Genomic DNA, 72,089 nt, shown 5'->3' with positions numbered 1-72,089 from the left:
CAGTCGCCAAGTCTAGGCATGGGGTGAGGCCATGGCTTTGTCTTTCCAGAAAAAAATGAGCCCCAGGACAAAGCAACTGGCCTAGGAAGAACCTTGAGCTCGAACCCCAGTCTGACTGTGGCCACCCTGGGCAGACCTACCCTTCCAAGGAAGTGCTGAGGCCTGCGATCTGTGAGGAATTGTGGGAGGTGAGGGAGACAGCAGCTGAAGCCAAGTCAAGAAGGGTGGGGTTCCTTCAGCTGCAGCTGGTAGTCGCCGAGGGATGCCCCAGCCGGTCAGATCCTGGCGGGAGGATGGGGCCTTCACTGAGGACCCCCAAGGCCAGACCTAGTCCTGGGTGGCCAAGCATGCACCCTTGGCCTGAGGGGGTTGAACCCAAGCCCACATGGTTCCGAGAGCTGCCAGAGAAAGAAGGGACCATGGGATAGGTAGGCGAGGTGGGTAGGGCGCCCCACCTTTCTCTCCTCATGTCTCCGAGGGAGAGAAGAGAGAGAGAGACACAGAGAGAGTGAGAGAGAGAGAAAGAGAGATCCCTGACCTCTGAATTGCTGCCTCCACCGCTGGTACCAACTCACATGCCATCCCACTTCCACCTACCACCCCCACGCCCGCCCCGGGGCCAGCCCCACCACAGAGAGGTGGGTTGCTGGTCACCTCCGTGCTGTCCCTTCTGGACCTGACCCCGGTGCAGGGGAAATGGTTCAGACAAGACATTACATGTCCCTCTGCATGACAATTGTCTTCTTCCAGTCTTGACTTCCACAAGCCCACCCCCAACATCCTCCTTTCTCATAAGCTCAGGAGAGGATACAAGGTGAGAATCTCTGCCTTTGTGTGGAGAGACTTATTTTCCCAGGTTTCTGCCATGCACTCATATTCTTCAGTTGGGTATGATTTTCTCTTGCGAACCTGTCTTGTTAACGGTTTGGCAAGCCATAAGAAACTTAAGGGAAAGGGTGGAGTGGGATTCTCTCTCTGCCCCCGACGGCCTCGAGCTGGGTCGGTCCCTCAGACTTCTCCAGGGGCAGCCCATCCCCAGGCGCCCTCTCTCGGGACATCCCGGGGCAGGCTAGCCGGCAGCCCCACCCCACTCGCCACTGCCATGACCATCGTCCTCCCTCGTGAGGCCTGGGCAGGACAGGGACCCGGGTGTGGGAGGCCTTCTGATCTCACGTCTGGCACACCCGTTGCCAGGCTGCTTCCTCCTCTGACGGGGCCCAGCACACACCCCAGGAGACTTGGCAGCCATCCCCAGGGCTATGTCCTCTTGACCTTGTTCCTTCTGGAAGTGGCCTGGCCCAGGTAGGATGTTTGGCTGGTTGTCCAGCCTCCTTTGGAGAAAGCAAGTGAGCCGATCCAGCCATCCTGTCGCCCTCTGCCTGGCACATCTGCACTCAAACAGAAGGCGTCGCACGTGCCCTTCGTCATGCTTTTCTCCCCAGAGCCATTTCCTGGGGTACTCTTAGTGTTACTTTAGTGTTGTGTTTGGTTTCCGGTTACTGTCAGTTTTAGGGTTTGGTTTAGTTTTCAGGTTTGTGTTAGGTTTATATTTAGGTATATGTTTCTGGTTAGGGTCAGGTTTATGGTTCTAGTTAGGGATAGGGTTATGATTCGCGTTAATGGTATGTTTGAGTTTAGGTTAGTGTTAGGGTTAGGGTTGAGGCTAGTGTTATGGTTGATTGCCAGGTTTGGGTTAGATTTCAGATTAGGCTTAGGGTTCAGTTAGCATAGAGTTATCATCTGGTTAGTGTAAGTGTTAGGGTTTCTGTTACTTTTGGGGTTAGGGTTATGGTTAGCATTAGGGTTATGGTTCTGGTTAGTGTTAGGGTTTGGGTTTGGTACAGATTTGTTTTACGTGTAGGGTTAGTTTTAGAGTTTAGGGTTAGGCTTAGGGTTAGGGTCAGTGGTCAGGTTCAGTTTAGCGTTAGGGTTAGTGTTAGAGTTCGAGTTAGATTTAGGGTTAGGGTTAGGTGTAGTGTTAGTGTTAGTTTTCAGATTAATGTCAGGGTCAGGGCTTGGTTTTGATATCAGTTTAGGCTTAGGGTTCTGGCTGGGTTAGGCTTCGGTTTAGTGTTAGGGTTCGGGTTTGGGTTCGGGTTCTTGTTAGGGTTAGGATTCAGGTTAGCGTTCGGGTTAGTGTTAGGATTTGGGTTATGCTGAGGTTAGGGTTAGTATTCGGATTAGGGTTATTATTAGGTTTCGGGTTCGAAAAATGCTGAGCTTTACCTTTAGGTTTCTTGTTAGGGTTAGGGTTAGGTTTAGGGCTAGGGTTAGGGTTAGGGTTAGGGTTGGGTTTGGGTTATGTTTAGGGTTAGGTTTACGTTTTGGTTTCTGATTAGGGTTATGGTTAGCGTTAGGGTTCGATTTAGGTCTAGGATTAGGGTTAGGTTTAGGGTTAGCGTTGGGTTTGGATTAGGGTTAGGGTTAACATTAGGGTTAGAAATATGTGTAGAGTTCAGGTTATGGTTAGGCTTAGCAATAGGGTTCAGGTTAGGGTAATGTTTAGGGCTAGTGTTCGAGTCAGGGTTAGGCTTAGGGTTCAGGTTCATGTTCTGGTTAGGGTTAAGGTTAGAGTCGGGCTAAGATTAGGTTTTGGGTTAGGGTTACAGTTCAGGCTAGGATTGCTTATATGGTTAGGGTTGATTTTCATGTTAAGTTTAGGGTTAGGTTTAAGGTCAGGGTTATTTTTGGGTTAGGGTTATGGCTAGGGTTCAAGTTCATTTTCTGGTTAGGGTTAGGGTTATGTTTTGCTTTATTGGGACGGTTAGGATTAGGGTTACTGTTAGAGTTATGTTAAGGTTTAGGGTGAGGTTAGTGTTTGGATTAGGATTAGAGTTAAGGTTTGGGTTCTCGATGGTGTTAGTGTTAGGGTCGGATTAGGCTTTGTGTTTGTGATAGTTTTAGGGTTAGGGTTAAGGTTCGGGTTAGAGTCTGGGTTAAGTTTGGGGTTCAGGTTATTGTTAGAGTTCGGGTTAGCTTTAGGCTTAGGGTTAGGGCTGGGGTTCGGGTTAGTTTTGGATAAGGGATAGGGCTGGGTTCAGGTTGGATTTGGGTTCGAGTTAGGGTTAGGTTTAGGATTCAGATTCGGGTTACGGTTAGGGTTATTTTTCGTGTTAGACTTAACGTTATGGTTACAGTTAGGGTTTGGGTTAGGGTTATTGTTAGGGTTAGGGTTAGGTTTTGGCTTAGAGTTCAAGTTAGGGTTATGTTTTGGTTCGGGTTAGGGTTGAGGTTAGCGTTAGTTTTAGTGTTAGGGTTAGTGTTTGGTTTAGGGTTATGGTTGGTGTTTGGTGTCGGTATCAGGTTAGGTTTATTGTTAGGGTTCGGGTTAGCGTTTGAGTTAGTGTTAGGGTTTGGATTCAGGTTCGGGTTAGGGTTAGTGTTCACCTTAAGGTTAGGGTTAGTTTTAGGGGTAGGGTTGGGTTCTGGTTTGGTTTAGATCTAGGGTTCTGTTTAGGGTTAGGGTTCCGATTCGTGTTCATGTTAGGGTTAGGATTAGGGTTATTGTGAGGTTTAGGCTTAGCTTTATTTTGAGGTTTGCCTTCGGATTAGGGTGAGGTTTAAGTTTCGGGTCAGGATAAGATTAGGTTTATGTTTAGTGTCGGATTAGGTTTCGGGTTAGGGTTAAATTTGGGGCCCGGTTTAGGGTTTGGGTTAGGGTTCGGCTTATGCTTAGGGCTAGCTTTAAGGTTAGGGTTGGGTTGGGTTAGGTTTACTGTTAGTGTTCATGTTAGGGTTAGGGTTATGTTTAGTCTTAGAGTTAGTGTTCAGATTAGGGTTAGGGTTAGGGTTGGGTTTGGGTAGGGTTAGTGTTAGGCTTAGGGCTAGGGCTGGGTTATGTTTAGGGCTAGGGCTAGGATTAATGTTATGGTTATTCTTAGAGTTAGATGAGGTGGTTTGTGTTTCAGTTAAGGTTGGGTTTAGCAGTAGGGATATGATTAGGAATAGAGCTAGTGTTTGTGTTAGGACTGGTTTAGGGCTACAGCAAGGGCTAGGGATAGGATTAGGGTTGGATTACATGTAGGGTTATGGTGAGAGTTAGGAGTATGTGTAGTGATAGTGTTAGTGTTATGGCAAGAGTTATCGTTAGGGCTGGGCTTAGGGCTAAGTTTAGTTATTATATTTAGGGTTAGGATTCTCTTTAGGTTTATAACTAGATTCATTTTTATGGTTTGGTACGGGGCGGGTTTTGAGGTTAGGGCTAGGGGTATGATTAGGGTTAGGTCTGCCATTAGTGTTGTGTGTGCCTTAGGGTGGGGACAATGGAAAGTGTAGGAACAGGCGTAGGGTTTGGGTTTGGGTTAAGACTAGGGTTAGAGTTAGGGTTATGCTAGGGTTAGGGTTACTGTTAGGGCTAGGGCTAGGACTAGGTTTTAAGTTAGGGTTAGAGTTGGCTTAGGGTTACAGTTACAGTGAGTGTGCATATGATTTGGTTAGGGCTGGGGGAGTTTTAGGGCTTGGGGTAGGTTTAGGGTTAGAGCTAAAGTAGGGTTAGGATTCATGATATAAACCCCAACCCTAGCCCTAAAACTAATGTTAACATTAATCCGAACATGAAGCCTAATTCTCACCATAGCCCTAACCCTAACCCTAACCATTGCTCTAGACGTAACCTTATCCCTAACCCTAACCCTAAATCTAAACCTACAATTACCCCTACACTAAACCTACGGTTACCACTAACTCTATACCTGACCCTTACCGCAACACAACTCCAACCCAAACACTAACATTAACAATAACAATAATTCAAGAATTAGCACTAAGCCTAAGCCTAGCCCTATCCCTAACACTAACCCTAGTCCTAGACTTAACCCTAACCCTGACACTAGCCCTAGCCCTAGCTCTAACCCTAACTGTAACCCTAACCTTAACCCTTGCCCTGGATCTAGCCCTAACCCAACCTACAGCTGAAACTAATCCTAGCCCTAGCCCTAGCCCTAAAACCCAGACCTTACACTAACCATAACTCTAACTCTATGTCTAAACCTAGCCCTTGCCCAAACCTTAACCCTAACCCTAACACTATGCTAACTCTAGTACACTAACTCTAAACACTAAGGCTAACACTAAACTTAAATTTAATCCTAACAATAACCTTAACACTAATACAACCCTAGCCCTAACCCTAACCCTAACCCTCACTGTAACTCTAACCGAAACCTTATCCTTATCCCTAATCTTAAATCCAAGCCTAACGCAACCCTAACCCCAACTCTACCCCTCCTTCTCTCTATAAAACTAACTCTAACCGTAACCAAAACCTAACCCTAACCCTATCCTTAAACCTGGGAACAGGTTTGTATAGGACAGGGAATCCAGAGTAGAGCTGAGCCAAATCATGTCTAGCACCCATTCCTGGAAATAAATTCATACCCCATCTCCCTTACTTTCAGCTAGTAAGGATCACATAATACCTAAAAAACATCTAGCACAGATTGCCATTTGGTATCCTAAACCAAACTAGTACACAAACCCTAATCCAAACCCTAAGCCTAACCTTAACCCTAACCCTAACCGGAACCCGAACCCTAATCCTAACCCTAAACCGAATGCAACCTTAACCCCAACCCTACCCCTCCTTCTCTCCATAAACTAACTCTAACCCTACCCAAACTCTAACCCTAACCTTAATCCAAACCGAAGCCTAAGCCTAACCCTACCCCTAACACTAACCATATGCAGAACCCTAATGCTAGCACAAACACTAATATTAACCATAACACTAAGACTAGACATCACCCACCCTTAACATTACCCCAACTTTAACCCTAAACCTAACCCTAACTGTGACCTTATCCCTACCCATACTCTTAACCCAAACACTTAGCCTACCCCTACCCATAACCCTAACCCTAATCCTACTCTAATGTTACCCATAGCCTTAAAATAACGCTTAACCTAGACCTAATGCTAGCCCTAATCCTAAACCTGGCTCTAGCCCAAGCCTTATCCCTAACCTTAACCCTAAACCTAACACAAACCCTAGCCCAAACCCTAACCCTAGCCCTAAGCCAACACTTACCACTACCCCAGACACTAGTCATAGCACTAAACCTAACCCTAACACTAAAACTTAGTCTAACCCAACCGTAACTCTAACCCTAATCCTGGACAGACTCCTAACACAAACTCTTGCCCTAACCCTAAGCCTATTCCTAACCCTAAGCCAAACCTAAACACTAAACATAATGGTAGCCTGAACACTAAACCTACTCTTAAACCTAACCCTAACCCTAATATCAGCCCTAAGCCTAACCCAATTGCTAAGTCTAACACTAGGCTTAACCAAAATGCTAGCACTACACATAACACTAACCCTAAATCTAGCACTAACCATAACCCTAACCCTAGCACTAGACTTAACCCTACACCTAACCATAGCACTCCACACAAGCCGTAACCCTAACACAAATCCAAGCCCCAGACCTGACCCTAAACTTAGCCCCAGACATGACCATATCCCTAACCCTAACCCTAACTCTAGGCCAAATTCTAAACCTAACCATAACTATAGACCTAGGTTTAGCCCTAATGATAACCCTAGCCCTTTCCATAGTCCTAGCCCTAACGCTAACTCTAACAATAGCACTATCCCTAAACTTAGTACTAACACTAAGGCTAACCTTAACCATAGCCTTAAACCCAACACTAGCCCTAGTCCTAACCCTAACACTAAGCCTAGACATAAGACTAGCCTTAACCCTAACCCTAGCCCTAAACCAAACACTAAGCTTAACTATAACTCTAACGCAGCACTAACCTTAACCGTAGATCTAAAACTACCCTAACACAAACCCTTATACTAACCCACCCTAACCCTAGTCCTAAACCTATCCATAATTCTAGGCCTATTATCAGCCCTAACCCTAACCCTTGCCCTCACCTGAACTCTAGCCCTAATGCTAACTCTAACACTAAACCTACCCCTAACTCTCACCATAACCCTAACCCTAACCCTGACCCTAACCCTAAGCCAAACACTAACCCAACACCTACCCCTACTACTAACCCACCCCTAAACTTCACCCAACATTAACCCTAACCCTACCCCTGACCTAACCAAACCTAACTCTAACTTTAACCCTAACCCTAACCTGAACCTTAATTATCACCCTAGCTCTAGGCTTAACTTTATCTTTAACCCTAACCCTAATGCAACCCTAACCCTAACACTACCCCTACACCAACCCCTCACCTAAACCTAAACCTAGCCAAACACCTACACCTACCCCTAACAATATCCATAACCCCAAGCATAACCCAACCCTAATGTTAACTCTAACACTAATCTTAGCCCAATTCTAATCCTAACCCTAGCCCTAGTTCTAACACTAACCATAACACTAGTCATAACTCTAAATCTAGCCCTGTCCTTAGCCCTAACCTTAACCATTACACGAACACTAACCCTAACCCAAAACCTAACCATAACCATAAACCTAATCCAACCCCACTCCTATCCTTACGCCTACCTCTAATCTTAAAACTTATGCTAACTGTAACTGTACCTTTTACGTAACCCTAAACCTAATAACCCTACCGCTGTGCCTAACCCTAAACAAATGCCTAGCTCTAAACCTAACCATAGCCATAAACCTAAAACTAACACTAAACCTAGCCCTAACCCTCGCCATAGCCATAAACCTAACCCTAGCACTAACCCTAACCCTAACCATAACCCTTACCCTAAACCTAAATCTACTTCTAACCATAACGCTAACTCTAACCTTGACCCAAGTCTTGAACTAACCCTAGCCGTAAACCCAGTCACAACCCTAACCCTAATCCTTGTCCCCACCTGACCCCTAACACTATCCCTTGCCTTAACACTAACCCTAATGTTATCCATAATCCTAAAACGAGCCCCAGCCCTAGACCTAACCTTAACTGTAACCCTAACCCTAAAACTGGGCCGAAAACTTAGCCCAAACCCGAACACTAACACTAACGCAGCCCTATGCCTAGTCCTAAATCTGACACTAAACCTAACAGTAAAACTGAACCTAGCCCTAGTCTAAGCCCTAGACCAAGCCCTAGTCATAAACTTAACCCTAGACCTAACTCTAGCCCTGGCCCTAATGTTAAACTTAACGCAATTCCCACAGTTAACCGTATCACTACCCCTAACCTTAACTGTAACCCTACCTCTATCCCTAAAACACTCTTTACCCAGACCCTAAGACTTAAGGTAACACGAACCCTAACACTAACCCAACCCTAAACACAAACCTAACCGTAACACTAACCCTAACATTAAGCCTAACAATAACCCAATCCCTAGTGATAACACTAACACTAATCTTAAGCATAATCATAACCCTAAACTTACTCCTACACCTAACCCTAACCCTATGCCTAACTGTAACCATAACCCTAAATCTTAGCTAACCCCTACCCCTAAGTCTAACCCTAACCTTAACTCTAACGCTAACCCTAACACTAACCATACGCCTACCCCTAATACTACCCTGAACCTTAACATTAACTCTTTAACCCAACCACAAAACTAACCCCAACACTAATCCTAGCATTAACCCTAAACCAAACCCTTGCCCTAAACCTAGCACTAACCCTAACCCTAACCCTAGCCCTAACTCTAAAACCAGCCCTATACCCAGACTTAACCCTAACCCTAAACCTAAGACAAACCCAAACCCTAACCCTAATTGTACCCCAGACCTACCCCTAACAATAAACCTACCCTTAACCCTAACCATGACTCTAGACCCTAATGCCAACTCTATCACTAGCCGTAAACCTAAATCTAACCCTAACCTTATAACTAACCCTAACCCAAACCCTTCAACTACCACTGACCTTAACCCGAACACTAACCCTAAACCTATTCCTACACCTACTCCTTCCCTAACCAATAACCCTAATCAAAACCCTAGCCCCTCCATAACCATAGGCCAGACTCGAATGCAACCCTAAACCCAACCCTACTACTAACCATAAAACTAACCCTAACCCAAACTTAACCCCAACTCCATCCCTAATAATAACACTATTCCTAACACTAGCCATAATCCTAACCTTCGCCCCAGCCCTAACCCTAAACCTAGCCCTAGCCCTAAACTTACCCCTAACCCTAACGCTAACATTAACCCTAAAACTATCCCTACATGTACCGCTCTGTTAAACCTAACCTTAAGCCAAGCCTAACACTAACCTTAACCCCAGTCCTAGCACTAACACAAACCCTAACCCTAAGCCTAAATATATCCCTACACCTACACCTCCCCTAATCCTAATCCAAACCCTAAGCTTAAACCTAACCCTACTGCAAGCTTAACCCCAAACATAACCCTAACGTTAACCATAAAACTAACATTAACTCTGTACCAAACCTAACCTTAACCATAAACCTTACCCTAACACTAATCCAAGTCCTGCACCTACACCTACTATTAACTCTAAACCTAACCCTAATCCAAACCGATCCCTAACCCCCCCTACCCTTACCCCTAAACCTAACACGAACTCTAACCCAGCTCTACACATAACGCTACCCCTAACGTTAACCCAACCCATTCATACCCCAACTTTAATCCTAGCCATAGCCCTAAACATAAAACCAACAACAGCCCTAGCCCTTAACCTGACCTAGCACTAACCCTAACCCTAAACCTAACACTAAACCTAGCACTAACTATAGTCCTACCCTAACCATTGCACTAACACTCCATCGCCACCCTGAGCCCTAACTGTCACCCTAAACCAACCCCAACACAACCTCTACCCTAAACCTAACCCTAACCCTAGCACTATCGCTCACAGTAACCACAACCCTAGCCGTAACCCTAAACCTAGCACTAACCCCATCTGTAAGGTTAACGTTAACCATTGCCCTAGACCTAACACTAACCCAGCCCTACACATGAAATTAACCATAGTCCTAGTCCTAACCATAAACCCAGGTCTAGCCCTAGCCCTAAATCTAGACCTATCCTTAACCCTAGTCATGGCCCTGACCTTAACCCTAACATTAACACTATCCATAACCCTAGCACAAACATTAATGCTAACCCTGAACCTAACCAAACAGTAAAAAGCCATCCCCATTTCCCACTATAAACCCATCCCCATACCCATATCACTAACCCTACCCTTAACCCTAAACCCAGCCCTAACCGTGACCCTGCACTACACCTAACCCTAAAGCAAATCCTTACCCTACCATAACTCCTAATCTTACCTTAATTCTAGCCCTAGCCATACCCTCATCATAGTGCTAGACCTAACACTAACCCTAACACTAACCCTAACTCTAGCCCTAGCCCTAGCCCTACCTTTAGCCTAACACTAGTCCTAACCCTAACACAAACCCTCACACTACCCTATGCCAAACTCTACCCTTACACCTGACTCTAACCCTAACCATATCCCTAACCCTAACCCTCAATGCTAACCCTAACCCAACACAAATCCTAGCCCTAGATGTGACCTTAACTTAGCCCTAGCCCTAGCCATAACTCGAACCCTAACACTAACCCTACCTCTAACCCTAACCCTAACCCTAATCATAAATCTAGACCTAGTCCTAGCACTAACGCTAACCCTAACCTTGTCCATAGCCCTGGCTCTAACCATAACCCTATAACTAGCCCTATCACTAACCCTAACCCTAAAACTACCCCTAAACCAAATCCTAAATCATGTCTAACCCCAACCTTACCCATTCCCCTAAGCCTAACATTAACCCTAACTATAACTCAGCCCTAGGCTAACCTTGACCCTAACACTTAACCTAGTCTAAGCCACAGCCCTAACCTTAGTTTGATCACTAATACTAAACGTAACTCTGTCCCTAACAAAAACCGAGCCCCAGCAATTGCCCTAGCCCTGCCCCTAAACTAAACTTACCTCTAACAATAACTCTACCACTAAAAGTAAACCTAACCCTAACTCTAGGACTAACCCTAAACCTAAAACTTATCCTAACTCTAACTCTAGCTCTAGGCCTAACCCCAACCCTAGTCTAGAGGTGACCCTAATGCTAACACTAACCATCACCCAACACTAATCATAACCCAACAATAACCCTAACCCTAACCCTAATGTTAACTCTGCCCTAATCCTAGCCCTAACCCTAATGCCAACACTAGCCCAAGTCCAAACCCTAACCCTAACCCTAGTCCTAATCCTACTCCTAAAGATGATACTAGCCCTAAACCTGACACTAACCCTAAGTCTATACATAACCCAAACCCTAACTCTAAATGTAACCCTAACCTACCACTAACCCTAGCTATAGCCCTAAAATTGCCCCTACCCATAATGCTAACCATAACCCTAATCCTAGCCCTACTCTTAACCCTACTCCTAATGCTAGGCCGAAGCCTAGCCATCAGCATAATCCTAGCCCTAAGCCTAACTCGAGCCCTAACGCTAACTCTCATGCTACCACCAGCCCTAACACTCATCGTAACGTTAACCCGAACCCAACCCTCACCCTACCCCTAAGCCTACCACTCCTCTAACTCTAACCCTAACCCAACTCTTACCACTACACTATCCATAAACCTAACCTAACCCTTAACCTACACCTACCCCTACACCTACCCTTAACTGAAAACCTAAACAATCCCTAACCATAACCATAACATTAATCCTAACCCTAGCCTTTATCCTAAGCATATCCCTAGCCCTAACACTATCCCTAACTTAGTCGTAACCCTAATGATAGCCTTAGCTCTAGCTCTAGTCCTAACCCTAGCCCAAAACTAACCCTAACCCTACTGTAATCCGAACCCTAGCCCTAACCCTAACCCTAAACCGAAGACCAGCCCTAGCCCTAATCTTAACTGTAGCACTAACTCTAGACCTAACACTAACTGTAGCTATAAACTTAACTCAAACCCTAAGCTTAAACCTAAGGCTAATCCAAGACCTAAACCTAGTCCTAACCCTAACCCTTGTCATAATAGTAACCCTAACGCTAGACCTCCCCATAAATCTAGCACTAAAAATAACCATAACCTTAACCATAACCATAGATCAAACCCTAACCCTAGCCCTAACTCTAACCCTACCCTAAACCTAGCTGTAACTCTAACCCTTCCCCTAAATGTAAACCTAAACGTAGCTCTAGTACTAACCCTAAACCTAACCCTGACCCTAAACCTAGCCATAGACCTAGGGCTAAGCCAAACCCTAGACAGAGACCTGAGCCTAACCCGAGACCTACCTGTAACCATAACCGTAACTGTAACCATAAAACTAACCATAACCCTAGCCATAAGCTTAACTTCTACCCTAGATGTAGACCTGACCCTAACCATAACTCTAACCCAACAGTAGCCCTAACCCTAATGCTAACCATGACCTAATCATAGCCCTAGCCCTAACCCCAACACAAGCCCTAGTCCTAACCCTAACCCTAACCACGGATATAAATCTAGCTCTAAACCTAAGCCTAATCCTAAACATAGCCTTAACCCTAACCCTAAGCCTAGCCCTAACCCATACTGTAACCCTAACAGTAACCCTAGAACTAGCCCTAGAACTAACACTAGCCCTAGCCTTATCCCTAGACCTAGTGCTAACCTTAACACTACCCTTAACCCTATGCCTAACACTAGCCTTAACACTAATGCTAACCCTAACCCTAAGCCTAACTCTATCCCTAACCATAGTCCTAACCCTAGCCCTAGCCTTAACCTTAATGCTAACACTAACATTAACCCTAACCCAAGCCCTAACCCTACCCCAAGCATAACTCTAACTCTAACCCAACTCTAACCTTACCCCTAACTCTACCACTACTCCTACCCGTCACCTTAACGCTTACCCTATTTTTTCCCCCAAAGCCACAGTAGATAGTTGTATGTTATAGCTGCACATCCTTCTAGTTGCTGTATGTGGGACGCGGCCTCAGCATGGCCGGAAATGCGGTGTGGGTGTGCACCTGGGATACAAAGCTGGGTCACCAACATCGGATCCCGTGCACTTAACTGCTAAGCCATGGGGCCTGCCCCACGCTTACCCTAAATATAAAGCTAACCTTACACATAACCCTAAAGTTAACCCTGACCCTACCCATAACCCAAACTCTAATGCACACAACATTAACCCTAACACTAACCCTAATCCTAGCCATAGCCATAAGCCTAAAGCCAGCCGCAGCCCTAGCCCTAACCAGCATCCTAGCACTAAACCTAGCTCTAACACTAACCATAGCCATAAACCTAACTGAACTCTAACCCTAAACCTAACCTTAGCTCAAACCCTAGACCTAAACCTAAGCCTTTCCCAAAACCTAATCCTAATGTTAACCATACACCTGACCATCATCCAAACACTAAACCTACCCCAAGCGTAACCCTAACTCTAACCCTAGCCCTAACCCTAAGCCTAGCCCTAAGACTAACCAGAACTCAGTTCTTAACCCAACCCCAAGCCCTAACAGTAACCCTATCCCCAACCCCAACCAAAACCGCTACCCAAATCCCAATCTTAAGCCTAAAACAACCCTAAGCCTAAACCTAGGCCTATGCCAAATCCTAACATTAAGTGTAACGTTAACCTTAACACTTGTCCTAGACCTAATTCTAACCCAGCCCTAAACCGGACCCTTACACTAGTCCTAACACTAACCCTAACCACAGACCTATCCCTAGCCCTAAGTCTAACACCAGTCCTAACCCGAACCCTGGCCCTAACTCTAACCTTATCCTTAACCGTAGCCACAACACTAATGCTAATCCTAACCCTAACCATGACCCTAAACCGATCTCTCCCATTCCCAACCAATAGCCCAACAGTTAACCCTAAACCTAACAGTACCCCTGCCACTAAGACTAACACAAACCATGACCCTAAACCGAACCATGATCCTAGCCATAGCCCTAACCATAACTCTAGACCTAGACCTAACTCTAACCCTAAGCCTAGCCCTAACCTGTACCATGGCACTAACCCTAATGCTCAATCTAGCCCTAGCCATAACACTAACACTAAACCGAACTGTAGCCCAAAACCAACACCTAACACTATGTGTAACCGTAACCCTAAACGGAGTATTAATCCTAACGCTAACCCAAATCCTATCCATAAACCTAACCCTAACCCTAGCCCTAGCGCTATCACTAACATAACCTTAAAGCTAACACTAATCCTAACCCTAATCTGTAACCTAACCCTAACCATAGCACAGACTTAATCCTAATCCTGACTTTAACCCTCACTCTAACCCTAAAACCGACTCTAAGCCATAAGCCTAACCCTAAACCTCACCGAACCAGAACCCAAACACGAACCCAAACCCTTACCCGAACACAAACCTGAATCTGAACACTAACAAGAACCCTAACCTTGACACCAACACTAGGACTAACCCTGAACATAAACTTAACCTAACCATAACCCTCAACCTAACTCTAACCATAGCCCTAATGCTAGCCCTAGACCTAGACCTAGACCAAGCTCTAACCATAACTGTAAACTTAAGGCTAACCCTAGCCAGAACACTAGGCCTAGACTTAGCTCTAGACCTAACACTAGCCCGAGACTAGCCCTAACTCTAAGTCTAGAGCTAACAGTAGCCCTAGCCCTAAACCTAACACTAAACCTAATCCTAATCCTAGCCCTGGACATAACCCCAGCCATAACACTTACCCTAACCCTAACACTAACCCTAACCATAGCAATAAACTAAGCCATAAGCCTAACCCTAGCAGTAATCCTAACTCTAAACCTCACCCTCACCCTAGCCCTAACTCTAACACTAACCCTAGCCCTAAACCTAACACTAAACCTAGCCCTAAACTTAACACTAAACCTAACCCTAATCATAGCCCTAAAACACACCCTAGACCTATCCGTAACCCTGGCAATAACCCTAAACCTAGCCCTCACCCTAGCCTTAGCCCTAAACCTAAACATAGCCCTAGACCTAACCCTACCTGCAAACCTAACCCTAGCCATAACCCTAACCCTATCCCTAGCCATAAGCCTAATGCTAAACCTAACCCTAGCCTTAGACCCAGCCCTAGCCCTAACCCTAACCCTAGCCCTATCCCTAACCTTAACCCTAACCGAAACTCTAAACCTAATGCTAACACTAACCCTAACCCACACACAATTGGTTTGATTTCAACACATGTGAAAGTTGTCACACACAATAGGTGTGATGTCATACATAAAAATGTGAATTATGTCACAAAAAAAGGTAAAAGGTGTCACACATATCATTGGGTATGTTTTCAATCACAAATGTGAGCCCTGTCACAAGTACACCATTGGTGTGATGTCAGACACACAATGTGTGTGAAGGCTCACACCAACCTGACGATGTCACAGACAACGGGAGTGGTGTCTCTAAGGAAAATGAGTGAATATTCACACATAGCAATGAGAGTTACACAAAACACACCAGTGCGATATGTCAGAGTAAAATGTGAGCGATTTCACGGAAACCTGGAAGTGACGTCATACATAACAGTGGGTGTCACATCACAGTTAAGAATATGACTCCCATCATACACAATGGGCATGATATTACACAATTTGAGAGATGCGACCGTCTATCCTATTGTTAGCACACTCATGTTGTGTGATGTCCCAAAATGGGTGTGATGTCCCACATAACGATTGGAGTGATGTCAGACACAAAATGTGAACCACGTCACAATCCATTGGAAGGATGTCAAACACTATCAGAGTGATGCCACACTCAATTGGTGTGATATCATACATAATACTGGGAGTGACACCACACATAATAATGGTTGATATATCATACGGGAATTAAGGTTAATGTCACACACAAATGTTGTGGTGTGACACACAATGAGGATGTTGTCACACTCAAACAATTGATGTGATGTCACCAAGCATGTGGTCACGCCACGCAAAATAGTGGGAGTGATATCACATGCACACATTGGGAGTGATGTCACCCTTTAAAATGTGAATTATGTCACTAGGAACATGTCACTGATGTCACACGTAGCGGATGTAATGTCACACTATTGATGTGATGTCACACATAATGAGACTGAGTTCACACATAAACGTGAGTAATATCACAAAGGACATGTGACTGATGTCACACATATGTGGGAGTGATGTCACACTATTGGTCTGATGTCATACAACACAACACGCGTGATATCACACATAACAGAAAGATGTCACCCAAAATATATGAGTGAAGTCACAGAAACACCATGGGAGTGATGTCACAACACTAGTAGAGTGATGTCCTCGAGAATTAATGTGACATCACACAGAATATTGGGAGTGACATGACACTTAACAATAGCCATTTCATATGGTAAATTCGAGTGATGTCACACACAATTGGAGTGATGTCAACATATGTGAATGTTGTCACACACACACAATAGGTGTGATGTCATACATAAAAATGTGAATTATGTCACAAAAATGTGAATGGTGTCAGACATATCAATGTGTGTGTTTTCACACACAAATGTGAGCACTATCACACATACACCATTGGTGTGATGTCATACAGACATTGAGTGAGGTCAGACACACAAAGTGTGTGAAAGCACACACCAACCTGGTGCTGTCATGGACATTTGGAGTGGTATCTCTAAGGAAAATGAGTGTGAATTCATACATAACAATGAGAGTTACATAAAACACACGATAGGGATATAAGTCAGAGTAAAACGTGAAAGACTTCACAGAAACCTGGGAGTGATTTCATACAAACTCTGGATGTCATATCAAAGTTAACAATATGACTGCCCTCACACAACGGGAGTGATATCACACAATTTGAGAGATGTGAAAGGCTAACCTAGTTTTATCCTGCTCAAAGTGTGTGATGTCTCAAAATGGGTGTGATGTCACACATAACGATTGGAATGATATCACATACAAAATGTGAGCGATGTCACACACTGTTGGAGTGATGTCAAACACACTATCAAAGTGATGTCACAATCAAGTGGTGTGATGTCATACATAATACTGGGAGTGACACTGCACATAATAATGGTTTGATATCATATGACAATTAAGGTTGATGTCACTCACAATTGATGGGATGTGACACGCAATGAGGATGTTGGCACACACAAAGGGTTGTGATGTCACACATAAACAAGTGTATCACATCACACATAACATTGGGTGTGATATCACATTCACACAATGGGAGTGATGTCACAATTTACATGTCACTTATCTCAGAGAGCAGTGGGAGTGATGTCACTATTGATGTGATGTTACTCTTAACAATGGGTGTGATTTCACACATAAATATATGAGTACTCTTACAAAGGACACACGACTGATATCACACATAACCTGTTAATAGTCTACACTCAGGTTTCTATCTAATGTATTGAAAGAGCATTTCTGCTGAACTCAGCTTGCCAGTAGCTCTAGGGAACATACTCTAATGAGACTTTTTATACTTTTCACTACAACTGGTAGAGATTATCTGTAACATCCATTCAAATGAAAGTACAGTGTGAAGAAAAACTCCTTTTTTAAATCTGTTTATGATCGTCTTGAAAAGTCCCTTTTCAAAGGTTGCAGTTGGCGTCTTTCATTCAGGCTTTCTCTTACATGGAATAAAAGAATGTGATCGTTGATTTCAGTTTGCCAGTAGCTGTTGGGAATATCTTCCTATGAGAGGGCTTAAATTTTTCACTACACAAGGAAGAGAATATCTATAATATCCATTTATGAAAAACACAGTGTGGATAAAAACTCTTGCTTGTACCTATTTAGCATTTGCACTGGAAAGTACTTTTTCAAACATTGCAGCTCACAACATTTACTCAGGCTCTCTCTCACAGTATAGGAGAGAATGTTCTTACTGAGCAAAGGTTGCCATTAGCTGTAAGTAAGATCTTCCCATGAGAGCTTTTAAGCTTTTCACTACTGCTGGGAGAAAGTATCTATAACATCCATTGAAATACCATACACGGTGGAAAAAAACTCATTTAATTGTTGAGGATCATCTTGATGAGTGAACTTTTCAATCATTGATCTTCATGGCCTGCACTCACGCTTTCCCTCAAATATAATGAAAGAACACCCGTTCTGAACCCAACAACCCTGTAGCTGTAAGTCAACTCTTCCTTGGAGGGCTTTTAAACTTATCTCTACAGCTGGGAGAGAGTATCTGTAACATTCATAAAATGAAAGTCAAGTGTGCAGAAAATCTCTGGCTGGTATGTCTATAGGATCCTCCTGCAAATTGCCTTTTCCATCATTGTAGTTAACGACCGTCACTCAAGATCTCTCTCCTATGTAAGGCAAGAAACTAATTGCTGTACTCAGCTTGCAAGGAGCTTTAAGCAGGATCCTCCTTTGAGAGCTTGTAAACTTGCACTGCAGCTGCAAGAGAATATCTGTAACATCCATTCCATGTAAGTTCTCTGTGGAGGAAAACACTTCCTTTTAGCTTTTTAGGATCATATTGTAAGGTGCCTTTCATCTTTGCACTTGATTGCATGCACTCAGGCCTCCTTCCTGATATAAAAGAAAACACCCCTGCTAAACCTACTTTGCCAGTGGCTGTTGGGAACACCTTCTTAGGATAGTTTCCACTTTTCACCACAGCTCGGAAAGAAGCTGTATCACATCCATTCAATGAAAGGACACCATGAAGAAAACCTCCTCTTGTAAGCGTTTATGACCATGTTCCTAAGTGGCTTTAACTACACTGCAGTTCAATCTATATTCAGAGTCTCACTAGCATATCATGATGACCATTACTGCTTATCACAGCTTGCCAGTATCTGATAGTAACATCTTCATATGAGAGGATTTAAAATTACAGTAACACTGGGAGAGTGTATCTATAACATCCATAAAACGAAAGTCTAGTATGTATAAAATTTCTTGCTTCTATCTGTATACGACTATCCTGATAATTGCCTTTATCAACATTGCAGTTAACTACCTTCAATCAGGAATTCTTCCCCATGTAAAGCAAGAAAGTTCTTGCTGACCTCTGCTTCCAAGTACTTTACAGGAGGATCTGCCTCTGAGGGCTTTTAAACTTTCCACTGCAGTGGGGCAAGTATTACTCTAACATCCATTCCATGAACCTACTCTGTGGTGAGCAACTCTTAAAGTTACCATTTTAGGATATTTTCAAGTGCCTTTTCCTCTTTGCCGCTCATTGCCTGCACTGAGGCTCCCTTCCCAACTGAAAGACAACTCACCACTGCTCAAACAAGTTTGAAAGTAGCTGTTAGGAACAACGTCCTATGACAGCTTTCCAACTATCACTACAGGTGGTGCAGATGATCATTACCATCCATTCAATAAAAGTTGACTGTTCAGAGCAACTCCTGCTTGTAGGTGTTTAGGATCATCTTGAGAAGAGTCTTTTAATTACTGCAGTTCAATCTGCATTCGCGGTCTGAGTAGCATATTATGATGAACACTATTGATTAACACAAGTGGTCAATATCATAGGTTACATCTTCATATGAGAGGTTTTTCAGTTTCACTGCAGCTAGAGGAGAGTATCTATAACATCCATAAAATGAAAGTCAAGTGTGGAGAAAATCTCATCCTTGCATCTATATAGAATCTTCTTGCAAATTGCCTTTTCCCTCTTTGCAGTTAACGACTTTCACTCAGGATCTCTCTCCCAAGACATGCAAGAAAATGTTTGCGGAACTCAGTATGCAAGTATCTCTGAGGAGGTTTTTCCTCTGAGATCTATTAAACAATTCACTACATCTGGGAGAGAATATCTCCAACATCCATTCCGGGAACATACTCTGTGCAAAAAAAGTCCTCCTTTTAGATATTAGGATCATATGTTAAATTGCCTTTTCCTCTTTGCTGTTCATTGCCTGCAATGATGTTTCCTTCACTGTATAGAGACAAAACACCACTGCTCAATCAATTTTGCCAGTAGCTGTAAGGACAGGTTCGTATGAGAGCTTTCAAAGTATTACTAAATGTTTTACTGATTATATTTAACATCCATTCCATTCAAGTTGAATCTTCAGAAAAACTCCTGATAGTAGCTGTTTAGGATCATCTTGAGGAGAGATATTTAATACACTACAGTTCAATCCACTCTCAGGCTCTCATGAACATATCATGACAAACATTATAGCTTAACACATGTGGCCTATATCTGTAAGTAACATCTTCATATGAGTGGTTTTCAAATGTCAGTACAGCTGGCAAAGGGTATCTATAACATCCATCAATTGAAATTCAGGTATGGAGAAAATCTTTTGTGTGTATGTGTATAAGACTATTCTGAAAATTGCCTTTTCCAACGTTGCAATAAATAACCTTCATCCGTGCTCTTTCTCCCAAGTCAGGTAAAAAATATTTGCTGAACTCAGCTTGGAAGTATCTTTAAGGAGGCTCTCCCTCTGAGAGCTTTTAAACTTTTCACTGCAGCGGGGAGCGAATATCTATAACATCCATTTCAGGAATGTATCCTGTGGAGAAAAATTCTTCCTTTTAGCTTTTTAGGATCATATTTTAAAGTGCCTTTTCCTCTTTGTCGTTCATTGTCTGCACTGAGCCTCCCTTCCCAATGGAAATACAAAACACTCCTGCTCAATCACCTTTGCTAGTAACCATCAGAGCATCTTCTTAGGAGAGCTTTCGAACGATCACTACAGGTGGTGCAGATTATTGTTATGATCAACTCAAAGAAAGTTGACACTTCACAGAAACTCCAGCTTGTGGCTGTTAAGGGTCATCTTCAGAATAGACTTTTAATGGACTGCAGTTCAAACTCTAGTCAGGTTCCCACTAGCATCTCATGATGAATTATATTGCTTAAGACAGGTGGCCAATATCTGAAAGCAACATCTTCATCTTAGGGGTTTTAAATTTCAGTAGTGCTGGGAGAGAGTATCTATAACATCCATAACATGAAAGACAAGTTTGGTGAAAATCTCGTTCGTGTAACTGTGTACGTTCATCATGCAAATTGCCTTTTCCCTCATTGCATTTAATGGCCTTCACTCAGCTCTCTCGCCAAAGTAAAGCAAGAAAGCGTTTGTTGAACTCAGCTTGCAGGATCCTTTAAGAATGATCTTTTGAGAGCTTTTAAAATTTTCACTGCAGCTGGGAGAACTTATCTATAATATCCATTCCATGTAAGTACCATGTGGAGGAAAACACTTGCTTTTAGCTTCTTCAGATCATATTGTCAATTGCATTTTCATCTTTGCATTTCATTGCCTGCACTCACGTTTCCTCCCTGATTTAAAGAGAAAACACTACTGCTAAACCTACTCTGCCAGTAGCTGTTAGGAACACCTTCCTTTGAGAGTTTCAACATTTCAACACACCTCGGAAAGAAGCTTTACCAAATCCATTCAATGAAAATATACCGTGAAGAAAACCTCTTCTTGTACTTGCTTAGGATTATGTTCATGAATGACTTTAAAGGCACTGCAGTTCAGCCTGCATTTAGGGTATCATTAACATATCATGATGAACACTAGTGCTTAACACAGGTTGCCAATATCTGTTAGTAACATCTTCATATGAGAGGTTTTAAATTTTCAGTACAGCTGGAGAGAGTATCTATAACATCCATGAAATGAGAGTTCAGTGTGGAGAAAATCGCTTGGTTGTATCTGTATAGGAGTATCCTGAAAATTGCCTTTTCCACCATTGCAGTTCCCGACCTGCACTTAGGAATTCACTCCCAGGTAAGGCAAGAAAGATCTTGCTGAACTCAGATGGCAAGTGGCTTTCAGCAGATCTGCCTTTGCGAGCTTTTAAACTTTCCACTGCAGCTGGGACAGAATATCTACACCATACATTCCATGTAAGTACTCTGTGGAGGAACATACGTCCTTTTAGCTTTTTAAGATCATCTTACAAAGTGCCTTTTCATCTCTGCAGTTCATTGCCTGCACTCAGGTCTCCTCCACAACTTAAAGACAAAACACTACTGTAAACCTATTTTGCCAGTTGCTGCTAGGAACACATTCTTATGAGATGTTAAAATTGTCACCACAACCGGGGAAGAAACTCTATCACATCCATTCAACGAAAGTACCGTGTGAAGAATATCTTTACGTGTCGCTGTTTAGAATCATATTCATGAGTGACATTAAAAACATTGTGGTTCAGTCTACCTTCACGGTTTCACTAGCATATCATTATCAACACTATTGTTTAACACAGGTTGCTAATATCTGTTAGGAATACCTTCATATGAGAGGGTTTAAAATTTCAGTACAGATGGGAGTATCTATAACATCTATAAAAAGTAAGATCATTGTAGAGAAAGTTTCTTGCTAATATCAGTATAGGACTATCCTGAAAATTTCCTTTGCATCCTTGCAGTTAACAACATTCACTTAGTAATTCTTTCCCCATTTAATGAAAGAAAGACCTTGCTGAACTCAGATTGCAAGTAGCTTTCCCCAGGATCTGCCTCTGAGAGCTTTTAAACTTTCCACCGCAGCTGGGACACAATATCCATAACATCCAGTACATGAACGTACGCTGTGCAGAAAAATTCTTCCTTGTAGATTTTTGGATGATGTGGTTCAGTACCTTTTCCTCTTTGCCATTCATTGCCTGCACTGAGGCTGTCTTCCCAATGGAATGACAAAACACCACTAAGCAACCAAGTTTGCCAGTAGTTTTCAGGATCATCTTACTAGGAGAGCTATCACTACAGGTGATGCAGATGATCCTTACCATCCATTCGATGACAGTTGACTCTTCAGAGAAACTCCTCCTTGTAGCTCTTTAGGATCATCTTGAGAATTTGAATACACTCCAGTTCAAACTACATTCAGGGTCTCACTAGCATATCATGACGAACATTTTTGTTTAACACAGGTACCCAATAATTGTAAGTAACATCTTCATATGAGAGGTTTTAAAATTTCAGTACACTTGGGAGATATTATCTATAGCATCTGTAAAAGGAAAGGTCAGTCTGGAGCAAAATTCTTGCTTGCATCTGTAGAAGACTATCCTGAAAATTGCCTCTCCCAAAATTGCTGTTAATGAGTTTTACTTAAGAATTTTCTCCCTGGGGCCTGCCTGGTGGCGCAAATGGTTTCGTGTGCACACTCCACGTTGGTGGCCTGGGGTTTTCAGTTACCTAACCCTGGGCACGCACCAACGCACTGCTTGCCAGGACATGCTGTGGTGGCGTCTCATATAAAGTAGAGGAAGATGGGCACAGATGTTATCTCAGGGACAATCTTCCTCAGCAAAAAAGAGGAGGATCAGCATCGGATGTTACCTCAGGGCTTATCTTCCTCACAAAAAAAAAAAGAGAATTCTCTCCCATGTAACGCCAGCAAGTTCTTGATTAACTCTGCTTACAAGTACGTTTAAGGAACATCTACCCCTGAGAGCTTTTAAACTTTCCACTGTAGCTGGGAGAGAATATCTATTGTATCCATCTAATGAACATACTCTGTGGAGAAAAACATTTCCATTTAGTTTTTGAGGATCATAATGGAAAGTGCCTTTTCTTCCTTTTGGTTCGTTGCCTGCACTGAGGCTGCCTTCTCAATGCAAAGACAAAATACCACTGCTCAGGCACTTTTGCCAGTAACAACTAAGGAAATAACTTCGTGCCCTGTCTCTCTTCCTTCCAGCAAATGAGGTCCACCTTCCTTAACCAGGTTGGGGACATATTGCCATTTCAGGCCTTGAGAAGGAATATCACATTCCTTTGAGAAGGCAATTTCTGATCCCAGGTTCTAAGTAGAGCTCTAGGAACAAGTTAGTAAGTGAGATTCAAAGATTACTGGAACTTAGCTGAACTATTTATAACAGCGATTGTTGGAAATAACTTCATGCCCACTATCTCTTCCTTCCATTTCATAAAGATCAGAAACCTAAAACATGTATATAACAGAATGCAGCTTCAGGCCTTGAGACTGAATCTCATATTCCTTTGAGAGGGAACTTTCTGACCCAGGCTTGTTAGCAAATGTCTAGAAACGACTTTGTATATGAGTGGCAATCATCACTACAGCTGTGCTCATCTGTATAAAATACCCATCCCGGGAGGTATCTTTGTGCTCACTCGCTCTTCATTTCAGCTAGTGAGAATCACCTTCCTAAACCAGGTTTAGAACATCATGCTATTTTGGTCGTTGAGAGCAAATCTCACATTCCTCTGTGATGACACTTACTGATAACTTCTTGTAAGTAGATGTCTAGGAACAAGTTGGAGCATCAATCAGTACTACAACTGAGTAAAATGATTTATAATACCCATTCCACGAAATAACTTCATGTAAAAACTCTCTTCATTCTAGCACTAAGCATCACTAAACTAAACCAGTTTTGGACCATATTGCCTTGTTGGGTCCTGAGAAGGATTCTCACATTCCTTTGAGAAGGCAATTTCTGATCCCAGAATGGAAGTAGATGTCTAGGAACAAGTTTGTATATGAGTGGCAGGCGTTACCACAGCTGAGCTAAGCTGTGTATAATACCCATTCCTGAAAATAACTTTGTGCCTCATCTCTCTTCCTTCCAACTCATAAGGATCACAAAGCTAAACCAGGTTTGGAACATATTGCCATGTCACTCCTTGAGATGGAATCTCATATTCCTTTGAGAAGACACATTCTGATCCTGTCCAGAATGTTGAAGTCTAGGAATAAGTATGTATATGAGTGTTAATCATTACTAGATCTGAGCTCAACTGTCTATAACAACCATTCCAGGTAATACTTTTTGCCTCATCTCTCCTCCTTCAATCTCATAAGGATCACAAATATAAACCAAGTTTCATGCATCATGCCATTTCAGGTCTTGAGAATGAATCTCACACTACTTTGAAGGCACTTTCTGATCCCTGCTTTTAAGTAGATGTCCAGGACAAGATTCTATATAAGTGGCAATCGTTACTACAACTGAACTATTCTTTGAATAACACCCGATCCTGAAAATAACTTCATGCCCAATCTATCTTCCTTCCAGCTCGTAATGAAGACCTTCCTCAAGCAAGTTGGGAACATATTGCCATTTCAGACCCTGAGAAGAAATCTCACATTCCTTTGAGACAGCAGTTTCTGATCACAGCATGTATGTAGACGTCTAAGTTCAAGTTTGTATGTGAGTGGCAATCACTAATAGAGCTGTGCTTCTCTCTTCCTTCCATCTCGTAAGGATCACAAACCTAAATCAGATTTGGAACATAATGCCATTTCAGGCCCTTGAGAACAAATCTCACACTCCTTTGAGAAAGCACTTTGTGATCTCGGCTTGGAAGTAAATGTCTAGTAACGAGTTTCTAAATGAGTGGCAATCATTACTACAGCTGAGCTAAACTATATATAAGAACCATTCCTCAAAATAACTTCCTACCCCATCTCTCTTCCTTCCAGCTCTGAAGGATTACATTTCTAAGCAAGGTTTTGAATGTAATACCATGTCGGGCCTTGAGAAGGAATCTCACGTTACCTTGAGAAGGAACTTTCTGATCCCAGCTTCTAAGTAGATCCTTAGAAACAAGTTTGTATATGAGTGGAATCATTACTACAACTGAGATGAACTATGAATAACACCTATTCCTGAAAATAACTTCGTGCCGGTCTCTCTTCCTTCCAGATCATAAGGCCCACCTTTCTCAACCACGTTTGGAACATATTGCCATTTCCGGCCTTGAGAAAGAATCTCATATTCCTTTAAGAAGGCACTTTCTGATCACTGCTTCTAAGTATATGTCCAGGAACAAGATTCTATATAAGTGGCAATCGTTAGTACAACTGAGCTATTCTATGAATAACATCAATTCCTGGAAAAAAACTTCATGCTCAATCTCTCTTACTTCCAGCTCGTAAGTACCACCTTCCTCGACCAAGTTTGGAACATATTGCTGTTTCAGACCTTCAGAAGGAATATCACATTCCTTTGAGAAGTTGCTTTCTGATCCTGGGGTTATGTAGATGTCTAGGAACAAGTTTGTATATGAGTGGCAATCATTACTACACCTGAGTTAATCTATGTAGAAAACTCATTCATGAAAATGTCATTGTGCCCAATCTCTCTTCCTTCCATCCAGTAAGGATCACAAACCTAAGCCAGGTTTGGGACATATTGTGATTTTGGGCCCTGAGAAGGAAAGTCACATTCCTTTGTGAAGGCCCTTTGTGTTCCCAACCTGTATGTAGGGAACTTGTTCTGTGAACAATTTTGCATATGAGTGGCAATCATGACGACAGGAGCTAAAGTATGTATAACAGCCATTCCTGGAAATCACTTTGTGCCTAATCTCTCTTCCTTTATCCCATCAGGATCAGCTTGCTCAACCATTTTTGGAACATCATGGTATTTTGGGCCTTGAGAAGGAACCTCATAGAGTCCAGCCCCATGGTGTAGTGGTTAAGTGTGCACCTTCTGTTGCTGGTGGCCCGCTTTTGGATACCGGGCACACACCGACACATAGTTTGTCTGGCCATGCTGTGGTGGCATCCCACATAAAGTGAAGGAAGATTGCGATGGATGTTAGGTCTGGGCCAGACTTCCTCAGCAAATAGAGGAGGATTGGCATGGACGTTCACTCAGGGCTGATCTTCCTCACAAAGAAAAAAGAGAAGGAACCTCATATTCCTTTCAGAAGGAACCTTCTTATCCCGGCTTCTAAGTAGAAATGTAGGAACAAGTTTTGTTTGGCAATCATTAGTACAGCTGAGCTAAACTGTGACTAACAGCCATTCCTGGAAATAACTTCATGCCCAAACTCTCTTCATTCCGGCTCGTAAGGACCACCTTCGTCAACCAGGTTTGGAACATAGTGCCCTCTCAGGCCTTTAGAAGGAATCTCACATTCTTTTGCGAACACACTCTCTGATATCAGCTTCTAAGTAGATATCTAGGAACAAGTTTGTATAGGAGTGACTGTCATTACTACAGCTGACAAACTTGGTATAACACCCATTCCTGGACATCACTTTGTGCTTAGTCTCTCTTCTTTCCATCTCGTAAGGATCACAAACCTAAACCTGATTTGGACCATAATGCCATTTCAGTCCTTAAGAAGGAGTCTCACATTGCTTTCAGAAAGAATGTTCTGATCCTGGCTTTTACGTAGATGTCTAGGAACAAGTTTGTATATGATTGGCAATCATTACTACAGTTGAGGTGAACTTCACATAACACCCATTCCTGGAAGTAACTTTGTGCCTAATCTCTCTTCCTTCCATCTCATAAAGATCAGAAACCTAAACCAGATTTCGAACATACTGTCATTTCGCACCTGGACAACAAAACTCACATTCCCTTGAGAAGGCTCTAAGTAGATGTCTAGCAAAACGTTGCTATATGAGTTTCAATTATTAGTAGAGGTGAGCTTTATTTTGTATAACACCCATTCCAGGAAATAACTTTGTGCCTTATCTCGCTTCCTTCAATCACGTAAGGATCACAACCCAAAACGAGGTTTGGTAAATAATGCCAATTTGGCCGTTGAGAACGAATCTCACATTTCTTTGAGAAGGCAATTTCTGATCCTGGTTTGTAAGTAAATGTCTAGGAGCAAGTTTGAATATGAGTGGCAATCATTACTACAGCAGAGATGAAATATATATCACCTATTCTTGAAAATAACTTGGTGCCCAATCTCTCTTCCTTCCAGCTCGTAAGCATCACCAACCTAAATGTTTTGGAACATATTGGCATTCGGACCCTGAGAAGGTATCTCACATTCCTATGAGAAGGCACTTTCTAATCCCAACCTATATGCAGATATGCAGGAACAAGTTTGTAAATGAGTGACAATCATTATTAAAGCGGATTTATAAGGTGTATAACACCTAATCCCTGAAACAACTTTGTGCATAATCTCTCTTCCTCCCATGTTGTAAGGATCACTTTGCTCACCCAGGAACATAATTGGAAAATAATGCCATTTCTGGACCTGAGAATTAATCTTACATTCCTTTGAGAAGGAAATTTCTGATGCAGGCTTCTAAGTAGAAGTCCATGAGCAAGTTTGTATATGAGTGGCAATCTTCCGACAGCTTAGCAAAAGTATGTGTAACGCCCATTCCTGGAAATAAATTTGTGCCTAACCTCTCTTCTTTCCATCTTGTAATGGTGAAAAACCTGAACCCGTTTTGGAGCATAATGCCATTTTGTGCCCTGAGAACGAATCTCATACTCCTTTGATGAGGCACTTTCTGAACCATCTTGTAAGTAACAGTCTAGGAACAAGTAGCTATATGAGTGGTAATCGTTAGTACAACTGAGCTAACCTATGTATAGCACCTGTTTCTAGACATGACTTCATGCCGAATCTCCCTTCCAGCTGCTACAGATCTCCTTCCAAAAGCAGGCTTGTAAACAGGGCCATGTAGGGCCTTGAGGCAGGATCACTCTCAAATGCCTTGGAGAACACAATTTCTTTTCCGGGTTTGAATGTAGATGGTATGAAACAGCTTGGTATCTGAGAGGCATTCATTACTACAGCTGAATTGAACTATGTATTACAACCATTCCTGATAGTAACTTCATGCCCAATCTGTCTTCCTTCCAGCTCCCAAGGATTGCCTTCCCAAAACAGGTTTTGCATAGGGCCATGTAGGGCCTTGAGAGAGAATCTCACGCACATGTCTTAGAGAAGGATCTTTCTTATCCCGATTTGTAAGTAGATGGTAAGAAGCATCTTTCTATCTGAGTGGCATCACTACTACAGCTGAGTTAAACTATGGATAACGCCAGTTCCTGGAACGAAGTTCAGGCCCAATATCCCTTCCTTCCGTTACATAAGGATCACCTTCCTAGGGAAGGTATGGAACGAGGACCATGTAGTGCCTTGAGACAATCTCACTCACAAGCCATAGAGACCACACTTAATGATAGCGGATTCTAAGTAGATGGTTAGGAACATGTTTGTATCTGAGTGGCAAGAATTGCTACAGCTGAGCTAAACTAAGTATAACACCCATTCCTGGAAATGACTTAGTACCCAATCTCCCTTCCTTCCAACTCCTAAGGATTGCCTTCTCAAAGCAGGTTTGGAAACAGGACTGTGTATTGTCTTGTGACAGCATCTCACTCATAAGCCATTGAGAGCGTGTTTTCTCATACTACATTCTAAGTAGATGGCTAGAAGCATGTTTGTATCTGAGTGGCAGACATTACTACAGCTGAGCTAAACTAAGTATAACTCCCATTCCTGGAAATTACTATGTGCCCAATCTCCCTCCTTCCATATCCAAAGGATCACTTTCCCAAAGCAGGTATGGAAACAGGGCCATGTAGTGCCTTGACACAGGATCACTCTCAAATGCCTTAGAGAATGGAATTTCTTATCCTGGGTTGGAAGTAGATGGCTAGAAACATCTTTGTTTGTGAGTGGCAATCATTACTACAGCTGAGTTAAACTATGTATAAGACCCATTCCTGGAAACAACTTGGTGCCCAATCTCCCTTTCCCCAGCTCCTAAAGATCGCCATCCAAAACCAGGTTGTGCACAGGGCCATGGAGGGCCTTGAGAGAGGATTTCACACACATGTCTTAGGGAAGGCACTTTCTTATCTCGGCTTGTAAGTAGATGGAAAGAAACATCTTCCTATCTGAGTGACAATCACTACTGATGCTGAGTTAAACTATGTATAACACCCATTCCTGGAAAAAACTTCTTGCCAGATCTCCCTTCCTTCCAGTGCAAAAGGATCGCCTTACCAAAGCAGGTTTACACAGGCCCGTGAAGGGCCTTGAGAGACAATCTCACTCACATGATTTAGAGAAAGCACTTTCTTATCCTGGCTTGTATTTAGATGGTAAGAGACATCTTTGTATCTGAGTGGCAATCACTACTACAACTCGGATAAACTATGTATAGCACCCATTCCTGGAAGTAACTTCATGCCCTATCTCTTTTCCTTCCCAATCCTAAAAATCGCCTTCCCAAAAAGGTTTTACACAGGCCCACATAGGGCCTTCAGAGAGAATCTCGCTCACTTGCCTTAGACCGGGCATTTTCTTAATCTGGACAGTAAGTATATGTTATCAAACATCTTTCTATCTTTGTGGAAATCACTACTAGAGCTGAGTGAAATGATGGATACCAGCCATTCCTGGAAGTAACTTCATGCCCAATCTCCTTTCCTTCCAGCTCCTAAGGATGGCCTTCCCAAAGAAAGTTGTGCACAGCACCATGTAGGGCCTTGAGACAGAATCTCAGTCAAATTCCTTAGAGAAGGCACTTTCTTATCCTGGCTTTGTGAGAAGATGGTAAGAAACATCTTGGTATCTGAGGGGCAATCACTACTACAGCTGAGTTAAACTATGCATAACATCCATTCCTGGAAGTACCTTCATGCCCTATCTCCCTTCCTTCCACCTGCTAATGATCACCATCCGAAAGGAGGTTTGGAAACAAGGCCGTGGAGTTCCTAGAGACAGGAACACTCTCAAATTCCTTGGAGAACACACTTTCTTCTCTCGGTTTGTAAGTTGACAGAAAGAAACGTCTTTGTATCCAAGTGTGAATCATTACTAGCTTTCGGGTTAAGGTTCGTTTTAGAGTTTGGGTTAGGGATCGGGTTAGGTTTAGGGTTAGGATTAGGGTTCGGATTCGGGTTCGGGTTAGGGTTAAGGTTTGGCTTAGGTTTCAGGTTAGGGTTTGTGTACTGGTTTGGTTTAGGTTTAGGGTTAGGGTTGGGGTTAGGGTTAGGGTTAGGGTTAGGGTCAGGCTTAGGTTTAGGGTTAGCTTTCGGATTCGGATTAGGGTTAGGGTTAGGGTTAGGGTTATGGTTGGGTTCCGCTTAGGGTTAGGGTCAGGGTGCAGGTTACAGTTCAGGCTGGTTTATGGCTAGGGTTATATTTAGGATTGGGGTTAAGGTTAGGCTTAGGATTCTGGTTAGTGTTATGGTCGGGTTAGGCTTTGGGTGAGGGTTAGAGTTAGGGTTAGGGATTGAGTTATGGTTAGGCTTAGGGTAAGTGTTGCTGTTTGCTTAGAATTAGGGCTATTGTTGCCTTCCCATTAGGGTTAACGTTCGGGTTATTGTTAGGGTTAGGGTTATGGTTCTGGTTAGGGTTTAGTTTAGGGTTAGTGTTAGGGTTAGGGTTGGGGTTAGGGTTAGGGTTAGGGTTCTGGTTAGGGTTGGAGTTAGGGTTCGTGTACTTTTTTGGTTTAGGTTTAGGGTTAGAGTTAGCCCTCAGGTCAGTGGTCAGGTTAGCTTTAGTTTAAGGTTCGTGCTAGGGTTCAGGTTAGGGTTAGGGTTAGGTTTAGTGGTCTGGTTAGTGTTAGAGTTAGAGTTAGTGTTAGTGTTAGTGTTAGGGTTAGTGTTAGGGTTAGGGTTAGGGTTAGGGTCGGGTCCGTCTTCAGGTAAGGGTTAGTGTTAGGGATCGGTTTAGGGTATGAGTTAGGGTTACGGTTCGTGTTAGGATTAGGGTTAGGTTTAGGGCTATGGTTGGGTTCGTGTTCTGGTTAGGGATAGGGTTCGGGTTATGGTTAGGAGTCAGGTTCGGGTTCAGATTAGATTTAGCATTAGTGTTCACGTTACGGCTAGGGTTCGGGTTCTGGTTAGTGTTAACATTAGGGTTAGGTTTCAGGTTAGGATTAGGGTTAGGCTTAGGGTTAATGTTAAGTTTAGGCTTAGGTTTAGTATTATGGTTTGATTTCGAGTTAGAGTTAGGGTTAGGATTCATGTTAGGATAAGGGCTATGGTTTGGGTTAGCATTAAGTTTAGTTTTAGTGTTAGTATTTGGATTAGGATTATGGTTATGTTTCAGGTTTGGTTTAGGGTTAGCTTTAGCATTAGGGTTCACGTTAGGGTTAGGATTACGGTTGCCTTCAGTTTAGGGTTGGAGTTGGGTTATGTATAGGGTTATGTTTAGTGTTCGGATTAATGTTATGGTAGGTTTCAGTTTCGGTTTAGGGTTAGCCTTAGCTTTAGTGTTCGGGTTAGTGCTAGGGTTAGGGTTAGGGTTGGATTCGGGTTAGGGTTAGGGTTAGAATTAGGGCTGGATTTAGGGTTATGGTTCGGTGTAGTGTTAGGTTTAAGGTTAGTTTAAGGGTTGGGGTTAGGGTTAGGATTGGGTTTAGTGTTAGAGTTAGTGTTCAGGTTAGTGTTAGGGTTAGGGTTCAGCTTCAAGATAATGTTAGGGTTAGGGTTAGTGTCGAGCTAGGAGTCGGGTTAGTGTTAGGGTTACGGTTCAGGTTAGGGTTTCTGATAATGTTAGGGTTAATATTCGTGTTAGGATAATGGTTAGCTATAGGGTTAGATCTGGGGTTCAGGTTAGGTTTAGGTTTCAAGTTCTTGTTCGGGTTAGTGTTAGTGTTACGTTTCGGGTTATGTTTAGGGTTAGGATTAGGGTTACAGTTATTGTTAGTGTTACATTTAGGGAGAGGTTAGTGTTCGGATTAGGGTTAGGGTTAGGGTTCGGGTTCTGGATTGTGTTAGGGTTTCGATTATTGTCGGGTCGGCTTCGTCTCAGGGTTAGGTTTTGAGTTCAGTTTAGTTAACGGTTAGGGTGAGGGTTAGGGTTAGAGTTTGGTTTCAGGTTACTATTAGGGTTGGGGTTGAGGTTAGGATTAGGCTTCGGTTTAGTGCTAGGGTTAGGGTTAGGGTTTGTTTGGGTTAGGGTTAGAGATTGTTAGGGTTAGGGCTAGGACTGGGTTAGGGTTAGGGTTCGGGTTTGGGTTAGGATTGAGGTTAGTGTTAGGGTTTGGGTTAGGGTTAGGCTTCGGCTTAGCGCTAGGGTTAGGGTTAGGGTTGGGTTGGGTTACAGAAAGCATTAGGGTTCAAGTTTAGGTTAGGGTTAGGGTACATTTAGGGTTATGGTTAGGGTTAGGGTTAGGGTTGCTGTTAGAGTTCGAGTTATGGTTAGGCTTAGGGTTAGGGCTAGGTTTACTCTTAGGCTTTGGTTGGGTTAGGGTTAGGGTTAGCGTTTGGGTTAGTGTTTGTGTCATGGTTAGTTTTCAGTTTCTGGTTAGGGTTAGGGATAGCGATAGTGTTCAGGTTAGTGTTAAGGCTAGAGTTCGGTTTATGTTTGGTTTTGGGTTCATGTTAGGGTTCAGATTAGGTTCATGTTTAGTGTTAAGTTTAGGTTTCAGGTGAGGATTAAGGTTAGGGTTAAGGTTAGTGTTAGGGTTAGGGTACAGGTTAGGTTTAGAGTCAGAGTAAGAGTTAGAGTAAGAGTTAGGGTTAGTTTTATGATTCGACTTCAGGTTAGGGTTTTGATTAGGTTTCGTGTTAGGGTAAGCCTTACAGTTTGGGTTAGGGTTAGGTATAAGGTTAAGTTTAGTTTTAGGGTTAGTGTTTGGATTAGTGTGAGGATTCCATTTCAGGTTAGGGATTGGTTATGGTTAGGGTTAGGCTCGGGTTAGGCTTCAGGTTAGGATTAGGGTTAGGGTACGGATTAAGTTTAGGGCTAGGGTTAGTGTTCCGGTAGGAGTTAGTGTTAGGGTTAGGCCTAGGGTTAGTTTTAGAGTTGGGTTCGGGTTCGGGTTAGGGTTAGGGATATGGTTACTCTTAGGGTTAGGTTTATGGTTATGGTTGGGTTCCGGTTAGGTTTAGGGTTAGGGTTCAGGTTAGGGTGAGGGTTAGGGTTAGGGTTAGGATTAGTGTTAGGTTTCAGGACAGGGTTATGGTTAAGGTTACTGTTAGGGTTACTCTTAGGCTCTGTTTGGGTTACAGTTAGTTTTAAGGTTAGGGTTCAGGTTAGTGTTAGTGTTAGGGTTCAGGTTAGGGTCTGGGTTAGGGTTCAGGTTAGGGTTTAGGGTTGGGGTGTGGTTAAAGCTAGGGTTAGGGGTCTGGTCAGTGTTTGGGTCAGGGCCAGCACCAGTTTTCTTTAGGCTTAAAGTTAGTCTTAGGGTTTAAGGTTAGGTTTATGATTAGTGTTAGGGTTATTGTTGGGCTAGGGTTGGAGTTAGGCTTCGTTTTGGGGATCTAGGAAGTTTTAGTGTTAGGGTTGCCGTTCGGATTAGTGATAGGGTTACTGCTATGGTTTGGGTTATGGTTAGGCTAAGGTTTATGGCTAGGTTTAGGGTAAGGTTAGATTAGGGTTAGTGTTAGGGTTAGAGTTCGGGTTCGGATTTGGGTTACATTTAATGTTAGGATGGCGTCATGCTTTGGGTTACAGTTACCATTTGGTTCAGGTTAGGGTTTGAGTTAGGATTATGCTTAGGGTTAGAGTTCTGGTTAGGTTTAGGGTTAATGTTCGGGTTAGGGTTTAGTTGGGTTGGAGCTAGTGTTTGCTTTAGGTTTAGGGTTAGTTTTAGGGTTAGGCTAAGGGTTCAGTTTAGAGTTATGTTAGGGTTAGGGTTCAGATTCGCGTTAGTAATTGGGTTCAAATGCGGTTTAGGGTTAGGTTTTGGGTTAGGTTTTGGGTTAGATTTAGGGTACCGGTTACGGTTATGGTGCGGGTTAATGTTAGGGTTAGGGTTCGGGTTGGGGTTTTAGTTAGGGTTAACTTTAGTGTTAGGGTTCAGGTGGGTTAGGGTTAGCATTCTTGTTAGGGTTATTGGTAGGTAGAGTTTTAGGGTTAGGTTTGGGGTTAGGGTTAGGGTTCATGTTAAGTATACTGTTAGGATTAGGGTTAGCTTTCACTTTAGGATTAGGGTTAAGTTAGATTAATGGTTAGGATTAGGGTTATGGTTTAGGTTAAGTTTAGGGATAGGGTGAGTGTTAAGGTTAGGCTTCAGTTTCAGGTTACGTTTAGTGTTAGATTCAGGGTTTGGTTTCAGGTTAGGGCTAGGGTTGAGTTCACGTTAGGGTTCTGGTTAGGCTTATGGTTTTGCTTAGGTTTAGGTTTAGTGTTATAGTTAGTGTTCAGATTTGGGTTAGGGTTCGGTTCGGGTTCGGGATCCAGTTAGGGTTAGGGTTAGGGTTAGGCTTCTTGTTAGCGTTAGCACTAGGGTTCAGGTTAGGTTTAGCATTAGGATTAAGTTTAGGGTTAAGGTTATGGTTAGGTTTATGCCTCAGGTTATGGATAGGTTAATGATTCGTGTTAATGTTATGGTTAGTGTTAGGGTTAGGGTTAGGGTTGAGATTAAGGTTAGGTTTATTGTTGGTGTTAGGTTTCTGGTTAGGGTTAGGGTTAGGATTCAGCTACATGTTATGTTAGTGTTCGGATTCAGTTTAGGGTTAGGGTTATGATCAGGTTAGGGTTAAGGTTAGTGTTACTGTTGGGGTTAGAGTTAGCATTAGGGTTCTGTTTAGGGCGAGGCATTACTATTCTGGTTAGTGTTAGGGTTAGGGTTAGGATTCAGTTTCAGTTAACAGTTAGGATTGCATTCGGGTTAGGTATTAGGGACAGGCTTAGTGTTCGGGTTAGCTTTATGGTTTGGGTTAGGTTTCCGTTTCAGTTTAGAGCTGGCATTCAGGCTCTAGTTAAGGTTACCGTTAGGTTTTCGGTACCGTTTAGACTTAGCATTCAGGCACGGGTTAGTGTTACTGTTCTGTTTACGCTAAGGGTGAGGGTTCTGGTAAAGGTTAGGGTTATCACTAGAGGTCGGTTCAGTTTGGGGTTACAGGTAGGCCGGGTCAGTGTTAGATTTAGGCTATGTTTTGGGTTCTGTTTAGGGTTAGGGTTAGGTTTCAGGTTCAGTTTAGATTTAGGGTTTTTTTCAGTTAGTGTTGTATTTAGGGTTAGGGTTCAGTTTAGGCTTAGTATTAGCATGCGGGTTAGTGTTAGTGTTAGGTTTAGAGTTAAGGTTAGGGTTTGAGTTATGGATAGGGTTTGGGTTCTGGGTTCGGTTACGGTTAAGGTTAGGGTTAACCCTAACCTTGGGCACTTAGACGGCCAGGGCTTCACTACTCCAGAGAGGAGGCTGGGACCTGTCGCCTGAAGGGCACACCAAGGTTGGCCCCAGATCCTTAGGCCTCCGTCCTGCTGGGGCCAAACTCACTGCCTTGCCATATGCTTGTCTCCGCAATTGTGACTCTACAGATGCTTTCCACTACCTGGCTGGAATTGAAAAGTGCGGGGGGGGCGGTGATTACATGGTTTGGTCATTCCAGGAAGAAATGAGGCCTGGGACGAAAAAGCTGGCTGAGGCAGAGCCTTGACCTCGCACCCCAGTCCGCCTTGGCAGCCGGGGCCAGACTACCACTTCCAAAGAAGGGAAGTGGCTGGCGAGCTGAGTGGGTGTGGGGGGATAGGAGGGAGACAACAGCTGAAACCAAGTCAAGAAGGGCAGCGTTCCTTCTTCACCTGCACGTGGCAGGTGCGAGAGAGCGCCCCAGTTGGTCAGAGACCAGCAGGCTGGTGAAGTGTTCAATGAGGACCCCCGACGCCTGGTGGCCATTCCTGCGCCATTGGCCTGACACATTGAACCCAAGCCCGCAGGGGTCCCTGAGCAGCCAGAGAAAGATGGGCCCATGAGAGAGGTAGGCAAGGTGGGCAGGTTGAGTCCACATCTCTCCTCAGGTCCCTGAGGGAGAAAAAGAGAGACACAGAGAAACAGAGAGAGAGAGAGAGATCTCTCTGAACTATGAGTCACTGCCTCCACCACTGGTGTCAACTCACACACCATCCCACTTCCCCCCGCCACCCCCATGTCTGCCCCTGGGCCAGCCCCACCACAGATAGGTTGGTTCCTTGTCACTTCCATGCTGTCCCTTCGGCACCTGATGCCAGAGCAAGGGAAAACTTTCAGACAAAGGTTTCCATGTCCCTATCCATGAGAATGGTCTTCTTCCCCTCTCAAATCTGATAACCTCACCCCCAACATCCTCCTTTGTCTTGATCTGAAGATAGTATTGAAGAGGAGAACTCTGCCATTGTGTTGAGAGACTCAGTTTCCCCTGTTTCTCCCATCTACACATGTTATTAAGCTTGAGGTTATTTTCTCCAGCTAACCTGTCCTCTTAATGATTTGGCCAGCCAAAAGAAATTTAAGGGAAAGGGTGGAAGGGGGTTCTCTCTCTGCCGCTGAGAGCCCTGAGCTGGGTCCCTCCCTCAGACTTGGCCAGGGACAGCCCATACCCAGAGGCCATCTCCCGGGGCATCCCAGGAAAGGCTAACTGCCAGCCCCCACCCTCTCACCACTGTCAAGTCCATCGTCCTCCCTCGGGATGCCTGGGCAGTTCAGGGACCCGGGTGTGGGAGGCAGATAGATCCCAGGTCTGACACACTGGTTGCAAGGCAGCTTCCACCTCTGACAGTGTCCAGCACACACCCCAGAAAACTTGGCAGCAGGCCCCAGGGCTCTTTCTTCCAGAACATGTCCCCTTGGAAGGGGCTTGGCCAAGAAGTATGGGCCGGCCGGCCAGCCGGCTGACTTAGGACAAAGCAGGTGAGCCGAGCCATCCTTCCAGTGGCCCTAGGCTTGGCACTGGCAACCTCAGGAAGAGGGCCTCGCTTGTTCCCTTCATTGTGGATTTCTCCCCACAACCATGTCCTGGGCACTAGGAAGGCCAGGCCCTCCCGACTCCAGAGAAGAGGCTGGGACCTGTTGCCAGAAGGGCTTTCCCAGTGTTGCCCCGGCTCCCTGGGCCTGCAGCCTGCTGGGGCCACACTCACTGCTTTGCCATATTCCTGTTTCAGTTCTTCTGTCTCCACAGAGCCTCTCCTCCACCTGGCTGGAGTTGACAAGTGCAGGCGTGGGGTGAGGACATGGTTTTGTTTTTCCAGGAAGAAATGAGGCCCCGCATGAAGCATCTGGGCCAGGCAGAGCCTTGACCTCGCACCCCAGTCCGCCTTTCGCTAACAAGGCCAGACCACCACTTCTAAAGAAGGGAAGCATCCAGCGAGCTGAGTGAAAGTGATCGGATGGGAGGGAGACAACAGCTGAAACCAAGTCAAGAATGGCAGTGTTCCTTCTTCCCCTTCACCTGGCTGGCGCAAAAGAGTGCCCCACCTGGTCTGAGCCTCACGGGTGTGTGGGGCCTTTACTGTGGACCCCTAAGGCCCGACGGCTGTGCATGCGCCCTTGGCCTGAGTGGTTGAACTCCAGCCGCAAGGCTCCCGGAGTGGCCAGACAAAGAATGGCCCATGGGAGAGGTAGGTGAGGTGGGCAGGTTGCGCCTCCCCCCCCTCAGGTCCTCGACAAAGGGAGACACAGAGAGAGCAAGAGAGATGGAGAGAGAGCGAGATCCCTGACCTCTCTAGTTTTCAGGTTAGAGTTAGAGTTCACTTTAGCTTCGGGGTGTGATCAGGTTATTGTTAGGGTTAGTGTTACCTTTGGGGTTGGGGTTAGGGTTAGCGTTATGATTAGGGTTCTGGGTAGGGTTAGGGTTTGGGCTTGGTACAGGTTTGTTTTACATGTAGGGTTAGGTTTAGAGTTTAGGGTTACAATTAGGGTTAGGATTAGGGTCAGTGGTTGGGTTCTGTTTAGTATTAGAGTTATTATTAGGTTTCAAGTAGAGTTAGGGTTAGTGTTAGGTTTAGTGTTAGTATTAGTTTTCAGGTTAGCATCAGAGTTAGTGTTTTGTTTCGGTATCAGTTTAGGCTCAGGGTTATGGTCGGGTTAGGCTTCAGGTTAGGGTTCGGGTTAGGTTTATGTTTAGGGTTAGTATTTAGATTAGGGTTATGATTAGGTTTCGGGTTCGGGAAAGTCTTAGCCTAGCGTTAGGTTTATTGTTAGGGTTAGGGTTAGAGTTAGGGATAGGTTTAGGTTTAGGGTTCAAGTTGGGTTCAGATTTTGGTTAGATTTAGGGTTAGGTTTTAGTTTCGGATTAGGGTTAGGGTTAACTTTAGGGTTCAATTCAGGGTTAGAGTTAAGGCTACGGTTAGGGTTATGGTTGGGTTTGGATTAGGGTTCGGGTTAGGGTTAGTGTTAGCATTAGGGTTAGAATTATGGTTAGAGTTCTGGTTAGGGTTAGGGTTAGCAATAGGGTTCAGGTTAGGGTAAGGTTTAGTTTTAGTGTTAGGGCTAGTGTTCGAATTAGGTTTAGGGTTAGCGTTCGGTTTCAGGATCTGGTTAGAGTTAGGGTTAGATTCGGGCTAGGATTATGGTTATAGTTAGGATTACGTTTAGGGTTAGGGCTGCTGGTAGGGTTAGGTTTAATGTTCGCGTTATGTTTAGGGTTAGGTAACGTCAGGGTTGTTTTCGTGTTAGTGTTAGGACTGGGTTTCGGGTTCATGTTCCAGATAGAGTAAGGTTATGTTTTGCTTTTTTGTCATGGTTAGGATTAGAGTTACTGTTAGGGTTATGTTAATGTTTAGTGTGAGATTAGTGTTTGGCTTAGGGTTAGGGTCAGGGTTTGGTTTCTCAATGGGGTTAGTGTTACGGTTGTATTAGGCTTTGGGTTTGTGTTAGTTTTAGGGAAAGGGTTAAGGTTGGGTTTAGAGACAAAGTTAGGTTTGGGGTTCGGGTTCGAGTTAGGGTTATTGTTAGGGTTTGGGTTAGGTTTAAGCTTAGATTTAGGGCTAGGTTTAGAGTTAGTTTTGGATTAGGGATAGGGCTGGGTTCAGGTTAGATTTGAGTTTTAGTTAGGGTTAAGTTTAGGATTCAGGTTCGGGTTAGGGTTAAGGTTAGTTCATGTTAGAGTTAGCATTATGGTTACAGTTAGGGTTCATTTTGTGGTTAACGTTAGGGTTGGGGTTAGGTTTAGGCTTAAGGGTTCAGGTTAGGGTTATGGTTAGAGTTAGTGTTCGGTTTAGGATCACAGTTAGATTGAGGGTTAGGGTTGGGTTCAGGTTCGGGTTAGGGTTAGCATTATGTTTAGTGTTAGGGTTAGTGTTTGGTTTACGGTTATGGTTAGTGTTTGGTGTCAGTATCAGGTTAGGTTTACTGTTATGGTTCAGGTTAGCATTTGAGTTAGGGTTAGGTTTCGGGTTAGTGTTCACCTTAGTGTTAGTTTTAGTTTTAGGGGTAGGGTTGGGTTCTGGTTCGGTTTAGGTGCAAGGTTCGGTTTAGGGTTATGGTTCCAGTTCATGTTCATCTAGGGTTAGGGTTAGGATTAGGGTTACTGTGAGGTTTAGGCTTAGGTTTACGGTGAGGTTTGTCTTCGGATTAGGGTTAGGTTTAGGTTTGGGGTCGGGATAAGATTAGGTTTAAGGTTAGCGTCGAATTAGGCTTTGGGTTAGGATTACTTTTGTGATCCGGGTTAGGGTTAGGTTTATGCTTAAGGTTAGGTTTAGGGTTAGGGTTGGGTTGAGTTAGGGTTACTGTTAGTGTTCATGTTAGAGTTAGGGTTATGTTTAGTCTTAGAGTTAGTGTTCATATTAGGGTTAGAGTTAGCTTTCAGGTTCGGGTTAGGGTTAAGATTAGTGGTAGGGTTCTGGTTAGGGTTAGGACTAGGATTCAGGTTAGAATTGGTTTCAGGTTAGGGTTAGGGTTAGGGTTCGGGTGAAGATTAGGGTTAGTGTTAGTGTTAGTGTTAGTGTTAAGGTTGATTTTATGGTTAGGATTAGGGTCAGGGTATGGTTACGGATTCAAGATTGGATTAAAGTTAGGTTTAGGGTCGGGTTAATTTTAGGATTAGGGTTTGGGTTAAGGATTGGTTTAGGGGTAGTGTTAAGGTTAGGGTTATCGTTAAGGTTTGGGTTAGGGTTAGGATTGGTTGGCTTATGATTAGGGTTAGGGTTCATGTTAGCGTTAGTGTTATGTTTAGGTTTAGGTTTAGAATTAGTGTTCAGATTAGGGTTAGGTTTAGGGTTAGGTTTCGGGTTCAGGTTAGGGTCGGATTAGCGGTAGGGTTCGTGTTAGGGTAATGGCTAGGTTTCATGTTAGGGTTGGGTTTGGGTTAGGCTTAGGGTTCGGTTGAGCGTTATGTTTAGTGTTAGTGTTAGGGTTAGGGTTATGATTATGCTTAGGATTAGGTTTAGGATTCGGGTTAGGGCTAGGGTTAGGGTTCAGCTTAGGGTTAAGGTTAGAGTGTGGCTTAGTGTTAGGGCTAGTGTTCTGGTTAGGTTTAGGTTTAGGATCATGGTGAGGGTTCAGGTACAGTTTGTGGTTAACATTAGGTTTCATGTTAGTGTAAAGTTTAGGGTTAGAATTAGGGTTAGGGCTAAGGTTAGTGTTAGGTTTGGGTTCGCTTAGGGTTAGCATTAGGGTTAGGGTTAGGTTTAGGGTTAAGTTTAGGGTTTAGGCGGAGGGTTACTGCTAGGGTTGAGGTTATGGTTAGGCTTAGAGTTAAGGCTAGGTTTAGTTTTAGGGTTGGGTTGGGTTAGGGTAAGGGTTAAGGTTCTGGTTAGGTTTATGGTTAGTATTAGTGTTAGGTTTCAGGATAGTGTTAGACTGAGGGTTACTGTTAGGGTTAGGGTTAGGCTTATGTTTGGATTCCAGTTAGATCCAAGGTTTGTGTTCGGGTTAGGGTTTGTTTGAGGGTTAGTGTTAGTGTTAGGGTTAGAGTTCAGGTTACAGTTAGGTTTAGGTTTCAGGTTGGGGTTGGGGTTAGGGCTAGGGTTATGGGTATGGTTAATGTTAGGGTTAAGGTATGGGCACAGGTTTTATTTAGGGTTAGTGTTAGTGTTAGTGTTTAGGGTTAGGGTAGGATTAGGGTTAGTGTTAAGGTTATGCTTATGGTTCGGGTTCAGGTTACGTTTAGCGTTAAGGTGGGGTTATGCTTTCGGTTATGGTTACGATTTGGTTTGGGTTAGGGTTAAGCTTAGGGATAGGGTTCATGTTAGGGTTAGGGCTAGTGGTCGGGTTAGGGGTTGGTTGGGTTAGATCTAGGGTTTGGATTAGGTTTAGGCTTAGTTCTAGGGTTAGAGTAAGTGTTCGGGTTAGGGTTAGATTAGGATTAGAGTTCTGGTTAGGGTTAGGGTTAGGGTTAGGGTTAGGGTACGTGTTAGGCTTAGGGTTATAATGTGGGTTAGTGTTGTGGCTCGTGTTAGTGTTAGGGTTCATGTTCGGGTTTGAGTTATGGTTCGTGTTTGCGTCAGGGATACAGTTCTGGTTAGGGTTTGGGTTAGGTTTAGTGTTTGGTTTTGGGTTGGGTTTAGGGTGCAGGTTACTGTTAGTTTTAGGGTTTGTGTTAGGTTTAGGGATAGATTTAGTGTTATGTTTAGGGTTAGGGCCATTGCTAATGTTAGTGCTAAGGCTAGGGTTAATTCTAGAGCTTGGTGAATGTTTACGGTTCGCTCTAGAGCTAGGGTTAGGGTCAGGTCTAGGACTGGTTTAGGGTTAGGTCCAGAGCAAGGAGTAGACTTGGTGTTACAATTATGGTTAGGGTTATTGTTGGTTAGGGCTAAGGTTAGGGTTAGGGTAAATGTTAGGTTTATGGCCATTGCTAGGGTTAATGTTAAGGTAAGGTTATGTCTAAGCCTTGGTCAAGCATTAAGGTGTGGGCTAGGGCTAGCGTTAGTGTCAGGTCTAAGACAATATGAGGATTAGGATTAGAGTTAAGGTTAGATTTAGGGTGAGGTTTACCATTTGGGTTAGGGTTAGTGTTGTTTAGGGCTAGGGTAGTGTTACTCTTAGGGCTAAGGCTGGATTATGATTAGCTAGGGATGGGTTATGATTACATAGGGCTAAGATTAGTGTTATTATTAGTGTTAGGGGAGGTTGTTTGAGTCAGGGATGGGGCTGGTTTTGAGGTTATGGCTAGGGGTAGGATTAGGATTGTGTCTGATGTTAGTGTTGGGTGTGCCTTAGGGTTGGGACAATGGAAAGGGTAGTAGTAGGCATAGGGCTTTGGTTTGGATTAGGAGGATGGTTAGAGTTAGTGTTATGCTAGTGTTAGGGTTACTGTTAGGGCTAGGGCTAGGACTAGGTTTAAAGTTAGGGTTAGAGTTGGCTTAGGGTTACAGTTACACTGAGTGTTAGGGGTAGGCATACGATTAGGGTTAGTGCTAGGGCTAGTGTTAGGGTTTGTGATAAGCTTAGGCCTAGAGCTAAAGTTGGGATCATCCTAGCTAAAGTTGGGTTCATCCTAACCCTAAAAATAAATCTAGCCATAAACTTAAAGAGAAACCTAACCCTAAATATAATAATGAAACCTAGCCTTAATCCCAGCCCTAACAATAACTCTTGCCATAACACTAACCTTAACACTACCCCCACACCTAACCTTCACCTTAACCCTACAAGTAACCCAAGCGTAACCCTAACGCTAACCATTGCTGTAGCCCTAAACCAGTCCTAACGCAAAATCTAGCCCTATTTCTAATCCTATACCTACCGTTAAACCTAACCTTAACCGAAACTTAAACCACCTCCCCTATCACTAATAATAACCATAACACTAATACTAGCCCTATCTAGTCATAACCCAGAATTAGCTAATCATAACCCACCCCTAACCTTAAGAGTAACCCTACCCTAGCCCTAAGCAACACTAACCCTGACCCAAATGGTAAACCTCACCCTAAACCTAACCTTAACCCTAAACTTAACCCTCACATTGTCCTAGACCTGATGCTAATGCTATCCCTAGCCCACACCTTAATGCTTGACCAAGCCTTAAACATAACCCTAACCTTAACATTAACCCTAGCAATGGCCCTAACCCTTACACTAACCCTAACACTAACCTTAGCCGTAACCAACAATAAGCCTAACCCTAATTGTAACACCAAGCGTACTCTTTGCCCTGGACCTAACCCTAAACCAGTCCTAGACCTGACCCTAACCCTGGATCTAGAAGGAAATGTAAACCTTCACCAAGCGCTAGATCTAACCCTTACCTTAGCATTAACACTAGCAATGGCCATAACTCTAACATTTACCCTAACCCTAACCTTAGCCCTAACCAACAATAACCCTAACCCTAATTGTAACACCAAGCCTACTGCTTGCCCTGGACATAACCCAAAATCAGTCCTAGACCTGACCCTAACCCTGGCTCTAGAACGAACCATAAAAATTCACCAAGCCCTAGAACTAATCCTAACCTTAGCACTAACACTAGCAATGGCCCTAACCCTAAACATCACACTACATCTGTCCCTAACCTTAACACAAACCCTAAAACTAACATTAACACACACCCTAAGCCTAACACAAAACCCAATTCTAAACCTAACCCAAACCCTAACCAGAAATGTATCCCTGACCCGAACATGAACCTTAACTCTAACCCAAACATGAACCCTAACACTAACCCGAACCACAATACTAACCCACACTATAACCCTAAGCCTAACATGTACCCTAACCCTAACCCGAACACTAACCTGAATGCTAAGCCTAAACTGAACCCAAACCCAATACTAACACTAAGCCGAACTCCAATCCTAATCTAACCCTAACCCGAACACTTACTCTAACCCTAGAACTAAGCCTAAACCTAATCCAAACCCTAGACCTAACCCAACCAACCCCTAACCCGACCACTAGCCCTAACCCTAACATGAACTTTCACCCTAATACTATCCTGAAACCTAACACTAATCCTAACCAGAACCCTAACCCTTACCCTAACCCAACCCACCTGTAACCCTAAACCTAGACTTAACTCTAAGCCTAATCATAAACCAAACCCTAGCAGTAACCCTAACCCGAACCCGAACCCAAACCCTGACTAACTCTAAACATAACCTGAACCCTAAACCTAACCCAAAACTTAACCCTAACCCTAATGCTAACACTAATCCAACGCAATCCTAACGCTAACCTTAGCCCTAACCCAAATTCTAACCCTAAACTGTACACTAACATGAAACCTATTGTTAACATTAACCCGTAACCTGAACCCTAACCATGTTACTAATATTAAACTAACTAGAACACTAGGCATAACACTAAGCCGCCCTCTAAACTTAACCCTGAGCAGAACCCTAACCCTAGCTCTAACCCTAAGCTTACCCCTAACCCGAATCCAGAATCTAATCCTAAGCATAATCCCAATCCTAACCCTAACCCTAACACTAATCCTAACCATAAGCCTAACCAAAACCCTAACCCAACCGAATCGTAACCCTAAACCTAGCCTTAACTCTAAGCCTAACCATAACCCAAACCCTAGCAGTAACCTTAACCCTAACCCGAACCCGAACCCTAAATCTAACCTAACCCGAAAGCAAAACCTAACCCTAACCCTAATGCTAACACTAATCCAACCTAATCCTAACCCTAACCTTAGCCCTAACCCTAATTCTAACGTTAAACTGTACATTAACATGAAACCTAAAGCTAACTGTAACCCGTACCTGAACCCTAACCATGATACTAAACCTAAACTTAACTAGAACACTAGCCTTAACACTAAGCCGCACTCTAAACTTAACCCTAAGCTGAACCCTAACCCTAGCCCTAACCCTACGCCTAACCCTAACCCGAATCCTAAACCTAATCCTAAGCATAAACACAACCCTAACTCTAACTCTAACACTAACCCTAACACTCAACCGAATCCTAACCCTAACCAAAACGTAACCCTAACTTGAAACCTAGCCATTACCCTAACACGAACCCTACCGCTAATCCTAACCCTAACCTGAACCCGAAAACTAACCCTGACCCTAATATGAACAATAATTCTAAACCTAAACCTAACACTAACACTAACGCTAACATGAACCCTAACCCTAACCATAAGCCAACCTAATCCTAACCCTAACCCAAACCTTAACGATAACCATAACCCTAACCCAAAACTGACCCTAAACCTAACACTACCCTTAAAACTAAGCTTAACCCAAACCCTAACCCTAAAATTAACCCGACCCTAACCCTAACTTTAATTTATGTTTGAACCCGAAACCATACCCTAACCCTAATACTAACCATAACCGCAACTCTAACCCTATCCCTAACACTAAACATAACCTAAAACCGACACTAACCCGAACCCAGGTCCTAACCCTAACCCAAACCCTACAGCTAATCCTAACCCTAACCCGAACCGGGAAGCTAATCCTAACCCTAATCTGAACACTAACTCTAAGACTAAACATAACCCTAAGGCTAACATGAACCCTGACTGTAACCCTAACCCAACCCAACCCTAACCCTAAACCTAGCCCTAAGCATAAGCCTAACCCTAACCCAAACCCTAAACCGGACCACAAAAGTAACTCTAACCCGAAGCCTAATCCGAAGCTAAGCTTGAACCTAAATTATCCCGACACAAAAGCAAAACCTAACCCTAATCCGAAGGCAAACCTCACAATAAACCTAAGCCTAAACCTCAAAGTAACCCTAATCCTAACCTTAATTCTAACATGAACATGAACCGGAAAGCTAACCCTAAACCGAACCCTAGCCCTAAACCGAACCAGAACCCAACCCTACCCCTAAAACTAACCCTAACCCTAATGTGAACACTAACCCTAACCCTAATCCTAACCATAACCCTAACCTAACCTTAAACTTGACTCTAACCCCACTCTTAACCCTTTCCCTAAAACTAACACAAACCCAAAGTCTAATGCGACCGTAACCCTAACTCCATCGAGAACCCAAAGCCTAACCCTAACCCTAAACCAAACACTAATCTCACCCTAAGCGTTAACATAACCCTAACAGTAACCCTAATCCTAACCATAACAAAAAAAAAACCATAACCCTAACCCTATCTGGAACATGAACCCGAAACCTAGTCCTAACTCTAACCCAAAAACAACCCTAACTTTACCTAACTCTAAACATAGCAGGAAAATTAACCCTAACCCTACCAGCAGCCCTAACCCGAACCGTAACCCTAAATATAACCCTAATCCTAGCCCGACTCTAACCCTAACTCTCACCTGATCCTGAAACCGAACCCTAACCCTAACCCTAACTCAAACACTAGCCCTAACACTAAAAATAACATTAACCTAACCTGAACCCTATTGCTAACCCTAACCCTAACCCGAACTCTAACAATAATTCTAACCCTAATGTTAACATTAACCCTAACAGAAACACTAATCCAAACCCAGCCATAACCCTAACCCTAACTCTAACCCTCAATTGAACCCTAATGTTAACCCTAACCCTAATCCGAAACTAAAACCTAACACTAATCCTAACCATAATCTGAACTCAAACCTAAACCTAAACCTAGCCCTAACTCTAAACCTAACCCTAACAAGAAACCTAATGCTAAAGCTAAGACTTTCCCGAACCCGAAACCTAATCATAACCCTAATCCTAATACTAACCCTAAACTTAAACCTAACCCGAACCCTAACCTGAATCCTAAACATAACAAGAACCCTAACACTAACCTAAAGCCTAACCCGACCATAACCCTGAGCCTAAACCGATACTGAAACCAAACAATAACCCTGACCCTAACTCGAAAACTAACACTAACACTAACTCTAACTCTAACTCGAAACCTAATACTAACTCTAACACTAAACTGAACCCGACCACTGACCCTAATCCTAACCCTAACGGTAACCCTAAATTCTAAACAAAACCCTACATGTAAAACAAACCCGTACCAAGCCCAAACCCTAACCCTACCCAGAACCCTAATCCTAACGCTAACCCTAACCCTAACCCCGGTTAGGTAATACTAACCCTAACAATAACCTGATCATACCCCAAAGCTAAACGGAACCATAACTCTAACCTGAAATCTAGAGAGGTCAGGGATCTCTCTCTCTCTCCATCTCTCTGGCTGTCACTGTGCCTCCCTCTCTCGGGGCTCTCAGGCGAGGAGGGGAGGCGCACCCTGCCCACCTCGCCTACCTCTCCCGTGGACCATTCTTTGGCCTCTCCCGGAGCCCTGCGGCTTGAGTTCAACCATTCAAGCCAAGGGCGCATGCACAGAAGTTGGGCCTCAGGGGTCCACAGTGAAGGCCCTGTCAGCCAGTGAGGCTCAGACCAGGTGGGGCGCTCTCTTGCGCCGGCCAGTTGAAGGTGAAGAAGGAACACCACCCTTCTTGACTTAACTTCAGCTGTTGTCTCCCTCCCATCCGACCACTTTCACTCAGCTCGCTGGATGCTTCCCTTCTTTGGAAGTGGTGGTCTGGCCCTGGTAGCCAAAGGCGGACTGAGGTGCGAGGTCAAGGCTCTGCCTGGGCCAGCTGCTTCATGCCGAGCCTTATTTCTTCCTGGAAAGACAAAACCATGGCCTCACTCCACGCCTGCACTTGTCGACTCCAGCCAGGTGGAGGAGAGGCTCTGTGGAGTCAGAAGGAGTGAAACAGGCATATGGCAAAGCAGTGAGTGTGGCCCCAGCAGGCTGCAGGCCCAGGGAGCCGGGGCCACACTGGGAAAGCCCTCTGGCAACAGTTCCCAGCCTCTTCTCTGGAGTCAGGAGGGCCTGGTCTTCCTAGTGCCCAGGCCATGGCTCTGGGGAGAAATCCACCATGAAGGGCACCAGTGAGGCCCTCTCCCTGAGGTGGCCAGTGCTAAGCCCAGGGCAACTGGAAGGATGGCTCGGCTCGCCTCCTTTGTCCCAAGTCGACCAGCTGGCTGGCCAGCCCATACTCCTCGGCCAGGCCCCTTCCAAGGGGACAAGTTCTGGAGGAAAGAGCCCTGGGGCCTGCTGCCAAGTTTTCTGGGGTGTGTGCTAGACACTGTCAGCGATGGAAGCGGCCTTGCAACTGGTGTGCCAGACCTGGGAATTGGCTGCCTCCCACACCCGGGTCCCTGAACTGCCTGGGCCTCCCAAGGGAGGATAATGGACTTGGCAGTGGCGAGAGTGTGGGGGCTGGCAGTAAGCATTTCCTGGGATGCCTTGGGAGATGGCCTCTGGGTAAGGGCTGTCCATGGCCAGGTCTGAGGGAGGGACCCAGCTCAGGGATCTCAGTGGCAGAGAGAGAACTTCCTTCCGCCCCTTCCGTTATATTTCTTATGGTTGGCCTAATCATTAACAGGACAGGTTAGCTGGAGAAAATAATCTCAAGCTTAATAACATGTGTAGATGGGAGAAACAAGGGAAACTGAGTCTCTCAACACAATGGCAGAGTTCTCCTCTTCAATACTATCTTCAGTTCAAGACAAAGGAGGATGTTGGGGGTGAGGTTTTCAGATTTGAGAGGGGAAGAAGACCATTCTCATGGATAGGGACATGGAAACCTTTGAAAGTTTTCCCCTGCCCTGGCATCAGGTCCTGAAGGGACAGCATGGAAGTGACAAGGAACCAACTTCTCTGTGGTGGGGCTGGCCCAGGGGCAGACATGGGGGTGGCGGGGGGAAGTGGGATGGTGTGTGAGTTGACACCAGTGGTGGAGGCAGTGACTCATAGTTCAGAGATCTCTCTCTCTCTCTCTCTCTGTTTCTCTGTGTCCCTCTCTTTCTCCTTCAGGGACCTGAGGAGAGATGTGGACTCAACCTGCCCACCTTGCCTACCTCTCTCATGGGCCCATCTTTCTCTGGCTGCTCAGGGACCCCTGCGGGCTTGGGTTCAATGTGTCAGGCCAAAGGCGCAAGCACGGCCACCAGGCGTCGGGGGTCCTCATTGAACACTTCACCAGCCTGCTGGTCTCTGACCAACTGGGGCGCTCTCTCGCACCTGCCACGTGCAGGTGAAGAAGGAACGCTGCCTTTCTTGACTTGGCTTCAGCTGTTGTCTCCCTCCTATCCCCCCACACCCACTCAGCTCGCCAGCCACTTCCCTTCTTTGGAAGTGGTAGTTTGGCCCTTGCTGCCAAGGTGGACTGGGGTGCGAGATCAAAGCTTTGCCTCAGCCAGCTTCTTCGTCCTGGGCCTCATTTCTTCCTGGAATGACCAAACTAATGGACTCACCCCACGCCTGTACTTTTCAACTCCAGCCAGGTAGAAGAAAGCCAATGTAGAGTCACAAGTGCGGAAGCAGGCATATGGCAAGACAGTGAGTTTGGCCACAGCAGGACGGAGACCTAAAGATCTGGGGCCACCGTTCGCGTGCCCTTCAGGCGACAGATCCCAGCCTCTTCTCTGGAGTAGTGAAGCCCTTGTCCTCCAAGTGCCCAAAGTTGGGTTAACCCTAACCTTAACCATAACCGAACTCCAAACGCAAACCCTATCCATAACTCAAACCCTAACCTTAACTCTAAACCTAACACTAACACTAACCCGCATGCTAATACTAAGCCTAAACTGAACCCTAACCCTAACTACAACCCTAACTGAAACAAAACCCTAAATCTAAACTGAACCTGAAACCTAACCCTAACACTAAAGAAGCCCAAATCATAGCCTAAACCTAACACTGACCTGAACTACCCATAACTCCAAACTGAACCGAACTCTAACGATAACCCTAACCCTTACCAGAACCCCCACCATTAGTGTAAACAGAACAGTAACACTAACCCATGTCTGCATGCTAATTCCAAATGGTACCGAAAACCTAACCCTAAGCATAACTAGAGCCTGAATGCTAACTCTAAACTGAAACAGAACCCTAACCCAAACCATAAAGCTAATCTGAAAAATAAGCCTGTCCCTAATACCTAACCCGAATGCAATCCTAACTGTAAACTGAAACTGAATCCTAACCCTAACAGTAACACTAACACGAATACTATGCTTTGCCCTAAACAGAACCCTAATGCTAACTCTAACCCCAACAGTAACACTAACCCTAACCCTAAACAGATCATATCACTAAACTTAAACTGAATCCGAACACTAACCTAAAATGTAGCTGAATCCTAACCCTAACCCTAACCAGAACCCTGACACCAACAATAAACCTAACCTTAATACCAATCCTAACCCTAACACTAACCCTAACCATAACATTAACGCGAATCATTAACCTATCCATAACCTGAGCTGTAAACCTAACCATAAGTCTAACCCTAAACCTTACCATAATGTTAAATCTAACCTGAATCCTAATTCTAACCCTAACAAGAAGCCTAACCCTAACCGTAAACCTAACCAGATCCCGAACCCGAACCCTAACCCTAACCCTAATCTGAACACTAACTATAACACTAAACCTATACCTAACCCAAACCATAAGCTTAACCAGAACCCTAACGCGAACCCAACCCTAGCCCTAACCCTGAACCCAAACCCAGAATCTAACACTAAACGTAACCTGAGACCAAACCCTAACCTTAACCCTAACCCTATCCTTAAACCTAACCTAAACCACAACAGGAATGCTAACCCTAAACCACCTGAACACTAACAATAAAGATAACCCTAACCCAAACCCTAAATGGAACCCTAACCCTAACACTAACCCGCACCATAAACCTAACCATAACCGGTAACCTAAATCTAACCCACACCCTAACGCAACCTAACCCTAAACTGCATTCGAGCACAATTACTAACCAGAACCCGAACCCTAACCCTAACATAACTCTAACCTGAACCCTAGCTTAACCCTAAACCTAACCATAAACATAAAGCAAACACTAGCTCTAACGCAACTAAACTCTAACCCGAGCACTAACCCTAATCTAACCAGAATACTAACCCTAAGCATAATGGTCACCCAAACCCTAACCTGAACCAAATGATAACCTTAACCCAAAGCATGAACCCATCCCACTGTTAAATGTAACCCAAACCCGAACCCAAACTCTAACCCTAACACTAATCCTAATCCTAACACGAGCCCTAACCCTAACCCTAATCCGAAGCCTAATCCTACCCTAACTCTAACCCTAACCCGAATCACGAGCCCGAACTGGAACCTGAACTGCAATCAGACCACTAACTCTAACCCTACACCTAACCATAACCCTAAGCCAAAACCGAACCCTACCCTTGCACTAACCCTAACCTTAACAGTAACCCTAAAACTAACCCTAACCCTAACCCTAGCCTGAAAACTAACACTAAACCTAACCCGAAACATAACCCTAACCCTAACCCTAACCCTAATCTAACCCAACCCTAAACCTAGCCATAAACCTTAGCCTAACCATAACCCAAACCATAGCAGTAACCCTATCACTAATTCGAACCCCAACCCTAACCCTAAAACTTCCTAGATCCCCAAAACGAAGCCTAACCCCAACCCTAGCCCAAACACTAACCCGAACACTAATCATAAACCTAACCCTAAACCCTAAGACTAAGTTTAAGCCTAAAGAAAACCGGTGCTGGCCCTAACCCTAACACTGACCAGAGCCCTAACCCTAGCTTTAACCACAACCCCAACCCTAAACCCTAACCTGAACCCTAACCCAGACCCTAACCTGAACCCTAACACTAACACTAACCCGAACCCTAACCTGAACCCTAACCTTAAAACTAACTGTAACCCAAACAGAGCCTAGGAGTAACCCTAACAGTAACCCTAACCCTAACCCTGTCCTGAAACCTAACACTAATCCTAAACCTAAACCTAACCCTAACCCTAACCTGAACCCTAACCCTAAACCTAACTGGAACCCAACCATAAACATAAACCTAACCCTAAGAGTAACCATATCCCTAACCCTAACCCAAACCCGCAGCCAATTCTAACACTAACCCTAGGCCTAACCCTAACACTAACTCGTACCGGAACACTAACCCTAATCCTAAACTTAACCCGTACCCTTACCCTAATCCTAACCTGAAGCCTAACCCGACCCTAACCCTAACTATAACCAATCCCTAACCTGAAACCTAACCTTCACGCTAATCCAAACACTAACCCTAAAACTAAACTTAACCATATACCTAACCCTAACCCAAACTGTAACGCTTACCCTAACACAAAACCTAATCCAAACCCTAACCTGAAGTTGAATCATAAAACTAACTCTAACTCTTACTTTAACTCTAAACCTAACCTGTACCCTAACCCTAACACAAACCCTAACTTTAACCTTAACCCTAACATTAATCCTCACCTGAAACCTAAACTTAACGCTAAACATAAACCTAATATGAACTCTAACCCTAACCCAAAACCAAACCTAAACCGAACTCTAGCCCTAACACTAACCTGAACACTATCGCTATCCCTAACCCTAACCAGAAACTGGAACCTAACCATGACACAAACACTAACCCAAACCCTAACCCTAACCCAACCAAACCCTAAGAGTCAACCTAGCCCTAACCCTAAGCCTAACCCTAACTCTAACTCTAACAGCAACCCAAACACTAACCCAAACCATAACCCTAACACGAACCCTAACTCTAACCAAAACTTGAACCCTAATGCTATCCGTAACCCAACCCAACCTTAACCCTAACCCTATCGCTAACCCGAAGCCTAACCGTAACCCAAACCCTAACACTAACCCTAATCCTAACCCAAACCTGAACCCTAACCCTAACCCAGCCCTACCCCAATCCTAAAAAACTCTAACCCTAACCCAAACCAACCCTAACCCTAACCCTAGCACTAAACTGAAGCCTAATCCTAACCCCAACCCTAATAGTAACCTGAAACCATACTCTAACCCTAACCCTCACCCTAATCGTTAACTAAACCGAACCCAAAACCTAACCCTGACACGAAGCCAAACCCAACAATAACTGAAACCCTAACACAATCCAGAACCCGAACCCTAACCCTAACTCTAATCCGAACACTAACCTCTCCCTAAATGTAACACTAGCAATAACTGTAACCCTAATCCTAACACTAAATGTAACCCGAAACGTAGCACTAACACTAACCCGAACAAGAACTTGAACCCTAAACCTAACCTGAACCCCAGATGTAACCCTAACCAGAACCCAACCTTAACCCTAGAGCTAACAATTATCCGAGCACGAATATTAACCCTAACACTATCAGAAACCCTAACCTGAACTGTAACCCTAACACTAACTTGACTCCTAGTCCGACACTAACCCAACCCTAAGATGAACTTGAAGCTGAACCCTAACCCTAACACTAACCTGAACACTAACTCTAACACTAACCCAATCCTAACCCTAACCCCAATCCTTAACCTAACCTTAAACCTAACACTACTCCGAACCATAACCCTAAATCCAACCCTAACCCTAACCTAACCCGAACCCTAAAGCTAAGGCTAACCCTAAACCGAAAGTGAAACCTAATTGTAACATTAATCCGAACACTAAACATAACCCTATACATAACCCAACTCCTAACCCTAAAGTGAAACGAACCGTAATCCTAACCCTAACGCGAACCCTAAGGCTAAAGCTAACCCTAAACCAAACCATAACCCTAATCCAAATACTAACACTAAAACTAAACTTAATGCTAACCCAAACCATAGCCCTTACCCTAACATGAATCCTAACCCTAACTCTAACCCGAAATCGAACCATAATACTAACCTTAATCCTAAAATTAACATTAACCCTAACCCTAACGATAATCCTAACCTGAAACCTAACCCTAACGCTAACACTAACCCGAACCCGAACCCTAGCCCTAACGTGAACAGTAAAGCTAAATCTAATCCGAACACAAACCAGACTCCTAACCATATCCCGAACCCTATCGCTAACCCGAACACGAACCCAACCATACCCCTAAACCTAACTCGAACCCTAACCCTAACTCGTAACGTAAACCGATCCCTAACTCTAACCCTAACCTGAAGACCGACCCGACCCTAACCCTAACACTAACACTAACTGTAACTCTAACACTAACCAGACCACTAAACCTAACCCTAACCTGAACCATAACACAAAGCTTAAACTAAAGCTAACCCGACCACTGACCTGAAGGCTAACTCTAACCCTAAACCTAAACCAAAACAGTACACGAACCCTAACTCCAACCTAACCAGAACACTAACCCTAATCCTAACCCCAACCCTAACCCTAACACTAACCCTAAACTAAGCCCTAACCTGAACCATAACCCTAACCCTAACCTGAACCCTAACAATAACCCGAACGTTAACCCTAATGGGAAGGCAACGATAACCCTAATTCTTAGCAACCAGTAACACTTACCCTAAGCCTAACCATAACTCAATCCTGAACCCTAACTCTAACCCTCACCCAAAGCCTAACCCGACCCGAATACTAACCAGAATCCCAAACTTAACCTTAATCCCAAACCTAAATGTAACCCTAACCATGAACCAGCCTGAACTCTAACCCGCACCCTGACCCTAACCGTAAGCGGAACCAAACCATAACCCTAACACTAACCCTAACAGTAACCCTAACCCTAACCCGAACCCGAAAGCTAACCCTAAACCTAAGCCTGACCATAACCCTAACCCTAAACCTAGCCCTAACCCTAACCCTAAACCTAAATCTCTAAATCATATGAGTGAGATTGTCTCTCAAGGCCCTTCATGAACCTGTGTAAACCTGCTTTGGCAAGGCGGTCCTTATGCGCTGGAAGGAAGGGAGATCTGGCAAGGTGTTTTTTCCAGGAATAGGTGTTATATATAATTTAACTCAGCTTCAGTAGTGATTGCCGCTCAAATAGAAAGATGTTTCTTTCCATCTACTTACAAGCCAAGATAAGAAAGTGCCTTCCCTAAGGCATGTGTGTGAAATCCTCTCTCAAGGCCCTCCATGGCCCTGTGCACAACATGGTTTTGGATGGCGATCTTTAAGAGCTGGGAGAAAGGGAGATTGGGCACCAAGTTGTTTCCAGGAATGGGTCTTATACATAGTTTAACTCAGATGTAGTAATGATTGCCACTCACAAACAAAGATGTTTCTAGCCATCTACTTCCAACCCAGGATAAGAAATTCCGTTCTCTAAGGTATTTGAGAGTGATCATGTGTCAAGGCCCTACACGGCCCTGTTTCCATACCTGCTTTGGGAAAGTGATCCTTTGGAGATGGAAGGAGGGAGATTGGGCACATAGTAATTTCCAGAAATGGGAGTTATACTTAGTTTAGCTCAGCTGTAGTAATGCCTGCCACTCAGATACAAACATGCTTCTAGCCATCTACTTAGAATGTAGTATGAGAAAACACGCTCTCAATGGCTTATGAGTGAGATGCTGTCACAAGACAATACACAGTCCTGTTTCCAAACCTGCTTTGCGAAGGCGATCCTTAGGAGCTGGAAGGAAGTGAGATTGGGTACTAAGTCATTTCCAGGAATGGGTGTTATACTTAGTTTAGCTCAGCTGTAGCAATTCTTGCCACTCAGATACAAACATGTTCCTAACCATCTACTTAGAATCCGCTATCATTAAGTGTGGTCTCTATGGCTTTTGAGTGAGATTGTCTCAAGGCACTAGATGGTCCTCGTTCCATACCTTCCTTGGGAAGGCGATCCTCGTGTACTGGAAGGAAGGGATATTGGGCCTGAACTTCGTTCCAGGAACTGGCGTTATCCATAGTTTAACTCAGCTGTAGTAGTGATGCCATTCAGATAGAAAGATGTTTCTTACCATCTACTTACAAACCGGGATAAGAAAGAGCCTTCTCTAAGGCATGTGCGTGAGATTCTCTCTCAAGGCCCTACATGTCCCTGTGCAAAACCTGTTTTGGGAAGGCGATCCTTGGGAGATGGAAGGAAGACAGATTGGGCATGAAGTTACTATCAGGAATGGTTGTAATACATAGTTCAATTCAGCTGCAGTAATGAATGCCTCTCAGATACCAAGCTGTTTCATACCGTCTACATTCAAACCTGGAAAAGAAATTGTGTTCTCCAAGGCATTTGAGAGTGATCCTGCCTCAAGGCCCTACATGGCCCTGTTTACAAGCCTGCTTTTGGAAGGAGATCTGTAGCAGCTGGAAGGAAGGGAGATTGGGCATGAAGTCATGTCCAGAAACAGGTGCTATACATAGGTTAGCTCAGTTGTACTAACGATTACCACTCATATAGCTACTCATTCCTAGACTGTTACTTACAAGGTGGTTCAGAAAGTACCTTATCTAAGGAGTATGAGATTCGTTCTCAGGGCACAAAATGGCATTATGCTCCAAACCGGGTTCAGGTTTTTCACCATTACAAGATGGAAAGAAGAGAGGTTAGGCACAAATTTATTTCCAGGAATGGGCGTTACACATAATTTTGCTAAGCTGTAGGAATGATTGCCACTCATATACAAACTTGTTCATGGACTTCTACTTAGAAGCCTGCATCAGAAATTTCCTTCTCAAAGGAATGTAAGATTAATTCTCAGGTCCAGAAATGGCATTATTTTCCAAATTATGTTCCTGGGTGAGCAAAGTGATCCTTACAACATGGGAGGAAGAGAGATTATGCACAAAGTTGTTTCAGGGATTAGGTGTTATACACCTTTAAATCCGCTTTAATAATGATTGTCACTCATTTACAAACTTGTTCCTGCATATCTACATATAGGCTGGGATTAGAAAGTGCCTTCTCATAGGAAAATGAGATACCTTCTCAGGGTCCGAATGCCAATATGTTCCAAAACATTTAGGTTGGTGATGCTTACGAGCTGGAAGGAAGAGAGATGGGGCACCAAGTTATTTTCAAGAATAGGTGATATATATTTCATCTCTGCTGTAGTAATGATTGCCAGTCATATTCAAACTTGCTCTTAGACATTTACTTACAAGCCAGGATCAGAAATTGCCTTCTCAAAGAAATGTGAGATTCGTTCTCAATGGCCGAATTGGCATTATTTACCAAACCTCGTTTTGGGTTGTGATCCTTACGTGATTGAAGGAAGCGAGATAAGGCACAAAGTTATTTCCGGGAAAGGGTGTTATACAAAATGAAACTCACCTCTACTAATGATTGAAACTCATATAGCAACGTTTTCCTAGACATCTACTTAGAAGCCAGCATTAGAAAGAGCCTTCTCAAAGGAATGTGAATTTTGTTGTCCAGGTGCGAAATGACAGTATGTTCGAAATCTGGTTTAGGTTTCTGATCTTTATGAGATGGAAGGAAGAGAGATTAGGCACAAAGTTACTTCCAGGAATGGGTGTTATGTGAAGTTCACCTCAACTGTAGTGATGATTTCCAATCATATACAAACTTGTTCCTAGACATCTACGTAAAAGCCAGGATCAGAACATTCCTTCTGAAAGCAATGTGAGACTCCTTCTTAGGGACTGAAATGGCATTATGGTCCAAATCTGGTTTAGGTCTGTGATCCTTACGATATGGAAGGAAGAGAAATTAGGCACAAAGTGATTTTCAGGATTGGGTGTTATACCAAGTTTGTCAGCTGTAGTAATGACAGTCACGCCTATAGAAACTTGTTCCTAGATGTCTACTTAGAAGCTGGTATCAGAGAGTGTGTTCGCAAAAGAATGTAGATTCCTTCTAAAGGCCTGAGAGGACATTATGTTCCAAACCTGGTTGACGAAGGTGGTCCTTACGAGCCGGAATGAAGAGAGTTTGGGCATGAAGTTATTTCCAGGAATGGCTGTTAGTCACAGTTTAGCTCAGCTGTACTAATGATTGCCAAACATATACAAACTTGTTCCTAGACTTCTACTTAGAAGCCGGGATAAGAAGCTTCCTTCTGAAAGGAATATGAGGTTCCTTCTCTTTTTTCCTTGTGAGGAAGATCAGCCGTGAACTAACGTCCGTGCCAATCCTCATCTATTTGCTGAGGAAGACTGGCCCAGACCTAACATCCATCCCAATCTTCCTCCACTTTATGTGGGATGCCACCACAGCATGGCCTGACAAGTGGGGTGTCGGTGTGTGCCCGGTATCCGAACGCGGGCCACCAGCAACAGAGGGTGCACACTTAACCACTATGCCATGGGGGTGGACCCTATGAGGTTCCTTCTCAAGGCCCAAAATACCATGATGTTCCAAAAATGGTTAAGCAAGCTGATCCTGATGGGATAAAGGAAGAGAGATTAGGCACAAAGTGATTTCCAGGAATGGCTGTTATACATACTTTAGCTCCTGTCATCATGATTGTCACTCATATGCAAACATGTTCATAGAAATCTACATACAGGTCGGGAACACAAAGGGCCTTCACAAAGGAATGTGAAATTCCTTCTCAGGGCCCCAAACCGCAATATGTCCCCAACCTGGCTTAGGTTTGTGATCCTTACTGGATGGAATGAAGAGAGATTGGGCACAATGACATTTCCATGAATGAGTTTTCTACATAGATTAACTCAGGGGTAGTAATGATTGCCACTCATATACAAACTTGTTCGTAGACATCTACATAACCCCAGGATCAGAAAGCGACTTCTCAAAGGAATGTGATATTCCTTCTGAAGGCCTGAAACAGCAATATGTTCCAAACTTGGTCGAGGAAGGTGTTACTTACGAGCTGGAAGTAAGAGAGATTGAGCATGAAGTTTTTTTCCAGGAATTGATGTTACTCATAGAATAGCTCAGTTGTACTAACGATTGCCACTTATATAGAATCTTGTTCCTGGACATATACTTAGAAGCAGTGATCAGAAAGTGCCTTCTTAAAGGAATATGAGATTCCTTCTCAAGGCCGGAAATGGCAATATGTTCCAAACGTGATTGAGGAAGGTGGGCCTTATGATCTGGAAGGAAGAGAGACTGGCACGAAGTTATTTTCAGGAATAGATGTTATTCATAGTTCAGCTCAGTTGTAGTAATGATTCCACTCATATACAAACTTGTTTCTAGGGATCTACTTAGAAGCTGGGATCAGAAAGTTCCTTCTCAAGGTAACGTGAGATTCCTTCTCAAGGCCCAACATGGTATTACATTCAAAACCTTGCTTAGGATTGTAATCCTTTAGAGCTGGAAGGAAGACAGATGGGGTAGGAAGTTATTTTGAAGAATGGTTCTTATACATAGTTTAGCTCAGCTGTAGTAATGATTGCCACTCATTTAGAAACTCGTTACTAGACATTTACTTCCAAGCCGAGATCAGAAAGTGCTTTCTCAAAGAAGTGTGAGATTTGTTCTCAACGGCCTGAAATGGCATTATGTTCCAAACCTGATTTAGGTTTGTGATCCTTACGAGATGGAAGGAAGAGAGAAGCACAGCTCTACTAGTGAATGCCACTCACATACAAACTTGAACCTAGACGTCTACATACATGCTGTGATCAGAAACTGCTGTCTCAAAGGAATGTGAGATTTCTTCTCAGGGTCTGAAATGGCAATATGTTCCCAACTTGCTTGAGGAAGGTCTTCATTACGAGCTGGAAGGAAGATAGATTGGGCATGAAGTTATTTTCAGGATCGGGTGTTATTCAAAGAATAGTTCAGTTGTAGTAACGATTGCCACTTATATAGAATCTTGTCCTGGACATCTACTTAAAAGCAGGGATCAGAAAGTGCCTTCAAAGTAGTGTGAGATTCATTCTCAAGGCCTGAAATGGCATGATGCATGAAACTTGGTTTATATTTGTGATCCTTATGAGATTGAAGGAGGAGAGATGAGGCAAAAAGTATTACCTGGAATGGTTGTTATAGACAGTTGAGCTCAGATCTAGTAATGATTAACACTCATATACATACTTATTCCTAGACTTCAACATTCTGGACAGGATCAGAATGTGTCTTCTCAAAGGAATATGAGATTCCATCTCAAGGAGTGACATGGCAATATGTTCCAAACCTGGTTTAGCTTTGTGATCCTTATGAGTTGGAAGGAAGAGAGATGAGGCACAAAGTTATTTTCACGAATAGGTATTATACACAGCTTAGCTCAGCTGTCTTAAAGCTTGCCACTCATATACAAATTGTTCCTAGACATCTACTTCCACTCTGGGATCAGAAAGTGCCTTCTCAAAGGAATGCGAGAATCCTTCTCAGGGCTCAACAAGGCAATATGGTCCAAAACTGGTTTAGTTTAGTGATGCTTAGTGCTAGAAGGAAGAAAGTTTTTACATGAAGTTATTTCGAGGAATAGGTATTATAAATCATTTTATTCAGCTGTAGTACTGATTGATGCTCCAATATAAACTTGTTCCTAGACATTACTTACAAGAAGTTATCAGTAAGTGTCTTCACAGAGGAATGTGAGATTTGCTCTCAACGACTAAAATAGCATTATGTTCTAAATCTGGTTTAGGAAGGTGATTCTCACGAGCTGAAAGGAAGAGTGAGTGAGCACAAAGATACTTCCAGGGATGGGTATTTTATACAGATGAGCTCAGCTGTAGTGATGACTGCCACTCATATACTAACTTGTTCCTGGACATCTACTTACATGCTGGGACGAGAAATGCCTTCTCAAAGGAATGTGATATTCCCTCCTAAGCCTCGAAACAGCAATATATTCAAAACCTGTTTTAGGAGAGTAAACCTTCAGAGCTGGAAGGAAGAGAGATTGGGCATGAAGCTATTTCCAGAAATAGGTGTTAGCCATAGATTAGCTCAGCTGTATTAATGATTGCCGCTCATATACAAAGTCGTTTCTAGACATTTGCTTACAAGCCTGGGTCAGAAAGTGCCCTCTCAAAGGAATATGAGACTCAATCTCAAGGCCTGAAACTGCATTCTGTTATATACCTATTTTAGGTTTTTTTTTTTTTTAAAGATTTTATTTATTTATTTTTTCCCCCCAAAGCCCCAGTAGATAGCTGTACGTCATAGTTGCACATCCTTCTAGTTGCCGTATGTGGGACGCGGCCTCAGCATGGCCAGAGAAGCGGTGTGTCGATGCGCGCCGGGATCCGAACCCAGGCCGCCAGCAGCGGAGTGCGCGCACTTAACCTCTAAGCCACGGTGCCGGCCCCTATTTTAGGTTTTTGATCTTTACTAGATGTAAGGAAGAGATAGTGGGCATGAAGTTATTTCCAACAATTGGTGTTATACATAGTTCAGCGAAGTTCCAGTAATCATTAAAATTCAATTACTAACTTGTTCCTAGAGCTCTACTTAGAACCCAGGATCAGAAATTGCCTTCTCAAAGGAATGTGATATTCCTTCTCAAGACCTGAAATGGCAATATGTCCCCAACCTGGTTAAGGAAGGTGGACCTCATTTGCTGGAAGGAAGAGAGACAGGGCACGAAGTTATTTCCTTAGTTGTTACTGGCAAAAGTGCCTGAGCAGTGGTATTTTGTCTTTCCATTGAGAAGGCAGCCTCAGTGCAGGCAACGAACCAAAAGGAAGAAAAGGCACTTTCCATTATGATCCTCAAAAACTAAATGGAAATGTTTTTCTCCACAGAGTATGTTCATTAGATGGATACAATAGATATTCTCTCCCAGCTACAGTGGAAAGTTTAAAAGCTCTCAGGGGTAGATGTTCCTTAAACGTACTTGCAAGCAGAGTTAATCAAGAACTTGCTGGCATTACATGGGAGAGAATTCTCTTTTTTTTTTGTGAGGAAGATAAGCCCTGAGGTAACATCCGATGCTGATCCTCCTCTTTTTTGCTGAGGAAGGTTGGCCCTGAGATAACATCTGTGCCCATCTTCCTCTACTTTAGATGAGACTCCACCACAGCATGTCCTGGCAAACAGTGCGTTGGTGCGTGCCCATGGTTGGGAAACTGAAAACCCCAGGCCACCAAAGTGGAGTGTGCACACCAAACCGTTTGCGCCACCGGGCAGGCCCCAGGGAGAAAATTCTTAAGTAAATGTCGTTAACAGCAATGTTGGGAGAGGCAATATTCAGGATAGTCTTCTACAGATGCAAGCAAGAATTTTGCTCCAGACTGGCCTTTCCTTTTACAGATGCTATATATACTATCTCCCAGGTGTACTGAAATTTTAAAACCTCTCATATGAAGATGTTACTTACACTTATTTGGTACTTGTGTTAAACAAAAGTGTTCGTCATGATATGCTAGTGAGACCCTGAATGTAGTTTGAACTGCAGTGTATTCAAATTCTCAAGATGATCCTAAACAGCTACAAGGAGGAGTTTCTCTGAAGAGTCAACTGTCATCGAATGGATGGTAAGGATCATCTGCATCACCTGTAGTGATAGCTCTCCTAGTAAGATGATCCTGAAAACTACTGGCAAACTTCGTTGCTTAGTGGTGTTTTGTCATTCCATTGGGAAGACAGCCTCAGTGCAGGCAATGAACGGCAAAGAGGAAAAGGTACTGAACCACATCCTCCAAACATCTACATGGAAGAGTTTTTTTGCACAGGATACGTTCATGTACTGGACGTTATGGATATTGTGTCCCAGCTGCGGTGGAAAGTTTAAAAGCTCTCAGAGGCAGATCCTGGGGAAAGCTACTTGCAATCTGAGTTCAACAAGGTCTTTCTTTCATTAAATGGGGAAAGAATTACTAAGTGAATGTTGTTAACTGCAAGGATGCAAAGGAAATTTTCAGGATAGTGCTATACGGATACTAGCAAGAAATTTTCTCTACAATGAACTGTCATTTTATGGATGTTATAGATACTCCCATCTGTACTGAAACTTTAAAACCTCTCATATGAAGGTATTCCTAACAGATATTTGCAACCTGTGTTAAACAATAATGTTGATAATGATATGCTATTGAGACCCTGAAGGTAGACTGAAGTACAATGTTTTTAATGTCACTCATGGATATGATTCTAAACAGCGAGAAGTAAAGATATTCTTCACACGGTACCTTCGTTGAATGGATGTGATAGAGTTTCTTCCCCGGTTGTGGTGACAATTTTAACATCTCATAGGAATGTGCTCCTAGCAGCAACTGGCAATATAGGTTTACAGTGGTGTTTTGTCTTTACTTTGGGGAGGAGGCCTGAGTGCAAGCAATGAACTGCAGAGATAAAAGCCACTTTGCAAGATGATCTTAAAAAGCTAAAATGATGTATGTTCCTCCACAGAGTACTTACATGGAATGTATGGTATAGATATTCTGTCCCAGCTGCAGTGGAAAGTTTAAAAGCTCGCAAAGGCAGATCTGCTGAAAGCCACTTGCCATCTGAGTTCAGCAAGATCTTTCTTGCCTTATCTGGGAGCAAATTCCTAAGTGCAGGTCAGTAACTGCAATGGTGGAAAAGGCAATTTTCAGGATAATCCTATACAGATACAACCAAGAGATTTTCTCCACACTGAACTCTCATTTCATGGATGTTATAGATACTCTCTCCAGCTGTACTGAAAATTTAAAACCTCTCATATGAAGATGTTACTAACAGATATTGGCAACCTGTGTTAAGCACTAGTGTTCATCATGATATGTTAATGATACCCTAAATGCAGGCTGAACTGCAGTGCCTTTAAAGTCATTCATGAAGATAATCCTAAGCAGGTAGTAGAAGAGGTTATCTTCACGGTATACTTTCATTGAATGGATTTAATAGATCTTCTTTCCGAGGTGTGTTGATAAGTTGAAACTCTCATAGGAAGGTGTTCCTAACAGCTACTGGCAGAGTAGGTTTAGCAGTAGTGTTTTCTCTTTAAATCAAGGAGGAAACGTGAGTGCAGGCAATGAAATGCAAAGATGAAAATGCAATTGACAATATGATCTGAAGAAGCTAAAAGCAAGTGTTTTCCTCCACAAGGTACTTACATGGAATGGATATTATAGATAAGTTCTCCCAGCTGCAGTGGAAATTTTAAAAGCTCTCAGAGGAAGATCATTCTTAAGGGACCTTGCAAGCTGAGTTCAACAAATGTTTTCTTGCTTTACATTGGAAAGAGAGCTGAGTGAAGGCCATTAAATGCAATGAGGGAAAAGGCAATTTGCATGATGAACCTACATATACACGAATGAGATTTTTACCAAACTTGTCTTTCATATTATGGATGTTATAGATACTCTCTCCCAGCAGGACTGAAGTTTTAAAACCTCTAAGATAAAGATGTTGCTTTCAGATATTGGCCACCTGTCTTAAACAATATAGTTCATCATGATATGCTAGTGCGACTCGGACTAGAGTTTGAACTGAGTCTATTAAAAGTCTCTTCTCAAGGTGACCATTAACAGCCACAAGCTGGAGTTTCTCTGAAGCGTCAACTTTCTTTGAGTTGGTCATAACAATAATCTGCACCACCTGTAGTGATCGTTCAAATGCTCTCCTAAGAAGACGCTCTGATGGCTACTGGCAAAGGTCATTGAGCAGGAGTGTTTTGTATTTCCACTGGGAAGGGAGGCTCAATGCAGGCAATGAACGACAAAGAGGAAAAGGCACTTTAAAATATGATCCTAAAAAGCTAAAAGGAAGAATTTTTCTCCACAGGGTACATTTCTAAAATGGATGTTATTGATATTTGCTCCCCACTGCAGTGAAAAGTTTAAAAGCTCTCAGAGGGAGAGCCTCCTTAAAGATACTTCCAAACTGAGTTCAGCAAACATTTTTTACCTGACTTGGGAGAAAGAGCACGGATAAAGGTTATTTATTGCAACGTTGGAAAAGGCAATTTTCAGAATAGTCCTATAGAGATACACGCAAAAGATTTTCTCTACACCTGAATTTCAATTGATGGATGTTATAGATACCCTTTGCCAGCTGTACTGACACTTGAAAACCACTCATATGAAGATGTTACTTACAGATATTGGCCAACTGTGATAAGCAATAGTGTTCATCATGATATGTTACTGAGAACCTGAAGGCAGACTGAACTGCAGTGTAGTCAAAGTCTCTTCTCAAGATCATCCCAAACAGCTGTAAGCAGAGTTTCTCTGAAGAGTCCACTTTCATTGAATGTAGGGTAATGACAATCTGCACCACATGTAGTGATAGTTTGAAAGCTCTCCTAGGAGTGTTTCAAAGAGTTACTGGTAAACGTCGTTGAGCAGTGGTATTTTGTCTTGCCTGTGGGAAGGAAGCCACAATGCAGGACATGAACTACAAAGAGGAAAAGGCACTTTACTATGTGATCCAAAATACTAAAAGGAAGACTTTTCCACCACAGAGTATGTTTATGGAATGGATGTTATAGATATTCTCTCCCAGCTACAATGGAAAGTTTAAAAGATCTCAGGGGAAGGTTGTCTTTAAAGATACTTGCAAGCAAGTTCAGCAAGAACTTTCTGGCATTACAAGGAGAGAATTCCTATGTGTAGATCGTTAACAGCAATGATGTAAATTGCAATTTTCAGGATAATCCTATACAGATATAAACAAGAGATTGTCTCCAAAGTGAAATTTCATTTTATGGATGTTACATATACTGTCTCCCAGCAGTACTGAAATTTTAAAACCTCTCCAATGAGGATGTCACTACCAGATATTCGTCACCTGTGTTAAGCAATAGTGTTCGTCATGACATGCTAGTGAGACCCTGAACGCAGATTGAACTGCAGTGTATTTGAAGTCACTTATGAAGATGACCCTAAACAGTTATAAGCAGAAGTTATCCTCACAGTGTACTTTAATTAAATGGACGTGATAGAGCTTTTTTCTGAGCTGTGGTGAAAAGTGTAAACTCTCATGGGAAGGTATTCCTAATCGCTACTGGCAGAGTAGGTTTAGCAGTGGTGTTTTTTCTTTACATCAGGGAGGAAGCCTGAGGTCAGGCAATGAAATTCAAAGATGAGAATGCAATTGACAATATGATCCAAAGAAGCTAAAAGCAAGTGTTTTCCTCCACAGAGTACTTACATGGAATGGATGTAATGAATAGGTTCTCCTAGCTGCAGTGAAAAGATTACAAGCTCTCAGAGGATGATCGTCCTTAAAGATTCCTGCAAGGCGAGTTAAGAAACACTTTCTTGCACTACATGGGATAGAGAGCCTGAGCGAAGGTCGTTAACTGCAGTGATCTAAAGGCAATATGCAGGCTGATCCCATAAAGAGACAAGCCACAGATTTTCTGCATATTTCACTTTCATTTTATGGATGTTATAGATACACTCTCCCAGCTGTACCGAAATTTTAAAACATCTCAGATGAAGATGTTACTTACAGATATAGGCCACATGTGTTAAGCTATAATGTTTGTCATGATATGTTCATGAGAGCCTGAAAGTGGATTGAACTGTAGTGTATTAAATATCTCTTCTCAAGATGATCCTAAACAGCTACTATCAGGAGATGCTCTGAAGATTCAACTTGAATGGAATGGATGTTAAATATAATCAGCAAAACCTTTAGTAACACTTTGAAAGCTCTCATACGAAGATGTTCCTTACAGCTACTGGCAAAATTGGTTGAACAGTGCTGTTTTGTCTCTATATAGTGAAGGAAACATCATTGCAGACAATGAACAGCAAAGAGGAAAAGGCAATTTACTATATGATCCTAATACCTAAAAGGAGGACCTTTTCTGCACAGAGTATGTTCACGGAATGGATGTTGGAGATATTCTCTCCCAGATGCAGTGAATTGTTTAATAGATCTCAGAGGAAAATCCTCCTCAGAGATACTTGTATGTTGAGTTCAGCAAACATTTTCTTGCATGTCTTGGGAGAGAGAGCCTGAGTGAAGGTCGTTAACTGCAAAGAGGGAAAAGGCAATTTGCAAGAAGATTCTATATAGATGCAAGGATGAGATTTTCTCCACTCTTGACTTTCATTTTATGGATGTTATAGATACTCTCCTCTAGCTGCAGTGAAACTGAAAAACCTCTCATATGAAGATGTAACCTATGATATTGACCACTTGTGTTAATCAATAGTGTTCATCATAATATGCTACTCAGACCGCGAATGCAGATTGAACTGCAGTAATTAAAAGACTCTTCTCAAGATGATCCTAAACACCTACAAGCAGGAGTTGCTCTGAACAGTCAACTTTTATTGAATGGATGGTAATGATCATCTGCACCACCTGTAGTGATAGTTGGAAAGCTGTCACAGGACATTGTTCCTAACAGCTACTTTCAAACTTGTTTGAGCAGTGGTGAGTTGTCTTTCAGTTGGGAAGGGAGCCTCAGTGCAGGCAATGAGCGACAAAGAGGAAAAGGCACTTGAACATATCCTAAAATGGTAACTTTAAGAGTTGCTCACCATAGAGTAGGTTCATGGAATGGATGTTAGAGTAATACTTGCCCCACGGCGGTGGAAAGTTTAAAAGCCCTCAGAGGCAGATGCTCCTGTAAAGTACTTGGAAGCAGAGGTCAGCAAGAACTTTCTTGCTTTACATGGGGAAGAATTCCTGATTGAAGGTAGTTAACTGCAATATTGAGAAAGGCAATTATCAGGATAGTCGTATACAGATAGAAGCAAGAAATTTTATACATACTAGACTTTCGTTTTATGGATGTTATAGATACACTCTCCCAGTGTTACTGTAATTTTAAATCCTCTCATATGAAGATGTTACTATCAGATACTGGCAAGCTGTGATAAGCAGTAATGGTCATCATGATATGCTAGTGAGACTCTGAATATAGATTGAACTGCAGTGTAGTTAAAGCCACTTAAGATCATGGTCATAAACGCTTACAAGAGGAGGTTTTCTTCATGGTGTCCTTTCATTGAATGGATGTGATACAGCTTCTTTCCGAGCTGTGGTGAAAAGTGGAAACTCCCCTAGGAAGGTGTTCCCAACAGCCACTTGCAATGTAGGTTTAGCAAGGGTGTTTTCTTTTATATCAAGTAGGAAGCCTGAGTGCATGCAATCAAGTGCAAAGATGAAAGGCACTTTACAATATGATCCTAAAAAGCTAAAAGGAAGTGTTTTCCTTCACAGAGAACTTACATGGAATGGATGTTACAGATATTCTCTTGCAGCTGCAGTGCAAGTTTACAAGCTCTCAAAGGAGGATCCTGCTTAAAGCTCCCTGCCAGCTGAGTTCAGCAAGTAGTTTCTTGCCTTACATAGGAGAGAAAGCCTGAGTGACGGTCGTTAACTACAATGATGGAAAAGGCAATTTGCAGGAGGATCCTATAGACATACCAGCCAGAGATTTTCTGCACACTTGACTTTCATTTTATGAATGTTACAGATACTTTCTCCCAGCTGTAGTGACAAGTTTAAAAGCCCTCCAAGGAAGGGCTGACTTACAGCTACAGGGCTGTTGAGTTCAGAACGGGTGTTCTTTCATTATATTTGAGAAAGCGTGAGTGCAGGCCATGAAGATCAATGATTGAAAAGTTCACTCATCAAGATGACCTTCAACAACTAAAATGAGTTTTTTTCCACCGTCTATGGTATTTCAATGGATGTTATAGATACTTTCTCCCAGCAGTAGTGAAAAGCTTAAAAGCTCTCATGGGAAGATCTTACTTACAGCTAATGGCAACCTTTGCTCAGTAAGAACATTCTCTCCTATACTGTGAGAGAGAGCCTGAGTAAATGTCGTGAGCTGCAATGTTTGAAAAAGTACTTTTCAGTGCAGATGCTAAACAGGTACAAGCAAGAGCTTTTCTCCACACTGTGCTTTTCGTATATGCATATTAGAGATATTCTCTTCCTTGTGTAGTGAAAAGTTTAGGCCCTCTCATAGGAAGATGCTCCCTAACAGCTACTGGCCAACCAAGCTCAACAAGCGCATTCTTTCGTTCCCCATGTAAGAGAAAGCCCGAATGAAAGACGTAAATTGCAACCTTTGAAAAGGGACTTTTCAAGACCATCATAAACAGATAAAAAAAGGAGTTTTTCTTCACACTGTACTTTCATTGAATGGATGTTACAGGTATGCTGTACCAGTTGTAGTGAAAAGTATAAAAGGTCTCGTTAGAGTATGTTCCCTACAGCTATTGGCAAGCTGAATTCAGCAGAAGTGCTCTTTCAATACATTGGATAGATACCTGAGTGTAGACTATTAACAGGTTATGTGTGATATCAGTCATGTGTCCTTTGTGAGATTGCTCATTTATTTATGTGTGAAATCACACCCATTGTTATGAGTTACATCACATCAATAGTGTGACATCACTCCCACTGCTATCTGTGAGATCAGTGACATGTAAATTGTGACATCACTCCCATTTTGTGCATGTGATATCACACCCTATGTTATGTGTGATGTGACACACTTGTTTATGGGTGACATCACAGCCCTTTGTGTGTGCCAGCATCCTCTTTGCGTGTCACATCCATCAATTGTGAGTGACATCAACCTTAATTTTCATATGATATCAAACCACTATTGTGTGCGGTGTTACTCCCAGTATTATGTATGACATCACACCACTTGATTGTGACATCACTTTGATAGTGTGTTTGACATCACGCCAACAGTGTGTGACATCGCTCACATTTTGTGTGTGACATCATTCCAATCGTTATGTGTGACATCACACCCGTTTTGAGACATCACACACTTTGAGCAGGATAAAACTAGGTTAGCCTGTCACATCTCTCAAATTGTGTGATATCACTCCCATTGTGTGTGATGGCAGTCATATTCTTAACAGTGATGTGACACCCACTGTTATGTATGAAGTCACTTCAGGTTTCTGTGAAATCTCTCACATTTTACTCTGACATATCACACTGGTGTGTTTTGTGTAACTCTCATTGCTATGTGTGAATATTCACTCATTTTCCTTAGAGACACCACTCCTGTTGTCTGTGACATCACCAGGTTGGTGTGAGCCTTCACACTCATTGTGTGTCTGACATCACACCAATGGTGTACTTGTGACAGGGCTCACATTTGTGATTGAAAACATACCCAATGATATGTGTGACATCATTCACTTTTTTGTGGCATAAGACAAGACACTTTTTCATGTATGACATCACAACTATTATGAGCGTGACAACATTCAGAGATGTTGACATCGCACCAATTGCGTGTAACATGAATGCAATTTAGCATATGAAATCGCTATTGTTATGTGTGAAGTTACTACTAATATTCTGTGTGACGTCACACTAATTCTTGAGGACATCACTCTACTACTGTTGTGCCGTCACTCTCATGGTGTTTCTGTGACTTCATTCATATATTTGGAGTGACATCTCTCTGTTATTTGAGACAACATGCCTGTTGTTTTTATGACATCACACCAATAGTGTGACATCACTGGCACACATGTGTGACATCAGTCATGAGTCCTCTGCTGTATTATTCACCTGTTTCTGTGTGACATCACTCACATGATGTGTGACATCATTTGAATTGTGTGACAACACTCTCACTGCTATGTGTGACATCGTCATGTCCCTTTGACACGACTCACTTTTTATAGTATGACATCACTCCCATTGTGTGCATGGGATATCACACCCATTGTTATGCCTGACATGACACACACGGTTATGGGAGGCATCACACCACTTGTGTGTGTGACAACATCCTCATCTTGTGTCACATAACATCAATTGTGTGTGACATCAACCTTAATTAGGATATTATATCCCAACTGTCGTTATGTTGGTGTCACTCCCAGTATTACGTATGACATGACACCAATTGAGTGTGGCATCACTCTGATAGTGTGTTTGACATCACTCCAACGTCATGCTTGTGACATCATTCACATTTTTTGTGTGACATCACTGCAATTGTTATGTGTGACATCACCCCCTTTTTTGGACATCACACACCTTGATTGTGGTAACACTAGGATAGCCAGTCACATCTCACATATTGTGTGATATCACTCCCATTGCATGTGATAGCAGTCATATTATTCAGTGTTATGTGACATCCGCTCTTTTTTTTTTTAATTTTTTGTTTATTGCAGTAACATTGGTTTACAACATTGTAAAAATTTTAGGTGTACATCACTACACCTCCACTTCTGCACAGATTACATCATGTTCACTACCAAAACACCAACTAAAACCCATCACCACACACATGTACCGAACCATCCCCTTCACCTCCCTCCCCCCTGGCAACCACCAATCCAAACTCTGTCCCTATGTGTTTGTTTATTGTTGTTATTATCTATTACTTAACGAAGGAAATCATACGGTATTTGACCTTCTCCCTCTGACTTATTTCACTTTGCATTATACCCTCAATGTCCATCCATGTTGTCACAAATGGCTGGATTTCATCATTTCTTATGGCAGAGTAGTATTCCATTGTGTATATATACCACAGCTTGTTTATCCTTTCGTCCCTTGATGGACACTTAGGTTGCTTCCAAGTCTTGGCTATTGTGAATAATGCTGCAATGAACACAGGGGTGCATGTACTTTTACAAATTGGTGTTTTCAAGTTCTTTGGATAAATACCCAACAGTGGAATAGCTGGATCATATGGTAGTTCTAACCTTGATTTTTTGAGGAATCTCCATACTGTTTTCCATAGTGGCTGCACGAGTTTGCACACCCACCAGCAGTGTGTGAGAATACCCTTGTCTCCAAAGCTTCTCCAACACATGTTGTTTCCTGTCTTGTTAATTATAGCCATTCTGACAGGCGTGAGGTGATATCTCATTGTAGTTTTGATTTGCATTTCCCTGATAGTTAGTGATTTTGAACATCTTTTCATGTGTCTGTTGGCCATCTGTATATCTTCTTTGGAGAAATGTCTATTCAGGTCTTTTGCCCATTTTTTAATTGGGTTGGTAGTTTTTTTGTTGTTGAGATGCATGAGTTCTTTATATATTTTGGAGATTAAGCCCTTATCACATGTATGGTTTGCAAATATCTTCTCCCAATTGTTAGGTTGTCTTTTCGTTTTGTTGATGGTGTCCTTTGCTGTGCAGAAGCTTTTTAGTTTGATGTAGTCCCATTGGTTTATTTTTTCTATTGTTTCTCGTGCCCGGTCAGACATGGTGTTTGAAAATATGTTGCTAAGACCGATGTCAAAGAGCGTACTGCCTATGTTTACTTCTAGAAGTTTCACAGTTTCAGGTCTTACATTCAAGTCTTTAATCCATTTGGAGTTAATTTTTGTGTATGGTGTAAGGTAAGGGTCTACTTTCATTTTTTTGCATGTGGCTGTCCAG

This window comes from Diceros bicornis, unplaced genomic scaffold, assembly GCF_020826845.1.
Source record: "Diceros bicornis minor isolate mBicDic1 unplaced genomic scaffold, mDicBic1.mat.cur scaffold_285_ctg1, whole genome shotgun sequence".
Classification (NCBI taxonomy): Eukaryota; Metazoa; Chordata; class Mammalia; order Perissodactyla; family Rhinocerotidae; genus Diceros; species Diceros bicornis.
This window is presented reverse-complemented; position numbering follows the sequence as displayed.